Source organism: Pecten maximus, chromosome 1 (assembly GCF_902652985.1).
Source record: "Pecten maximus chromosome 1, xPecMax1.1, whole genome shotgun sequence".
Lineage (NCBI taxonomy): Eukaryota > Metazoa > Mollusca > Bivalvia > Pectinida > Pectinidae > Pecten > Pecten maximus.
In genome coordinates this window covers 14,031,252-14,103,340 of record NC_047015.1, presented here as the reverse complement: position 1 = coordinate 14,103,340, position 72,089 = coordinate 14,031,252, and the positions used below count along the sequence as shown (strand labels likewise).

At 36.3% G+C, this 72,089-nt stretch overlaps 1 protein-coding gene across 2 annotated transcripts; it reads left to right on the top strand.

Annotated features, from left to right (window-relative positions):
• Window positions 1-16,305: 16,305 nt before the first annotated feature.
• LOC117325653 lies at window positions 16,306-64,155 on the top strand. Of its 2 annotated transcripts, XM_033882060.1 has the most exons (27): window positions 16,306-16,614; window positions 29,595-29,914; window positions 33,536-36,015; window positions 36,579-36,863; window positions 39,286-39,464; window positions 39,726-39,899; window positions 40,810-40,989; window positions 41,515-41,642; window positions 42,620-42,787; window positions 43,444-43,482; window positions 43,759-43,896; window positions 44,865-44,973; window positions 45,899-46,134; window positions 46,621-46,854; window positions 48,114-48,567; window positions 48,673-48,848; window positions 49,290-49,520; window positions 50,239-50,409; window positions 50,789-50,949; window positions 51,117-51,834; window positions 51,981-52,113; window positions 52,696-52,943; window positions 53,548-53,722; window positions 54,034-55,290; window positions 56,059-56,092; window positions 61,928-62,025; window positions 62,880-63,015. In XM_033882060.1, exons 1-26 carry the CDS (start codon window positions 16,539-16,541, stop codon window positions 61,992-61,994), a joined length of 8,571 nt encoding a protein of 2,856 aa, XP_033737951.1. In that variant the 5' UTR covers window positions 16,306-16,538; the 3' UTR covers window positions 61,995-62,025; window positions 62,880-63,015. The 2 variants fall into 2 exon arrangements, with proteins under 2 accessions (XP_033737951.1, XP_033737943.1); XM_033882052.1 differs by lacking the exon at window positions 56,059-56,092 and having other exon boundaries at window positions 16,307-16,614; window positions 62,880-64,155.
• Window positions 64,156-72,089: the final 7,934 nt, after the last annotated feature.

Here is a 72,089-nt window from a genome sequence, read left to right as displayed (position 1 = left end):
ATAATTTTGATATGGTTTGACCATGACATATTATATATTTGATTTGTTGACTATGGTATATTTCATATTTGATATGGTTTAACCAAAGCATACTATGTATTTAATATGGTTTGACCATGGTATATTATAGTTTCTAGATATCTTATACAGTTTGTTACTCAGTTATTAAAATCTGATTCTATGATTTTGACCTAGAGCCCAAACATACCCAATTTTTGTTTTGATTTACCAAAATGCGATACCTTACGTTCGTGTGTAGTCTATTGTACCATCACCAAGCTCTACTTCGTACGACTAAACCCAAAAATTGATAGAATTTTCCACGAGGATAGCCCTTTTCACGGTCACGCCGATGTTAACCCTCGGCAAATTTACAAAACGTGTCCATGTTGATGTTTGACAGGCAACAGGAAAAACAATAAGTAAGGGTAGTATAAGTAGTCCGTGGTCACAGGCCAGAGATTAGCCAATCAGAATTGTTGGAGGTCAGAAACGACCAATCGGAGACTTTGAAAGAGGTTGTGAAACGGGCATAGTTATGGGATAAATACTTTTTTACCTTCAATAGTAAGGCACACATCCAATAATTCAGTATCATATTGTAATTGACATTCTGATAATACAAGCCCGATTTGTTTTGAATCGGATTAATTAAAAACCATCCTGGGGTGGAACTCCTTTATCACATTCCACTAATGTACATGCACCAGTCGTTACATGGAGATATGATGAATGTCTAATATCCGGATGTTAATAAATCAGGTTCAAGACGGAAGAATTTGTAGGTTTGTCGAACAGGCGTTGCACCATGCTGTTAGTGTCAACATCAGAGCAAATGTCTGCATGTTTGCATAACCTGCCCTTCAATCTTTAGGGTATTGTGTTAAATTGTTGATAGTGTTCAGTAAGAGTTTCATAAGAGTTATTTTAGACTGTCGAATAACGTAGTACACCAGCTCGGAGAAGAATATAACAAAAATGTCGGAGACATGCATCCCTTTTCACACTATTCTTGATTAGGAAGAGATTTGTTTGTGTCACCAGAACGTTTCTGCTCATGGTGGTTGTAATGAATAAAACACTATGTCGATGGTTGACTTGGAAACCTTTTCAAACCTTACTGTCCCTCAGGATAAGCCCGTTCTGTGATGATCCGCGCCCTGTTGAGTGTGACACGAGTGAAGGCTTTTCCATCAATGTTGAGGAGGGCTATTCCGTGTGGTAATTTTTATTATCGCTACGGTCCTTTTTTTGTACAGTTTGATAAACTTGCAATTGCACATGGTCTGTATTACAGCCCGTTGTTTTCAGCATTGAAGTGCATTTTGGAGGCAGTCAGGGAGAGAGCTCTCCTTCCCCTCTTTGACGACTTCCAAAGGAATTCCGTCACTTCCGTCCCCCTTACTTACAGGAAGCATTCGTTCTCTTGTTATAAGTGCTTTCTTTTCCAAGGAAAAGCGAACGGTGATGTAAGAACATAGTGGTGAACTATACGGGAGCACATTTCGATAAACATACGACAAGGACTCATAAGATAAAATGTTGATCGAATAAACCCTGTAAGATATATTCTTCAACATTAATCGCTTACCTTGATCTTAACTCATGATATAGCTAGCTTGCAACTAAGCTATAGAATAAGCGTGATGATTTCAATTTCAAAATTTTTAATTTTACATTTCTAGATAGCAGCAATCCTGCATCTTCTATATATGCGGTATTTATATAATTACCTGTCCCAGTTTAATCGATATACCATTATTAAGATTTCCGAAACAAAGAAATTAATAACACAAAGTTTCGAGAGATGTAGGTTGAAGATCGCGGGGAAGTTTTATGATAGAAATCATGATCTAGGTTAGAACTATTTTATTTCCTTGCGCGATAAGTAGTGACTGTTTCCGGGGTGCCGCAAGCGCATCCTCTCCGTGAGATGGACCCAATCCTCTTTTGGTGGCAATTTCAGGCTTCATCTCAACGCAAACCTTCCTCAATATTTGTCTTTGCTCTTTCTCGTCCGCTTCCAATATGTTTTAGAGACAGTCTGGTAAAACAATGACACATCCCAGTGTCAACACACATGGACACAATATACCACATTGTCAACAAACAAAGAATACCATAGTGTCAACACAAAATGATGCAGTATCCAATTAACAACACACAAGGAGGGATGCAGTATTACACAGTGTCACACACAAGGATACAGTATACAACTGTGTCAACACACAAGGATGCAGTATACTACTGTGTCAACACACAAGGATGCAGTATACTACTGTGTCAACACACAAGGATGCAGTATACTACTGTAGCAACACACAAGGATGCAGTATACTACTGTGTCAACACACAAGGATACAGTATACTACTGCGTCAACACACAAGGATGCAGTATACTACTGTGTCAACACACAAGGATGCAGTATACTACTGTGTCAACACACAAGGATGCAGTATACTACTGTGTCAACACACAAGGATGCAGTATACTACTGTGTCAACAAACAAGGATGCAGTATACTACTGTAACAACACACAAGGATGCAGTATACTACTGTGTCAACACACAAGGATGCAGTATACTACTGTGTCAACACACAATGATTCAGTATACTACTGTGTCAACACACAAGGATGCAGTATACTACTGCGTCAACACACAAGGATGATGTGTCAACACACAAGGATGCAGTATACCACTGTTTCAACACACAAGGATGCAGTATACTACTGTGTCAACACACAAGGATGCAGTATACTACTGTGTCAACAAACAATGATTCAGTATACTACTGTGTCAACACACAAGGATGCAGTATACTACTGTGTCAACACACAAGGATGCAGTATACTACTGTGTCAACAAACAATGATTCAGTATACTACTGTGTCAACACACAAGGATGCAGTATACTACTGTGTCAACACACAAGGATGCAGTATACTACTGTGTCAACAAACAAGGATGCAGTATACTACTGTAACAACACACAAGGATGCAGTATACTACTGTGTCAACATACAAGGATGCAGTATACTACTGTGTCAACACACAATGATTCAGTATACTACTCTGTCAACACACAAGGATGCAGTATACTACTGTGACAACACACAAGGATGCAGTATACTACTGTGTCAACACACAAGGATACAGTATACTACTGTGTCAACATACAAGGATACAGTATACTGCTGTGTCAACACACAAGGATGCAGTATACTACAGTTTCAAGGCACAATGATGCAGTTGACTACTTTGTCAACACACAAGGATGCAGTATACTACTGTGTCAACACACAAGGATTTAGTATATCTTAGCCTGTCCACATTTGAATACATTATGTAGATATATTAACATGAATAGTAAAGCATGATGGTTACAGGTTTGATACTGGTTTTCCTCTTTCATAAACACGCGGAAGTTTCATCCGTAATATGAGAAAACCGTGTCAATGTTGTTTTAATTGTACATAATATTCATTACATTCCTGAATGCCGTCGGGTATAAACGAATGTATGCAAATCTATCTTTACAGAAAAGACTTTTGTTGGAAAACAGGAGAGCTCCCCACCACTATCGATAAGCAAACAACGGATTATCTAAATAATAAATGTGTGTGTTGATGGTGATTGCACGTGCGAATCAACGTGCTGGGTATCGACATTGTAAGAAAAGAAAATATATCACATTTTCATCATTGATGTACAAAACAGCAATAAATTAATGTACTTACACAAACATGCAAGTACAAAATATATTAATGTCAACACAAAAACACAAATTGTCGAACATATAGACACAACATTTACTGTATGTATAGCACGGTCAATACCACACCACCATCATCAGGGCACAATAGCAACATCGTCAACATGCACATAAAAAAAGAGCACTGCGTCAATACATAGAACGTTACTACAGTATCAACACACTGGTCAAAACATACCACAGTATCAACACATTGGTCAAAATAAAACACGGCATCAATACACTCATCAAAATATGACACATTATCAACAACTTGGTCAAAATAGACAACAGCATCAACAACTTGGTCAAAATATACCACAGTATCAACGCATTGGTCAAAATATACCACAACATCAATACACTCATCAAAATATACCACATCATCAACAACTTGGTCAAAATAGACAACAGCATCAACAACTTGGTCAAAATATACCACAACATCAATACACTCATCAAAATATACCACATCATCAACACAATGATAAATATACCACATCATCAACACAATGATAAAATATACCACAGCATCAAAACAATGATAAATTATACCACAGAATCAAAACAATGATAAATTATACCACAGCATCAAAACAATAACAAAATATACCACTGTATAAATAAACTAGTCATAATATACTAAAGCATCAAAACAATGTTTAAATTTACCACAGCATCAACGCAATGATAAAATATACTACAGCATCAACACTTTGATAAAATATACCACAGCATCAACGCAATGATAAAATATACCACAGCATCAAAACAATGATAAATTATACCACAGAATCAAAACAATGATAAATTATACCACAGCATCAAAACAATAACAAAATATACCACTGTATAAATAAACTAGTCATAATATACTAAAGCATCAAAACAATGTTTAAATTTACCACAGCATCAACGCAATGATAAAATATACTACAGCATCAACACAATGATAAAATATACCACGGCATCAACACAATGATAAAATATACCACAGCATCAACACAATGATAAAATATACCACACCATCAAAAATCAAAGTAAAATATAACCTCATCAAAATGATCACAGCGCAAATAACCATGCCAATGGGTCAATACAATTACTACCGCGTTGGTACACCAAATTCGCCTTCCAAGGTCAAAATTTACCACAACGTAAAACGTCATCGACAAAGGCAGAAAACAATTACAAAATAAACCTTAACGTCAGGAAAGCAGGACAAAAAAAATACTTATCGTTAGCACACAAGATTAAAATATACCAATGCATCCGCGCACTAGGACAAAATATACCCAACGTCAGAACACAAGGACCAAAAAAATAATACAAAAATATACCCAACATCAGAACACACTGACCAAAAAAATAATACAAAAATATACCCAACGTCAGAACACAAGGACCAAACAAATAATACAAAAATATACCCAACGTCAGAACACAAGGACCAAAAAAATAATACAAAGATATAAGCATACCACTACCAAATATACCAATACATCAACACATATTGACAAAATGTTCCCCTGTAAATTCAGGGGATTTTTTACCAGAAATATACGTACATCTGTCTAGTTCCTATTTTCTCTGTCTAACATCGATCGACACGTGTGTCGACACCAATCCATTCCGTTCTATTTCCGACCTGAATGCCGTTGGGATATACTAATGTAAATACAATTACAAGTCTGCCTATAATTAACCATCGCAACAAAACAGAATGTTATTACCAACCGCGTAAATTAGCAGAAAATTAATTATTGAAGAATTTATGAACAATCACCCGTACACATGCTGACTGTACGTGCAACAACACGTGTAAGATGTTTATTATTAGACTGATATTACCTATCCAGATACGTGTGCTTTAAAACCCATGGTATTTTACCTATCCAGATACATGTGATTTAAAACCCGTGGAATTTCTTACCTATCCAGATATACGTGATTTAAAACCCGTGGTATTTTACCTATCCAGATACATGTGATTTAAAACCCGTGGTATTTCTTACCTATCCAGATATGTGTGATTTAAAAGCCATGGTATTTTACCTATCCAGATATGTGTGATTTTAAACCCGTGGTATTCTACCTATCCAGATACATGTGATTTAAAACCCGTGGTATTTATTACCTATCCAGATATGTGTGATTTAAAACCCGTGGTATTTTACCTATCCAGATATACGTGATTTTAAACCCGTGGTATTTTACCTATCTAGATATACGTGATTTAAAACCCGTGGTATTTATTACCTATCCAGATATGTGTGATTTAAAACCCGTGGTATTTTACCTATCCAGATATACGTGATTTAAAACCCGTGGAATTTCTTACCTATTCAGATATGTGTGATTAAAAACCCGTGGAATTTCTTACCTATCCAGATACATGTGATTTAAAACCCGTGGTATTTCTTACCTATCTAGATATACGTGATTTTAAACCCGTGGTATTTTCTAATACCCAAATATTACAGGATTTCCTGGAATACCAAAATAATACAGACGTCCTGGAATACTCAAAGTAACGCTTTTTTTCCCGTAACAAAGGCTCTTCTGAGCTAATGTTTCATGTTTTATTGTATACGATAAAATAAGTTTGTATGAATATATCACACCATTAGACCTAGGACGTGGTCAATATTGTGCTTTGGTTACGATGTTAAAGGGTAATGATTGGCGATACAAACTACGAGGACGTTGAAAGTAGTGACATTTAAAGAATAATCAGAACAGATTGTGTGTGGAGGCGTGAGGTGCCTTTAATCTAGTTAGATTGAAACATATATAGTGTTTATATAGCAATTAACCTACTAGATATTGAGATTTGAAGAAGAATCATGTCCTTTATTATGTTAAAACATTTGATCTGTTGACATATCCGCACATTACAAGACGCCAAACGAGATGCATTGTAATTGAAACACAGACCATTCTAAGTAATTATTTTCGCAGAACTTGGCCTCAATGACAAGAACAGCGTGAGTGCTACTGCCAAGGGACAACACTCATTTCTAGCTGTTAAAAGGATTTCCGGTATTGTTAAATTATATTCCATTAAAAATTATTGGTGGTAATATCCTTGCTACAAATTAAGTTACTCTCGCGATGTCAACAGCTGATAATTGATAATTGAAAGCTAAGAACTCACTGTTTTGAGAGATGCTAATACATGAAGACTTGTATGACTCTCGGGGAATATTTTAAAGCTCGATACGTATTATGTATCTAGTGATATCGTTGTCACTGTCCTTGTTCTCCCTTTGGGAGTGTGACATTACATATCAAGCATTGTCGTTATAGCAGAAGACACTTGTTCTCCCAGAACACAACGTCTTATTTTCCTGTCTTTCTATCATAACAGTCTATTTTACATATTATTTCGTTATTTTCCCACTTTGTGGTTACAGTAAAACTTCCAAAAGTGTCATCATTATTTTGTACGTTATAACGTGAAATTGAAGAGGGTAGATAATACATTACGATAAGTCAGCCCAAGTCAATGATCCATGTAAGCGGGTGTATTCAGTAATCGCCATTATATAAATAACAGATATAATCTTGAGTGTCTACCATATTGTGTGTGTATAACATTAATGGTCGTTTTCTTGGTCGACGAGTAACGTTCCCATACCTATTTTAGCAGTAAAACCTTTATGATTTATTGATAGTTTGTGTATGATGTTGTGTCCCGAAATTACACACAAAATACTCTACCACCCTCCACGTGATGTATATTTTCTTGGGCACTACAAGATCGACTCATTTGGTGCCTAATGCCGGGAGTCGAGCCCACAACTGTGTGTGTATGTGTGCGTGTGTGCGTCGTTTTTTTCTTTTTTCTTTTCTTTTTTTCATTTGACAAGCTCATTTGTTAATTTATAATATGTTTTAGGGAAATTAAATAATTTATATCAAAACACCCCCGTCCCACTAGTATTCGGAATCCACACAGTTTTTAGGCCGTTTCCAGTCCGTTTCCAGTCCATTTCCAGTGGTTGACGATTGATCAGTGGTACTAAAGTTTGATGGAGCGTTCATATTCCTAAGTCAACAAATGTTTTAAGATTGATTATGACTGGGACGTAAATAAATGTGATTGTCAGATCGAATCACCAATAACGAATTATATAGTCTTGTTTGCTGCCACTCGCGTTATCGATTGGTAAGTCCGGGACATGTTCCGTACATTGTACACATTTTAAAATATTTAACTTGTTGATATTAACAAACAATACTACATAAAACATTTAAAAGCATGATATATATGTTTTTTTGTTTTTTTGTTTTATGTTTTGTTGTTGTTATTTTTTTGTGTGTGTAGCTTGCATTGTTCTGTTTTGTTTTATTTTTATGTTAACTATTTCTCATCTTAGTGAGTTCTGTCATATGATATCTCGTGGCAGATGTAATGAAGATGAAGATTCCTTTTCAAAAATAGCCAGACATTTAAATGTTCTCCCTCGTGTAGGCCTATATATCAAACATATACAGGAAAAAAACATAAATAATTTGATCTACTAGCTCTCAAGGTCAAAGTAAACAAAGCTGCTAGTAGTACAGAACGGATGGAGTTGGTGCCCATCAATCATTTATTTGGATGTCTTTTTATAGATATCATGGTGACCATCGTAATTTTGGACAGTTGTGTGTATTAATATGTATAGCGGTAGATATAACGAGAAACTATAAAATGAATAAAAGGGGAAACGAAAGTATAAATAAGAAACAACTCCTTTTTACGTTTGGATGTTTATATAGAACTTTCATCTTAGATATTGGTAAGCCATAAACATTGAGGAAGTCCATATCGTATTTTTTAAATGAGAAATGGATAACCAGCTCGTCAAAAACGCTTATATGTATTATTGGGGTTGGTGTTAACAATACATGCCATTTAATGTTGTCTCGTGCAATTAACACACGGACATTTGACCGATACACCGATATATGGATTATTGGGGTTGGTGGTAAAAATACATGCCATTTAATGTTGTCTCGTGCAATTAACACACGGACATTTGACCGATACACCGATATATGGATTTATTTTTAAATTGAACAAAATGGGTTTCTACGATATATTTTACCACCGCATTGAACAATCGGTATTGGTGATAGATGTTATACACGACAGGTCGAATGGTCATTACATAGTACCGTACTAAGCCGTGAGCTAGGCCCACGACTCCCTGGGTGTTTAATCTACATGTGTGGTTGGCACTATCGGTAACATCACTTACTCTAATGAGAGACCTATTACAGCTGTAGGACTGACTGTAACATTACTTACTCTAATGAGAGACCTATTACAGCTGTAGGACTGACTGTAACATTACTTACTCTAATGAGAGACCTATTACAGCTGTAGGACTAACTGTAACATTACTTACTCTAATGAGAGACCTATTACAGCTGTAGGACTGACTGTAACATCACTTACTCTAATGAGAGACCTATACAGCTGTAGGACTGACTGTAACATTACTTACTCTAATGAGAGACCTATTACAGCTGTAGGACTGACTGTAACATCACTTACTCTAATGAGAGACCTATTACAGCTGTAGGACTGACTGTAACATTACTTACTCTAATGAGAGACCTATTACAGCTGTAGGACTGACTGTAACATTACTTACTCTAATGAGAGACCTATTACAGCTGTAGGACTGACTGTAACATTACTTACTCTAATGAGAGACCTATTACAGCTGTATGACTGACTGTAACATTACTAACTCTAATGAGAGACCTATTACAGCTGTAGGACTGACTGTAACATTACTTACTCTAATGAGAGACCTATTACAGCTGTAGGACTGACTGTAACATTACTTACTCTAATGAGAGACCTATTACAGCTGTAGGACTGACTGTAACATTACTTACTCTAATGAGAGACCTATTACAGCTGTAGGACTGACTGTAACATTACTTACTCTAATGAGAGACATATTACAGCTGTAGGACTGACTGTAACATTACTTACTCTAATGAGAGACCTATACAGCTGTAGGACTGACTGTAACATTACTTACTCTAATGAGAGACATATTACAGCTGTAGGACTGACTGTAACATTACTTACTCTAATGAGAGACCTATACAGCTGTAGGACTGACTGTAATATTACTTACTCTGATGAGAGACCTATTACAGCTGTAGGACTGACTGTAACATTACTTACTCTAATGAGAGACCAATACAGCTGTAGGACTGACTGTAACATTACTTACTCTAATGAGAGACATATTACAGCTGTAGGACTGACTGTAACATTACTTACTCTAATGAGAGACCTATTACAGCTGTAGGACTGACTGTAACATCACTTACTCTAATGAGAGACCTATTACAGCTGTAGGACTGACTGTAACATTACTTACTCTAATGAGAGACCTATTACAGCTGTAGGACTGACTGTAACATTACTTACTCTAATGAGAGACATATTACAGCTGTAGGACTGACTGTAACATTACTTACTCTAATGAGAGACCTATTACAGCTGTAGGACTGACTGTAACATTACTTACTCTAATGAGAGACCTATTACAGCTGTAGGACTGACTGTAACATCACTTACTCTAATGAGAGACCTATTACAGCTGTAGGACTGACTGTAACATTACTTACTCTAATGAGAGACCTATTACAGCTGTAGGACTGACTGTAACATTACTTACTCTAATGAGAGACCTATACAGCTGTAGGACTGACTGTAACATTACTATATCGCATATGCTATATATGCTATATTGCATTGAAATGTCAAAATATTGCAAATCCAACGAAAACTATTTTCATTTTGAACTGTATCAGAAGCAGCAGAAGTAGTTAAAGGTTCTACTACAAGGAATGAATGATATGTTGCGAGCCTCGTAATAAAGGAGGTACTCAAGGGTGTTCTTTTTAAGTCCTACTGCGTATCCTGTCTGTTAATAGGACGTTAAGCAAAACAAACCAATGTACCCAAGGATTGGTCTCATTTGGTTAGTTTATATCGACGAGGTAGCATTCTAAAGTAAACAAGACAAGCGCTTTTGAAAAATGGACAAAATCGGTGAAAGAACGGTTTAACACCTATAAGGATATCCATAATGATATGGTAGCAACACTAGAGGAAAATGCCACTTCATATGCTAAAGTGAAAAATGTGAGTGGCGGAATTTAAGAGCGGCCGACAGAGCCTTGAGGCCCAGGAAATGATTAATAAAGTTCATCATATTGTTATGACTGATAGACGAGTCACAGAAAGATAATAGCCATTAGAGTTGGCATTTCATAGGAAAGTGTACACTCCATTCTGACCGAGGATCTTGCAATGAGAAAGCTTACTGCCCGATGAGTAACAAGACTTCTGACAGTTGATCAGAAGCACATTATCGCTTGCTAATCTTAACCTTTTTGAGGAAGATCCTGCCAACTTTCTGCAGAGATTTGTCACTATGGATGGAACATGGGTGTATCATTTTACCCCAGAGGCCAAACAACAATCGAAACAATGGAAGCACCCTGGCTCTCCCTGCCAAAGAAAATATAGACTGTTCCACCAGCTGGGAAGTTTATGACCTGGGTTTTCTTGGAAACAGATGGTATTCTGCTGATAGATTATCTCCAAAAGGGACAAACAATCAATGGCACATACTATGCTCCTGGTGGCAGTTACAATAGAACATTAAACTTAAGACTTTCATCAACAAAATCATGTATTTCCAAAACTGAAAACAGCTATTTCAGGCACCAACATGCAGTGGATGACTTTCTGCACAGCATAGAAAAGGACTTCTATTAAAGTGGCATTGAGGCCCTTAAACACCGCTGGCAAAAGTGTATAGATACTGAAGGGGATTATATTGAAAAATATGTCCGGCAAAATTCAAATCCTTCAATATGAGGCTCACAACGTATCAATCAGCCCTCGTATATCTATGTGGTTTCTACTGTGAAAAGTACTTTGTGGGCATCAAACCGCATTTGATGAATGAATCTCCATACGTACAATTTACTTAGTTTCCTTATAAATCTATATATTCTTGTACATCCCTTGCATTTTGTCTTAACTCGGATACGTAAAGTAGTATTTTGGAATATATTTGTTCCTCAAACATACTTCAGATTCATGTCCACATTTTAATATGTTAAGCCATTTATCAACACTATCTGATTTACACAAATTATAAATTCTCTCGTGACGTGGTATACCAAGCCATCGTCCTGATTTTATTGGTAGTTTAATATAAGAGGATCGACATTTACATATAATTTGTTCTGTCTATTTCATTTAGCTGTGACATACTTTTCTATACCAAATTGTGTCTTAAATATAGAATATGTTTGTCCTCTTCAAGAATTATCAATATAATGAAACCATTTCTGTATAAATTGATCCTTCAATCTCCTTTCACTAGACTCTTTATTTCATCTTTTGATAAAGATCATATTGATTGATAGATCCAGACATAGTTAAACCAGATTGAGATAAATACCTTTAACTATGACAGCCATTTACACAATACGGATCCAGTATATTGTAAAGTATATATTAATCTATCAATATAACTTGACAGTTAGTTTGAGGTTATCAAGCTTAAAACGTGATCATTCTACATTTCATAACAATGTCAAGAGGGTATCTTTCTAGCTCGCCATAAACCATCAAATTAGTTGCACATGTTCTTCATTTAAGTATTTTTTTTTTTTTTTTACAAAATTACAAATAATTTTTTCTATAATACATGTATTTATATTTCCAAATCGCCATATTTCAGATGAGTACAATAAAACTGCAATGACAAGATAATCGAATATTTTCTATTGGAGATCTACAGAAAATTGATATAATCCTAAGTTTCTTGTAAATAGCAAAAACTCATTGTTGTGCTTGCTCAGCAAGTTTTGTCCTTGATTTAAAAAAACTACCATCAAATCCCGATTACAGACGTATTTCACGTACATTTACAGGTTGATCGTAGTCTACACTTTAACAAGTCTGATAACGGACGTGGTTCACGTACATTTACAGGTTGATCGTAGTCTACACTTTAACAAGTCTGATAACGGACGTGGTTCACGTACAATTACAGGTTAATCGTAGTATACATTTGCCATTGTCGGCATTATATATACTTCTTTCATATCGTATTGTTAAAGGTGGGATGACATGCGCTGTCGGAATGATTTACATACTTTTATCACTTGGCGATCGTACCCAATTTTTAAAGCCAAGTGTAAATATCTTGCTTGCATTCGTCAATACCTTGGTATAACAGCGCTGGTCCTGTTGTCAGAGGCTGCTTTCATCGGAAATTATTTTCATTTCCATGATTAATTAATTATTGGCATGTGGTATATCGTCCTGTGTGTTTGTATTCATTTTATCTCATTGTTATATGAGTTTTGAAACATGCTATGAGAGGTTACCTCGGTTTTGAGTTGTAAGAACACGTAGATTGCGCTCAAATTCATCAACGACGTTTAGTTGCTAATAGTTTAGCAATTCAGAATCGATGTATCTGCGATACGGTGTGCATTTTCTAAAGGGTATCCACAATAACCGACAGGACCTATCAGATCAAATTAAGGCGACATCGTGTTACCAAGACATGTATAAACCCTGTTGCGAGGATGACACCCATTGTCTGTATACCATTTCTATGTCACTTCCCCTGATCCATATGCTGATTGACATGTCATAGTAACAATTTCTTATAACACTTACGCCTAATATGTCATAGTAACAATTTCTTATAACACATACACCTAATATGATATAGTAACAATTTCATATGACACTTACGCCCAATTTGTCTTCGTAACAATTTCTTAAGACACTTACGCCTGATATGTCATATTCTACCATGTTTGCTATGCAACGCCAGTTTTGATTGGTTTAAAACCATGTATTATTTTCCAATAATACACGCTCGTGCCAATAATACAAGGTCGGGAGTCACGGCTGTAACAATTTTATATATCTAATATTCACCCGTTTTAATAAAGGTTACTATAGCCGAGTGGGCTAATGGGTTATTATTTCATTTATTTTTTATCACGACGCGAGTTCGAATCCTACGGAGGCCCCCCCCCCCCCCCCCCCCCCCCCCCCCCTTTTTTTTATTTTCAAAATCAATGCCATATGAAAGATGCTCTTTGATCGTAGTACTGTATTGCCTGTATATTTCATCAACAAATAATGCAATACTCAAGAAATAAATTACAAGGTTTTCTCGGGATTTCTTTGCTGTTTTTCTATTAGAAAGAGGTCGATCTAAGAACTAAACAGTACATGGTAGAATAGAAATAATCAACTTTGACTCGTGTATTGTTGCAGGATATACAACTCGGACTCGGATATTTTGCAATTTCAATTAATAACGAAGGCCGCAGGCCTGAGTTATTAATTCAATTGCAAAATATCCTCGTCCTCGTTGTATATCCTGCAATAATACACGAATCATCGTTAATTATTTCTTAAGTTACAATTTCTTATAACACTTACACCTAATATGATATAGTAACGATTTCATATGACACTTACGCCTAATATGGTATAGTAACAATTTCTTAAAACTCTTACATCTAATATGCCATAGTTATAATTTTTATGAAACTTACACCTTTTATGTCTTAGCATGTATACATACTTCAACATTAAGCTGTTTTACTCGGCAGACCACCTGTCCTTGATATCACAATACAACATGTACAACACAGATCGTAGTAGCACGTGCTGTTCTGGTTTGATACCTCTGAGGTAGTACAGTAACCGAATAAAGCGTATGGAAAAATTAGCATTAAGGAAGTCAATTTGAAAAGTATGGATTCAAGCAGATTTGTATTGGTATTATCGAATCCGGTCTCAAAACGTGCGATAAAACATTTTGTTTTGCCAGTTTGCCAGTTTGTAAATTTATTGTTACAACAATAACTATTGTTTATAAGTTTCATCTCGCCAATTTAGTTGTTATTACATGGTACCCTGCGCCTAAGCCATTGTTTCATTTTCTTCAGGAGACACATGCAAGGAAACTTTCCAAAATCTTTTCTCATTATTACTGTATTATTATAATCTTTTAACGGAAATTTAATCATAATTCAGAACAGAATCAGGATTATGCGAACCTCAATGGATTGAACTGTAGAGGTTATATACAAATCTAAATCGGACCCCCTTTTACTATTATTGTCTGCAGCGCTATAAAACACAAAGGCTGAAATGTGGACAAGCACAGTCTTGGGATCTCAGATTACACGATTAGCGCACGATAGGAGAAGTGGACGTAAATAGATAAGGCTACACTGTATCGTATATCTGTTAAAGACACACTTTAAAGCAACAATTTATCGTATATATGTTAAAGACACACTTTAAAGTACAAATTAAGTGTTAATAGCTGCATCATACATCTGTATTGTTCCTCTAGGACTCGTCAGTGACCTCTAGGACTCGTCAGTGACGCCAATGATCACAACTAATGATACCTACTGTACAAGGCCACTGAGGAAACTCAAAATAGGTCGGAAACAAAATGCCCAAATGTTGAAAGGTATATCAGCCCGATATTTCAATACATTTTAAATATAAGTGTATACCGTATGTACGCCTATGAATACTACACGTCCTTCCATGACACAAAACTCTATTAAGTGTGCAGTCATATCATGCAGCTGTATGCTAGATAGTGTATTGTGCGTGTGCACGCATGATATATGCACGATATACGCGAGAAATGTTTGTAGCGCTGTGAGATCGCATAGCTTTACGCATGATTCTGCCCTATATCAGGTAGCATTAGTCTTTAGAAATAGAAAGCCCCTGGTGGAAGTCGGTAGGTGTGGAGTCGGAACTAGTATGGATTGCTGAACGTGACACTTTTGCCAGTAGGGTTTGTTTGTTTTCGGCTTTACTCCACGCAACAGCTAAGGTTACTTATGATGGTGGTATCCACAGAGGATGGAGTTACTTAAAATCAGAACACTGTATCGATACAAGACCACACGGTCACATGGACACTGTATCAATACTATTTTGTTTCAAAATGACTGCATCAAGCCTTAAATACCCCGTGACCATTTGTTTATATTGGACGATGGCTATAAAACAAGTTTTATTATATTCAAACAAACAAGTTTATAGATTAGAGCCCATTCACCGCAACATTCGATCGAAGCTCTGTTTTATTAGCATTATTCATAAATTGATTACTTGGAGAGGTGGTCGCATACTGATGCATGGCTGATACCGCTAACAATGTACCCGTGTAGACATTTTTAGGAATTGATTTTGTTCTGATATTCTATCATGCAGAACTGAAAGTGTTGCTTCAGCGGCTTTACGTATTTTTCAAACCTACTCTGTGAAATATTCATTAACATGTTACGCATCATCGAACAATCCAGGTGAAAATTGTTAAATCGATGACTAGATCTGAATAATTCACAGAATTGTTGACAACCTTATACCAACTAATTAAATTTCTCTACTAGGACTGGTCTCTGTAACAGCTCAGCGTCGGGTATCTATACACATACCCTGAGCGTGTTTGCAAATGTATAACTCGTGTTCAATATACTAAGTCTCGGGGAAGTGTCACCAGTCCAGGCGGCCGCTCATCGATTCATCAGCCAGAGGGATCTGCGCACTACCCAACAACGCTCGGAGAACAGGCCTAGGTTGGACCATGTGATCTTACATTTTCTGAAGTTATTCTGGTGTAAGAAAAGTAGACATCTAGTGCACGGAGTCCGAAAAAACAATAACTCGGACCAAACATGGTCACTCTACCAAACGGTAGACTTCTCTGGATTTTCATACTGTTGATCTCTTTCCATACGTCCAACTCAGAAGGTAGGTCTCGTTATATTCCTTTAGAAGACTTAAAAGGGATTGTTTTCTGTTGGGTAACATATCCTGTTTTCTGTATGATATATTTAGCTTGACATGAATGTGTTATGATTATCGTAACAATATCGTGTTTGTCAGAAATTTACTTTTTCACGTTTTTGAAGTTGGTTTCTGATTTAACTGATTGGATACCAAGTCTTTCCAATTTCATTATTTTTCTATTTATGTACCATACACTACAGGTAAGTATGCATGTAATACCTCTTGAACAATATATGTTTTTGGTATATGTTTTGTTATTTATTACTTGTTTCTTTACTTATTTTTAAGCATTGATGTCATTTTTTTTTTAGTTTCATCGGGGTATGAAACTTGTTTGCAAACTGTATGAATCCGCGTAGCGGATTCTTACAGAAGATTGCAAACAAAATTTGTTTCATACCCCGATGAAACTAAAAACTAATTGACATTAACGCTTATAATTAATTTAAAAAAATGATTTTCTAATTTAAAACATGTTTTATGTACAATTTTACTGGTTTTAAATGGGATTCTTTTTCTCAAATCAGTACGCAACGTCAATTGTCGTATTGTGACGTCACATTTTTCGCGCCATTCTCGGAATTTCTTTCATAGAAGAATGAAAAGAATTTTTTGACCAATTACATTTGAGTATTTACCATGAAAACAAGGAAAAATTAATTATTCTTGGTTAACTTTACTTTGTTAACAACGAAACTCCCCTGTCCTCGTTAACAAAATGATACAGAGACAATTTTGGACGAAGAACGTAAGAATGTTAAAAGAACCACAATGTTTTATTTAAATATTACATCTGGCACGATGTAAAATTAAATTATATAGACCAAAGCGAAAAGAATATACGCATGTTTAATTATAACGTAACTACATGGTATTTTATATGCTTAAGTTGTTTATACCAGAAAAATATGCCCATGTCAAATTTGCCTGACTTACTACATAGTATATTATAAACCTGAGTTGTTTATACCAGAAAAAATATACGCATGCCAAATTTGCCAGACTTACTTCGCGGTATTTTATAAACCGGAACTGTTTATACCTGAACAGATATACGCATGGCAAATTACTAGACTTACTACATAGTATATTTTAAACCTGAGTTGTTTATACCAGAAAAAATATACGCATGTTAAATTTACCAGAGTTACTACATAGTATCTTATTAACCGGAGTTGTGTATACCAGAAAAAGTATACGCATGTCAAATTTGCGAGACTTCCTACATAGTATCTTACAAACCTGGGTTGTTTATACCAGAAAAAATATACGCAGGTCAAATTTGCCAGACTTACTACGCGGTAGTTTATAAACCGGAGTTGTATATACCAGAAATATACGCATGTCAAATTTACCAGACTAACTACATACTATCTATTAAACCGGAGTTGTTTATACCAGAAAAAATATACGCATGTCAAATTTGCCAGATTTACTACATAGTATCTTATTAACCGGAGTTGTTTATACCAGAAAAAAATATACGCATGTTAAATTGTTTAATTAACCAGAGATACTAAATAGTATCTTATAAACCGGAGTTGTTTATACCAGAAAAAATATACGCATGTTAAATTGTTTAATTAACCAGAGATACTAAATAGTATCTTATAAACCGGAGTTGTTTATACCAGAAAAAATATACGCATGTTAAATTGTTTAATTAACCAGAGATACTAAATAGTATCTTATAAACCGGAGTTGTTTATACCAGAAAAAATATACGCATGTTAAATTGCTTAATTAACCAGAGATACTAAATAGTATCTTATAAACCGGAGTTGTTTATACCAGAAAAAATATACGCATGTTAAATTGTTTAATTAACCAGAGATACTAAATAGTATCTTATAAACCGGAGTTGTTTATACCAGAAAAAATATACGCATGTTAAATTGTTTAATTAACCAGAGATACTAAATAGTATCTTATAAACCGGAGTTGTTTATACCAGAAAAAATATACGCATGTCAAATTTGCCAGATTTACTACATAGTATCTTATTAACCGGAGTTGTTTATACCAGAAAAAAATATACGCATGTTAAATTGTTTAATTAACCAGAGATACTAAATAGTATCTTATAAACCGGAGTTGTTTATACCAGAAAAAATATACGCATGTTAAATTGTTTAATTAACCAGAGATACTAAATAGTATCTTATAAACCGGAGTTGTTTATACCAGAAAAAATATACGCATGTTAAATTGTTTAATTAACCAGAGATACTAAATAGTATCTTATAAACCGGAGTTGTTTATACCAGAAAAAATATACGCATGTCAAATTTGCCAGATTTACTACATAGTATCTTATTAACCGGAGTTGTTTATACCAGAAAAAAATATACGCATGTTAAATTGTTTAATTAACCAGAGATACTAAATAGTATCTTATAAACCGGAGTTGTTTATACCAGAAAAAATATACGCAGGTCAAATTTACCAGAATTTTCTCGTGTATTTTATAAACCTGAGTTGTTTATACCAGAAACAAATATACGCAGGTCAAATTTACCAAATTTGTTCATGTATTTTATAAACCTGAGTTATTTATACCAGAAATAAATATATGCATGTTTAATTTAACATAACTACTACATGTTTTTTTTTTTTTTTTTTGTTGTTGTTTTTTTTTTTTTTTTTTTTAAGTAGGGTGGTTTATACCAGAACAAAAGACTAACTACATGATATTTTATAAACCGGAAAATATCAAAGTTAAATCATCAATATTGGAGCTTTATAAGGACTTTCCATTGTTTAATCATTTAAAACTGATTTCTTTGACATGGCTGTCACTAACGTGACTTAGGACAATATCGATTGGGTTTCGCTAAATTAAAAGCCAAGTTGGTAGTGTTCCATTAGCTATTGATCCCACGGCCTTAATTAATGGATATGGGGACACAAAATAAGACAAAAATACTTTAATTAGGTATTTCTTCTGTCGTTGTAGGCGCTTTCATCAAACGAATGAACAAATACACACATATCGAATCCAGAGTTTATTTTCCACCATGGGTTGTAGTTGTTATTAGCAAACAATACATATACTTTGTCATGTTATTGTCAATGACAATTGTCATTGTCATTTGTCAATTGTCAATTACATGTATGTATGTCGTATCGTGAAAATGAAATTATCTATACACATTTTGTCACTGTTTTGTCATATGTAAAGTGTTTAACATCATTATGAAGATAAAGGCCTTACCCGTTAAAAGAAATTGCTATTATGTATTTTTGTTTAAATGCGTATATTTTCAAATACAGCAGCTATTGGAAGATACGCATGAAAATCGTTGGCAATATGTATATAAATATGAGATGTACATAACAATGACAATTTCGATTCCTGCACTTGGCCGGCCATACCCAGAAAATAATGATAGATATAGATGTAGCTCTGGACTTTAGACTTACACCGGCATGCAAGCCTCATTACCTCTAATACACTCAGATGGAACCGATCTGTGATACTAGGAAAATAACCAAGCTTACAGTAGTCATATCTCAGTAAAAAGGTTCCTAAAACGGAACATATGTATTGTTTACTTTAAAGTAACCGTTATCTATCACTCGTTTTTTTTTTCCTTATCAGCAGGTAGAGCTATTTCTTATTTTCTAGATACCCAAATGTGTAAAGTTTACCGTTAACATCATCACGTGACGTATGCGCGGAGACTTTGTCTAGGACATGTAGATACCAACCAGACAGCAGACAGTATAGAATAGAAAAGGGAAGCATGGACGCAACTAATCGATACAGGTGTAAGCATCTGAGTATCATATCATAGACAAGTCGATGTACAGACAAATAGGGAAGATACATTTTGTAGGTAGAGTTTTGCACTTTGTTTTAGCTATTTCTTTATTGTTTTCGTCGGACTTAATAATTGTTTCCAAACATATACTAGTATTGTAATATGACAATTTCGGTTGAATAGCTTGATCTTTTTTCCCAACAATATTTGCAGCACTTTATCTTCATGGAAGATAATTTAAATGGAGCTTGTGTGTTTTTGTAAGCAATTTTGTTTGAACTGATACAGTCACAAACGGTATGACAAAATATGGAATTGAATTGCTAAAAAATGGACATCCTTAACAATAAATAGAAGATATCTAACAGTGTCTTCAGTAATACCAAATATATTTCACGAGTGGGGCTAATATTTTGATATTTTTCACGAGTGCCCAACACTGGACTATCACTGAACAACCACTTGATAATAACTGGACAACCACTGAACAACCATTGGACTATCACTGGACAACCACTGGACTACCACTGGACTATCACTTGGCAACCACTGAACAACCAATGGACAACCACTGGACAACCACTGGACTATCACTGGACTACCACTGGCAACCACTTGACTATCACTGGATTATCACTGGACAACCACTGGACTATCACTGGACAACGACTGGACTATCACTGTACAACCACTGGAGTATCACTGGACAAACACTAGACAACCACTTGACAACCACTGGAAAACCACTGGACAACACTGGACAGCCATTGTACTATCACTGAACTATCCTGGACAACCACTTGACAACCACTGGACTATCACTGGACTATCACTTGACAACCACAGGACTATCACCGGACAACCACTTGACAACACTGGACTATCACTGGACAACCACTGGATTATCACTGGACAACAATTGGACAATCACTGGACTATTATTGGACAACCACTTGACAACCACTGGAAAACCACTGGAAAACCACTGGACTCTCACTGGACAACCACTGGACAACCGCTGGGCAACCTCTTGACAACCACTGGACTATCACTGGACAACCACTGGACAACCACTGGAAAACCACTGGAAAACCACTGGACTCTCACTGGACAACCACTGGACAACCGCTGGGCAACCTCTTGACAACCACTGGACTATCACTGGACAACCACTGGACCACCAATGTACAACCACTGGACAACCACTGGACAACCACTGGACAACACTGGACTATCACTGGACAACCACTGGACTACCACTGGACAACGACTGGATAACAACTGGACACCCACTGAACAACCACTGGACTATCACTTGACTATCACTGGCCAACACTGGAATATCACTGGGCAACCACTGAACAACCACTTGACTATCACTGGACAACACTGGACAACACTGGACTATCACTGGACAACGACTGGACTATCACTGTACAACCACTGGACTATCACTGGACTATCACTGGCCAACACTGGACTATCACTGGACAACCACTGGACAACCACTGGACTATCACTGGACAACCACTGAACAACCACTGGACTACCACTGGACAACCACTGAACAATCAATGGACAACCACTGGACAACCACTGGACAACCACTGGACTATCACTGGACTATCACTGGACAACCACTGAACAACCACTGGACTACCACTGGACAACCACTGAACAATCAATGGACAACCACTGGACTATCACTGGACTATCACTGGACAACCACTGAACAACCACTGGACTACCACTGGACAACCACTAAACAACACTGGACTATCACTGAACAACCACTGGATTATCACTGGACTATCACTGGCCAACACAGGAATATCACTGGACAACCACTGGACAACCACTGAACTATCACTGGACAACACTGGACAACACTGGACAACACTGGACTATCACTGGACAACGACTGGACTATCACTGTACAACCGCTGAACTATCACTGGACAACCACTGGACAACCACTGGACTATCACTGGACAACCATTGGACTATCACTGGACTATCACTGGGCAACCACTGGATAAACACTGGACTATCACTGGACAAAAACTGGACTATCATTGGACAACCACTGGACAACCACTGGACAATCACTGGACAGCCACTTGACTACCACTGAACAACCACTGGCCTATCACTGGACTATCACTGGACAACACTGGAATATCACTGGACAACCACTGAACAACCACTGGACTATCACTGGACAACACTGGACTATCACTGGACAACCACTGGACAACCACTGGACAACCACTGGACTATCACTGGACAACCACTGGACAACACTGCAATATAACTGGACAACCACTGGACTATCACTGAACAACACTGGAAAATCACTGGACTATCACTGGACAGTCACTGGACAACCACTGGACAACCACTTGACTACCACTGAACAACACTGGAAAACCACTGGACAACCACTGGAAAACCACTGGACAACCACTGGTCAACCACTGGACAACCACTGAACTATCACTGGACAACCACTGGACAACCACTTGACTACCACTGAACAACACTGGAAAACCACTGGACTATCACTGGTCAACCACTGGACAACCACTGGACAACCATTAGATTATCAACGGACTATCACTGGACAACCACTTGACAACACTGGACTATCACTGGACTATCACTGGACAACCACTGGACAACCACTGGACAACCACTGAACTATCACTAAATAACACTAGAAAACCACTGGAAAACCACTAGACTATCACTGGACAACAACTGGACTATCACTGGACAACCACTTGAGTATCACTGGACAACCACTGGACAACCACTGGACAACCACTGGACTATTACTGGACTATCACTGGACAACCATTGGGCTATCACTGGACTATCACTGGACTATCACTGGACAACCATTGGGCTATCACTGGACAACCACTTGAGTATCACTGGACAACCACTTGACAACCACTGGACTATCACTGGACAACCACTGGATAACCACTGGACTATCACTGGACAACCACTGGACTATCATTGGACAACAACTGGACAACCACTGGACAATCACTGGACATCCACTTGACTACCACTGAACAACCACTGGACTATCACTGGACTATCACTGGACAACACTGGAATATCACTGGACAACCACTGGACTATCACTGGACAACCACTGAACAACCACTGGACAACGACTGGAAAACCACTGGACTATCACTGGACAACCACTGGACTATCACTGGACTATTACTGGACTATCACTGGACTATCACTGGACAACCACTGGACAACCACTGGACAGCCACTGCACTATCACTGGACAACCATTGGACTATCACTGGACTATCACTGGACAACCACTGGACTATCACTGGACAGTCACTGGACTATCACTGGACAACCATTGGACTATCACTGGACTATCACTGGACAACCACTGGACTATCACTGGACTATCACTGGACAACCACTGGACAACACTGCAATATAACTGAACAACACTGGAAAACCACTGGACAACCACCGGACTATCACTGGAAACCCACTGGACTATCACTGGACAACCACTGGACAACACTGCACTATCACTGGACAACCACTGGACAACCACTGGACTATCACTGGACAACCACTGGACAACACTGCAATATAACTGAACAACACTGGAAAACCACTGGACAACCACTGGAAAACCACTGGACTATCACTGGACAATCACTGGACAACCACTGAACCATCACTGGACAACCACTGGACAACCACTTGACTACCACTGAACAACACTGGAAAACCACTGGACAACCACTGGAAAACCACTGGACTATCACTGGTCAACCACTGGACAACCACTGGACAACCATTAGATTATCACCGGACTATCACTGGACAACCACTTGACAACACTGGACTATCACTGGACAACCACTGGACAACCACTGCACAACCACTGAACTATCACTAAATAACACTAGAAAACCACTGGAAAACCACTGGAAAACCACTAGACTATCACTGGACAACAACTGGACTATCACTTTTTCAGATACATCGAAAAACGAAACACCTTCCCAATAATGCGATATACCAATATGAATATTTCACAGAAAAGGTGAAATGTCCCTGGTCGACCATAGTCCGTTTTCGTTGGATTCTACTCTCCATACATCTTGTGATTCGCAAATGCATAACAATGCTTTTAACATGAAAACCCTTCCTTTGATGAATTATTTAGCTGTCAAAATAAGCTCCACATTTTTTATACTTGAAATAGATCTTAGTCTGTTGAAGTCGAAGACTTTTAATCAGAACATCCTTTCGCATTATATAATTTACTATACTCATATACTTTCAACTTAAACCAACGGTTTTCCTGACAGATGGCGGCATCATAACTTTAAAATCTCCCAAACCATCAAATATTATAAAATATAATAAAGACATGACAAGACAAAATCAGTGTCTATAGGAGCAAAAACATAACGGAATGCATCAATTCTACCAGAACACAGAAGGAAAAGGTCTTTTTTCAGAGAATACTTTCGATTTCATGGTCATATACGCGCACACTCATTAATCATTAAGTAAAAAAAAAAAAAAAAAAAAACGTGATGGAAACAAAATAATTTCAGTATGTCACACTACGCATTGGCAAGATAATTTGTACGGTAAGTACAGTATGGAGAATGTAAGTGAAATTGTAAGATATCTATTTTTCAAACAGGAACAAAATGAGAATGAGCCATGATCCTATCTCATCGATTCCGAGCTATAAGCAAGGCACTTCAGCTCCCTTCGATCAAGTCACTGTATCAAACTGCCTTAAATCATCATTCGATAGCTCTGCTTTATCAAAGTCCCCGTAGGAATTGAATAGTGCGAATATTTTGTGTGTGATTTGTAAAGTCCATTAAGCAGGTGAGTAAACCTCGAAAACAGTATTGTCAGCACGCATCGCTCTATCTCACTGGGATACGTAACTTTAACGGTAAACATCAGGAAAATGGTATTTGTAAGGATAGAAAACGTGGAAAAAACGCCTGACGAGTGTGGCGGAGTAGCCACAAAATATACAGTGCTTATTATTACACTGTCATATTGTACTGATATAGTTACACGTCAGCGATTGATCCTAGGCCCAAGCTATTTGCAAGATATTGACATTAATTTGCGAATTTTCGAGGATAGAAATATATTGATTATTATATGAAAATGAAAGAAAAAATCGTTACCGAATACCTGCTGACAGAGAATCATATATGCTCTTAACTGAATGGTCAATATTTATTTTGTATTGTAGTCGAATATGTTAAGGCTAATGCATTCCCTTTGAAGAAGGGATACACCTAACAAACAAAATACATGCAGACAATGCCTGAAGTTTAAGTGAGCGGTATTGAATATTATTTCATGTTCCATAGCCTACATACATTAGCATCCGTGTTGATTGTATCATATAGTGTAATCCAAACAAAGTCCCATATTTGGAATATTTTGATGAAACCAATTTATTTTTACCAAAAGTAACATGAGCAATGTTTATTTCATTTTAAATGAAATTGCCGAGGTATGAATAACGACAGATTTGCCACCAGTATATGAACTAATAATCTATGTTTTTGTATTAGTTGCATTGATAATGCCGTAAAATTAAACATTATCAGAAAATCGTTAAAACACTATTCAATAAATAGTTAATTTTACTCATCTTCAAAAACATGTAACACGATCGATGTTTATAACTTATGGACTATCGAGTTCAGGTATTTTGCGATGTTCAACACACATTGATGTTAATTAAACAATCCTTCAGATTTTTGGAATTGTTTACTTACAAACGATACCGTGTTTAACGTTGTTAAAGACACCTCATTTTTGTGTAAAAAACAAACAAAAAACAAAGCAAAAAACATATCAATAGCCTGTAGCATAGCAATATTTAGAGTTGAAGATTTCCTATGATTTCAGCCAATCAAATGGTCCAAAATGCGTTCTAGTGACACTGAAGTAGACAGATATACTAATAAAAGATATTTGGATGTGTAAACATCGGCCAATGCACTATATTATCTGGCATTCTACCATCTTTGCTATGCAACGCCAGTTTTGATTGGTTTAAAACCATGTATTATTTTCCAATAATACACGCTCGTGCCAATAACACACGCTCGTGAGTCACGGTTTTTACAATTATATATATATCTAATATTCACACATTTCATATAAAGTTACTATATCACGACGCGAGTTCGAATCCTACCGAGGCCCCCTTTTTTTTCTTTTTTTTTTTTTATCCCTTTTTTTAAATTTTCAAAATCAATGCCATATGATAGATGCTCTTGATCGTAGTGCTGTAGTGCCTGTAAATAAATATATATTTCATCAACAAATAATGCAATACTCAAGAAATAAATTACAAGGTTTTCCCGGGGTTTCTTTGCTGTTTTTCTATTAGAAAGAGGTCGATCTCAGAACTAAACAGTACATGGTAGAATAGAAATAATCAACTTTGACTCGTGTATTGTTGCTGGATATACAACTCGGACTCGGATATTTTGCGGCCTTCGTTATTAATTTAATTGCAAAATACCCTCGTCCTCGTTGTATATCCTGCAACAATACACGAGTCATCGTTAATTATTTCTTAAGTACCGTTTGGTTTAACATTTATTCATTCTGAACCTAAACAGTGAGTGTTTAAATTGTAAGTTTAAATTGAAGAATTAGACTTTTGACCGGTCTGATTTGTATATTGACATTTTATGGTAAAAATCAATAAATACCAGTATTATGAAATATTTATTGGTTTGGTGAGTCAGGCTTATTTGATATATGAGTTTTGGTGACCTAAATATTTACTTTAAAATTCGTATCCATGTTTTCAAAGATATATATACATGTAGATACTTTCTAAATATAAGGATTGTTAGGGTTGAGAAGCCCCGGGTTCAATCCCAAGTACAGTAAATGTCCACAAACACAGAAAGCCTTTCAAACTCCGCTCGTCTTTTATTCAGATTTTATACAATTATAATACATTCCTACATTCCTTATTATTTTCTGTATGTATTGTACCTTAATATCTACATTCGTCAAAATAAAACAACTATTACTAATTGCCGACCTGTTCTAAGTAACTAGTTTTGTCCGGCTGTATTAGCGCCTTTAGTTTGCCTTGATTACTTCTGGTCTGAAACAATCTGCGTGTTGCCTGTTTTGTCTATTAAAAAGGTGATATTTTATCAAGAAAAAATTACAAGATCTATGAACTGATTATAATAATAACCAGATATTGAATTTGTTTGTTATAACCGCAACTTATAACGAATCGTTAAATCTATGAAATAGTCTGGTAATCGTGTCAGCAGCATATACTTAAAGGGACAATTTAGTCAAGTTTGTTTATTTTTTATCATTTCACAAATTATTTCATGAAAGTGAACTTCAGTTCTCCTTATGAACTATCCTTGGTCATATATTGATACAAGTTTATGTTTTCCATGCGTTTTTTAATTAATTGTAAGGGGGATCATACTCGTATAACCATACGATTTATATGCAAATGAGCAAGTCGTCTCTACACACTTTGTATACATGTGTGCAAGCACAGCCCAGTCTCGTGACTGTAAACAACATTGGTTTGCATTTGAAGCTGTTTGCGGATATTTTAACTATAGGTTGCGGGTCTCGTACCAAACGTAGACAGTGAAGGGATAAACAAAATATATGGAGAATTACTGTTAGGACATGAATATAACAGATGTGAGTTTTTCGAACGGTTGCGACAACAATGAAGAAGTTCATACAGTTGCGAGCGAGTTTGCCGAGACTTGACCTAGATCGGCCTACGGAGTAATGTTGAGTGCGATATTTTTGTTCTGTACAACTTCCATTATCACAATTCCATTCGTACTTGTTATAAGTATTGTTCTGATTACATCATGGATGAAATAAATCACCTAGATTGGTGTTAGCGTTTGTTTGCATTCGTACACAAATGAAAATACAATCTGTTTCTGCATACGTATCGGCCGTATACATGCATGTGTGTACACAATTACATGAACACGAATTCCCGTTCAGTGACCCTGGAATAAACCTGTGTTTGGTCGGTTTGAATTGTCAAAACAATAAATCATTATTGAATCTATCAATTATGATACATGTAACAACTGTTTGCCACGCACGTTGTTAAATCGAAATCCAAAGAAATAAGTATACATCTGATCTACCGTGTCGTCATTTACAACCAACTCTGTTCCCGCCAGAAGGCGCAACAAGTTGCACTATATTTTGAGTAACGTGGGCTTTCCCAAAATTTAAACTGACCATAATGGACATTGGCTACGTAGAGATAGTTATTGACCGCAAATGTTTTTGTCTGGATATATGTTTTATCGTTTCTGTCTGAATTATAAAAAGCATGCTTGACTAAATTGTCCCTTTAAGGATTGTACCTCATTTTTACTGCGTATAAGGTAGTATGCCCGCTGTTGGCAGCGAACATTACCTATGGAGCGCTCCATAGCATATGTTCGTTGCCAACTGCTGGCATACTACCGTATACCCAGTCAAAATGAGGTACAATCCTTATATTTACATCAAACAAATCGTTTGAATGCAGTACGAAGAGAATAAAATCCAAGGTGTGTTGCGACTTTGGTAACTACGGTAGTTGTGGCTGCTAAGATAATATAATAAAATTGATATCTATTAAAATACGAAATATATTACATTCATCTAGGTATTCATACTCTCTAATAGACGATTTGTCATCATAATCATGTCAGGGTATCGGACCGACCATCTCTGCGCAGTTGAAAGTGGATGTTGGGCAGTGTATATAGGATGGGTGTAGATCGAGACCCAGTCGGGGCACGAGTCATAAATAATTTCCCCTTCGACATTTGTGTGACTATGTCATACTTGCGATTGAGACATTGTGGTTTATAGGACAGTCTTTGTGTTATTGCGAACTGAATTTTCTATGCTACTTTTTTGTTTTATGTGGCCACCTTAGTTCTGCTTCTTAACCGAAAATTTTATTTTCAATAAAAGATGGTGTTGCTTGTTTAGATCAAATAATTTGTGTAACAGGCTGTCGCTGGAAAAGTTTCTTCGGCGAATTGATGCTTTGCATAGATCCTATTTTTTCATTTAGAGCTGACTTTAATTAATGTATCCTAGATGTTGCTGGATTTGAGACGGCTGCTGGTGGCACTAATCTGGTCTCACTGTCAGCTGGAGGAACAGCAGTTATCAACATGGTCTACACGGCCGGAACAAGCCTCACATTCACTGGCACTTACGACACAAGTGAAGTTGTGAACGGTGTTGTTGACGCGAATGCCAAAACAGCACAACTCACAATAGATACAACTGACAGTTCCCATGTCCCCTCTGATTATGGAACGTACCTTCTTACACTCAACCTGGAACCAACTTCAGGTACACCTCAAGACAAACAGGTTGTCATCTTTTACGAACAAGCCCTCGACGGATTTCAGGTAATGTCACATATTCTGCATATTATTAACGGTGGGGTATCATGTGATATACATTGATAGGAATCACAGATTCTACCGAAACGATGTCGATATCCAGCACAGAATGCAAAGCTATATCAGATTATAAGACTCGTTCATTTAAGCATTGAACGGCTTTCAGTTGGCATTCATATTGACTATGAATGCCAACTGAAAGCCGTTCAATGCTTATATTTACCATCTGCGATTTTTTATTTGTCGTGCGATTTTTTTTTGAAATTTTCAAATTCAAATTTCAGTTGGCAGTTCATAAGCTGGTGAACTCGCAACTGAATTGGTAGGGTTATATAGTGGCAGTGCCATACAATGGTAAATATATATGTGTGTATGTAGGATAGGGATATTCCACCCGATGGGGTCACAATATGTGGTGAAACCCGAGGCTCGCCGAGGGTTCTACCACATTTTGTGACCCCCGGGGGTGTAATATCCCTATCCTACATACACACATAATGAAAGGGTATTTACCTCTAATAGGACTACCAATTTTCGGGCCAAAATGTCTCAGCCATCCATTTTCTTCATTTTTTATTGATTCTTTTTTATTTGAAAGCTTTTACCAAAAATACTTATGATATTCTGAGAGATCTTACCCGATTTTGGCAAATTATAAGTTTGCACACAGAATACTTTCTTTTATGGTTCATTGCTGAACAAATGAATAATTCGCCGATAAAAATTGCCTTAACTTGACCGACTTTTGACGTGACCGTGATCAAATTGTCAAAATCCGAGAAAAGGAAGTTCTATCAACAATACTTTGAAAAGTCAACGAGGAAATAAGTTTTTCAATTTTACATACAATTTGATTTGCAATTCGACATATATGATCAGTTTACGGAACACATTTTTATTGCCCAGTTACATGACGTCACGACTATTTTTGGAATTCAATTCATAGTTCAAGGAGTGATGTCGATCTCGATCGCCATGACGCGGATGGGTGTCGTTTTAAAAGAATGTTCGTTGATTTAAGAGCCAAAGAACACTGAAAATGTGCTAAACTTACAAAATATCCTAAGTCTAACTACCTTATGATTATAGAGTAAACACAATTCCAGGCCCCTGTGCTGACGGAGACGGAACAATTTCGTCGGTTGTGGTGTTTGTCATTTTCTTTAAAAACTTATTTAATAACGGCTTTAATTTAACTTCCTATCATTGTCAGGTAATTGTGTGTATTTGCATGTTTTTTTAATGACGACTGACAAACCTGCAGGGTAGGCCAGTTTACTGTACTGTTACAATATGCCTATAGTCTACATTATATACAGTAACGGAGTGATATTTTCGCTTAGATGAAATGTCTAACCTTTACCGTGTAGCCCTGTCGGTTTATTGCTGTATGATACATGTATCTACTGAATAAACATTTTTCTTATAGTTAAGTCCAACTTTTCAAACCATGTCTCCGACGATGACGCCTGACAGATGTAGACACAAGCAGGAAGACGTTGTAAGAGTTATCCCCCTTGACCGCAGATTACTCCTCGCGCGTGAATATAAGCTATCTTACTTGGGCAAACTATATCCAACATGGCGAGATATGAGAGAATATCTATTGCTCCAGTGTACTTTCATACGATTATTGCTATCGATTCGACACATACACTTACAAACAAATTCTTCGAGGCCTGTGCCAGCTAATGTATAAATTGAAGTCATTCGATAAATGGTTATGTGCGGCATTTATGACATCACATGTTCGACAATATAGCATTAATGAATGACATTGTTTCCTTGGACACTGCTGTCAGCTTTGGTAAGATCGCCGTTAAAACTCCTTGATCTAACTCAATAACGGATTTCGTTTTCCTCATTGTTTCTTTTCAAATAGTTTCTAAGGGTTAAACATGAGATTTCAATATTCAGTACCTAACTATACCTTTCATTCCCGACTTGTTGACGGATACAATTCTACAAACCGTTACACGTATCGTTATAAATATATATAAGATGTGTCGTGTTACTAACTAGAGAAAACTGATAAAGCTTTGAGATTCAATTTGATTGTATTAGGGATAAAATATAAACAATAAAGCAGAAACCGTACGCTCTTAACGTGTGCCAGTGGATTCATTAATTCCTTATACCTACATATAATGTAATTACCAGTAGATTCATTAATTCATTATACCTAATTACCAGTGGATTCATTAATTTCCTTTACCTTATTACCAGTGGATTCATTAATTCCTTATACCTTATTACCAGTGGATTCATTCATTCCTTATACCTTATTACCAGTGAATTCATTAATTCCTTATACCTTATTACCAGTAGATTCATTAATTCCCTTTACCTTATTACCAGTAGATTCATTAATTCCTTATACCTTATTACCAGTGGATTCATTAATTTCCTTTACCTTATTACCAGTGGATTCATTAATTCCTTATACCTTATTACCAGTGGATTCATTCATTCCTTATACCTTATTACCAGTGAATTCATTAATTCCTTATACCTTATTACCAGTAGATTCATTAATTCCCTTTACCTTATTACCAGTAGATTCATTCTTTCCTTATACCTTATTACCAGTGGATTCATTAATTTCCTTTACCTTATTAACAGTGGATTCATTAATTCCTTATACCTCATTACCAGTGGATTCATTAATTCATTATACCTTATTAACAGTGGATTCAATAATTCCTTATACCTAATTACCAGTGGATTCATTAATTCCTTATACCTAATTACCAGTGGATTCATTAATTCATTATACCTAATTACCAGTGGATTCGGATTTACGCTGAAATTGGAGTGCCACACAGTTTGTTGTGTCCTAAAATATGCACATTAAAACTAACTGATTGCGCGGTAATATGTCAAAGTGGATAAAGTGCTTAAAATATTTCAACCTCGATTAGTACACTGCATATACAGTACCATTAAAACTTAGGAATTTTCCAAATATTGAATTTGTTGATACCTAATGTGTGATTTATGAAAATCTTCACGATCTTTTTATTTAAAAGGGTGTGATATTATCGTTTGAATATAGTCCTTTTCTCATTTTATGTAAACTAGATTCTTAGACATATGTTGTATATATATATATATATATGCCAATTTAAGCGGTTCATTAAGTTTGTCTACCCCATAGTACATGTGAGATGTGTCGTCAAAATTCATTATAACAAATCTGCTAAATGATTCGTCATTCTAAAGGAAGGCAATAAACGAGATGAAATTACCCATTGTAAGCAATAGAAGTTTTGGACTTGAACCAATTTGATCCTAATTAATTGTTATTTGAAGCAGTAAAACATTCGACTTGATAAACTAAACTGATGCTGTACACTACTCAAGCTATCTCTGATTGAAGAAATAGCCCTATACTATGTCATCCATTTAGGTGTCACCTTCAACTTTTCAAAGGTTTCAGGGAAATATATTATATATTGTTCACATTTTTTTTAGATATCTTAGTTTGAATGTTTAAACCAATTTTCCCTCCATTCAGTATATGATTACGGGTCACCTTTCGACAATTCTTTTTAAGCGAATCATACGAATGTATGTTACGTCGAATGAATTTGAAATGTTTCAGTATTCCGTTTATTTTTTCCATAGGTGACAGTCGTAAATGACATCGTGGCTGTGGGAGAACCATTTGACTTCACAGTTGCATTAAGCGCTGGTAGTAACATCGAATTAGAGTGGTTCTTAGATGAAAACTCAACCTGCCTAGAAGAGTACACTGGAGTTACTCTCTCCGCAGTCAGGTCTCACAACTTTTCCACAACCGGACAACACAATATTACCATAGTAGCTGCCAACACAGTGAGTCGGACACATACTAATGTGATCATTACAGCACAGATGCGAATAGGTTCGAATGACTTTACTGTCACCAATAACGAAGGCCCTGTACAGACAACCGAAAGTGTCGTCTTCACGGTCAACTTAGATCCGAGTATCAGCTCTCCGGATTATGGAAATATATTTATCGAGGTTGACTACAACGACGGTACCTCTCCAAGTAACATATCTCTTTCAAGCCAATTATCAACAATGCAAGGATCTGGTTATACTTTCAACCATGCTTTTACAGTACAGGGAAATTATACTGTGAATATCAGAATACTTGCAGAACTGAACTATGTAGAGATTGTGAATTACGTATACGTTTGGGATAGCGTCACAGTTTGCCTTTCAAGTGACCTCACAATGGCAAAAACAGACGAACCCATCACATTCACTTTCAACAGTGTACCCAACTCCGGTTTCATGTATAGTATAACCTTAGGGGATGGTAGTGCTAATCTAGAGAATTCGGAATCAGCGCTGTCCTCTTCCTATTCAGCCCCTTCGTTAACGCACTCCTATTCTAGCCCCGGCAGCTACCTTGTCACCATGGCAGCTTGGAATCCTTTCTACGTTAGCATCTGTGATTTTACTATCATTGTACAAGTGCCTATACCAACAATGGTCCTTACGCCTTCTACTGACACGATTCCGTTTCCAGATGGACTGGTGGATTTTGATTTTAGCATGGCATCGAACGGTCCAAATCCAACTAATGTTACCTGCGACTTTGATTTTGACGAAAGCCAGGAAATGAATCAGAGTGTGGAAATTCCTTTTGGAAGTAGTATCACAAAGTCGATCACGTTTACCTCGGCTGCTGTAAAAGCTATCAATTTCACTTGCTGGAATCTTGTCTCCAATGATACATGGATCGCCTCAATTGATGTCAAGTCATGGACCCTTAACAACTTCGTTATCACTCATTTAACCAAGGCTAGTTCAAATATGACTGCAACTACAGACGAAAAAGGTTTCCTAGTGCCAGTTAGTGAATCTACCGAAGTTACCTTTAATATATCTTTGCTCGGCTGTTCAAGACCACCCCCTGGTATTGAATTTGTCTGGGATTTTGGCGACCAAACACCTACTGTTACGCAACAAGTGACATCATGGGATCTGGTAACCCATTCTTACGCAACCAGAGGTACTTATTCGTTAACCGTGGATATGACGTCAACTACCCCTTCTAGTACATTTTCACTAACAGGACAAACCATACAAATTGGGATCGGCGTTCTCACTGCGGATGTTTATGCAGGTACAGTCGGAAGTACTTCAGTAACATTTACAGTATCTGGGCTTGACAACGCCGCAGACATAACAATCTATGCCAACGGAGCTTCCTTTCCAACTTCTAATGCTCAGACTGCAAATACGGCAGTAACGTATAACGCATGGGGGTCCTACCTCCCGTATGCTTTAATCACCAGCCTTGGCGAAATGGAGAAGGTTTATTTGGATAAACCATATCGGGCCGATTATCCACTAGATTTGTCGTTGGAGTTTTCTAACCTGACTCTACCTCTACCTCCTGGAATATTGTTAATGAACGTCACAACAACAGGCAACGACCTACCTATGGTCGAATGCAATGTTAATTATGGCGACGCTATCGATAAAGATTGGCATCTATTTGAACACAACATTACAGCTGCCTCACCTATGGAACTAAACATCACTTACTTGACGCTCGGTGAACATTCCCTTCAAGTGAATTGTTCGAATTTTATAGACAATTTCTACAATATGACCGATCTGGTAGCTAGAAATCCATGTTTCACATACAATGGCATGTTTATTCGTATATACGCTGATCCGAAAACACCAATGAAAGCCTTCACTTCTGTTGACACGGACCTCGCTAATGGAATGGCAGTCGTCTGCTACTGGCTCAACCCGGGGTACCAATGGACCATGATGAAGTGGAATGATGGCAATCCTGTTCCAATTGACTATGTGAATACATTAACACCGCCACCAACGGGCTCTTTACGTTTTGGAGCAGGACAGTTACCACCTGGTGTTTATAAGATATGCCTTAATGTGACACTGGAGGACACATTCGCCTTCGAATGTACCTTTTTAGGTTTAACACGTCCCTCACCATTTGCATATTTCGTCGGAGGAGCTGGAAGAAATGCCAAAAGGGGTAACATAATAGTCGACGGGTTTACCGACACGTACGACCAGGAAGGAGGCTATGGCTCTAGAGACGGTCTTAATTACACAATCTCCTGTTTCAGGTAAAAGTTGCTATATATTTCTATTTTATTTTTTCAATGAAATATTTGATCGTTAAAATCACTGAACCTTCATTATTACTCCAAATTTGCTTTTCAGAAAACAAGTCTTCTATCCGCAATGATTTAACATTAAAACTTAAGATTTAAGGCATTATCGAACATGAGAGAAAATGTTCAAAGGAATGAAATGAGTATCTGCTGCTCTCAGTTTTTAGACAATTTTGTTTTGTTATCATTATTTTTGACCATGATTCCCTTATACCCACTTACGACTTTCGAGGATAAACATGAAACTTAAATTCGAACTCAGACTTTTCCAGTCGATAGCGGCAGTGCTGGAAGCTACACTTGATTCCCCTCACATATCAAACAGAATGGTTATTGGGCACCAGTCGTTACATGTTAGATATGGTTCTCAAATTTCATTAGAAAAGCTTCAAACTACATAAAATACGGAGCACTTTTGTTTTCCAAAATATCATTGTGAAGCCTGAATTTCGTACAGGCTGCTACCATAGTGTTATCAGCCTTCTATATAAAGATGTGTCTCCCTCTTCTTAAAGGTTCAACAAAACAAATGATTGGGTTGTGAATCAGTTTGAAATTGATGGCGGGATCGCTTTCTTTTCGAATGAGTCTTCGATAAGAAACAACACCATGTTCGACGACATTAATGTTTGTGATTCCTTCATTGAAAATTCACCAGGAAAGATGCAACTTGACGCTTCATCCAACGATTACATGACATATTTTTTCATCATGCGAGTTGACCTCGACCAGGCAGAGTCCTCACACGTTACCCAGGTCATGGGGGTCATGGATGGTGACTTTCCGTTGGCCGACATAATGTAAGTTAACCATTGAATTGTTTGAAACTGTATTTCGTGTCTATAAGTAAGAATGATCATATTCATGTTGCTTTTCAAGTACAGAAACGCAACACTCAAATTTAATCCATATTAGTATGGACCGGTAGTCACTCTACACGGTTACATAGATGATGAACATCGTTATGCTTTTGGTAGACAAGGGGTTGCTATGCAAGGTTACACAGTTGATGTACACCGTTATTTTAGAGGTAGACAAATAGTCACTATACACATTTGCACATTTGATGAACTTCTTTATAATTGTGGTAGGCAAGTGGTCGCTAAGCACAGTTGCACAGTTGATGATAACAGCATGTTTGTGGTAGACTGCTGGTCGCTATAAACGGTTGCACAATTGATGAACAACGTTATGCTTGTGGTAAAAATGTGGTCGCTATTCAGGGTTACACGATTGATGAACAACCTTATGTTTATAGTAGACAGGTTGTCGATATACACGGTTACATTGAATAATACTCTTTATGATTTTAGGCAGCATTATATTTGTTAAGTGCTCTCTATCGGCTGTTTTCCTTGGTCGACTTGTGTTACTTTCGAGGTCAGTTTTCAGTTTCCTCTGTGTTCTGTTGGGTGTCGGCATTTTGGAGCCTTAGCGTACAGGTAGCTGTTCAGTCTTGTAGGAACGGGGTGATATTTGATGCAGTATGTGTATGTCTTTGGCTTAGCTCTATACTACACGGTTGTGTTGAGGGGTTGATGGTTCCTGTGTCGTACCTTTCCTCTGTTCAACCTTCATACTTAGGTGGTCGTCGTAAATGGGTATTTTTCGGATAACAGTTGATGTATATTAATGCGTGTGAGGTATATGGTGATAAAGATGGCATCAAGAGATGTCGATAGATACAGGTTTTAATTAGGGCTTTTCACCAAATGGTGGAAAGACCTATTGTTTTTGTTGTTTCTTATTCTTCTTCTTCCTCTGGACTCGATTTTATGACAACATTGGGGCTAAACTGGTAAGAGTTATTTCAATGTCATTTCTCCAACATTACATGGCATATGTCAAGGGGTGTGGTCATCTATTATTAAGTAGGTCTTAAAATCCAATATGACCGCCATGACGTCATGCCAAAGAAGTTTAAAATGGCCATAACTCAAAAAGTATTCATCATACAAAGGTCATGTCATTTATTATTTGTAGATAATAACTGCGGCAAACTTTTATATCATTACAACTTTAAGGTCAGAAGTAAAATAAAAAAAACTCGCCAAGGGGTCAAGTTAGTCCATTTTAAAAAAATCTTCATTTTTTAATCTTTTTCAAAAATTCTTTGAAATTATGATGCAGTATTTGGATGACTTTGATTTACTTATTTTTTCGGTAACATATGTTGTTAACAATATACGCCATTTTGAATATTTCCGTCTATATTTTATGAATACCCACAACTCACATTTTAAGTTTCTTCTCAAATTCCACCAGTGCGATTAAGCACAAAATTAGACAAAATGACTATGAGATGGTACTGACCAAGTCTTGTTATCATGGTGTCCGAAATCCAATATGGCCGCCATGACGTCATGTATTGAAAAGTTTAAAATAGCCATAACTCAAAAAGGATTTATTTTACAGAGGTCATGTTATTATAATATTTGTAGATTATGACCTGACCAAGTCTTGTTATCATGGTGTCCGAAATCCAATATGGCCGCCATGACGTCATGTATTGAAAAGTTTAAAATAGCCATAACTCAAAAAGGATTTATTTTACAGAGGTCATGTTATTATAATATTTGTAGATTATGCCTGGCGCTAACTTTTAACAGATTCAAGGTCAGAGGTCAAATAAAAAAAGTTAGCTATGCGGTCAAAGGTCACAAAATTTTGAACTTTTAGATTTTCAAAATAATTTAACATAGATTGATGCAGTATGTCATTCTTATGATTTTGGTACCTTCAGTTATTCTTTAGCACTTCCGGTTCAGGATGTACACATTTTAAACATTTAAACAACATAACCAAGAGGCTCAGGGACTTGATATTTGAATATAATGAATAAACTTGATCTGCATTCAAGGTCACATGTGTCAAATTGGCTAAAATCTTAAAATGACTTCTGAATAGCCAAGAGGACCAGGGAGTTGATATTGTTTCTGTAGCATGCTTGAATAACGGCCAAAAAGTTTGTTTAAATGCATGACCTTTACCTACATTCAAGGTCATAAAGGTAAATTCTCCCTTAAGTTTGTAAAAGGTGTTAAAAGCCCGTCAAATTGTCCATGACATTTTCAAGTTATAAATGGGTGTTGTTTTATTCAATATGTCGATATGTTTTATATCTACACTAATTTCCTTTAAGCGGCTTTACTGTGATGCGTGGAAGCGACTAAGAAACATACCCTTTAATAGCTAAGTGCTTATTCATGTTGACTTTTGTAGATGTATATTGAACTGCCGTGTCAAGGTTGCGAGGAAGCTTAAAACAAGTCTAAAATGTAAATGTACTGACTGCCAACCTGAGGAGACACCCGATTTGACATGTACTTGGACACTTGAACAGGTCTTCCCCAACGGAAGTAGCGTGGCTATTCCGGATTTCAACAGCATGACTGAAACGGGTTTGTATTTACATAACGATAATGAATTCGAATTAGAAATCGATTTCAAATTCAAACTTTCACTTCCAGTAATCATATCGTCATTGCCTTGGTAAGGGGAATGAGCTCCATTAGAGACGAAAACACATAATTTAATTGTATCTTAAATTTTGTGACCTGATGAGTTGGCTATCATGGGAGACAAATGTTCTATTGCAAACCAGGCGATAATGTATTCAGTGCAAAAATAATTTTAATTTAGAACACAACCTTAATCTTCAGGGACATCGCATCATTCTTTAATTATTAAACCGGAGACCCTTGAAGCTGGCTCAATCTACAATGTGGTAGTAAAAATGTCGCTGCCAAATAGACTCACAGATGGCAAAGCTGTGAGGAAATTGAACATCAACCTACCACCATACGATGGACGCTGTTCTGTCGATCCTTACGAAGGTATGCATCAGTTAGACGACTACATTTAATGGCCCTCAACTAAGTAAGTAACAACGGTCCAACATAGGTACGGCATCCTTACAAACAGATGTTCGCTGGATGCGTATTACTGGAAATAGATAATTGGTCATGTAGTAGTGATTATGGAAAGAAGTAAATTGCCGAATTTTCGAGACAATCCGCCCCTTTATCAAGGCACAAGTAAATTACAATCGGTCACATATAGACAACGAACATTAAACAGCTATACAAATTTAGTAGATTAGTAGATTAACAACGAACAATATCGTTATGTTTGTGTTAACAATCCCCTTATTCGGTAATTAATTCACCAAAGGCATATTGTAATTAATTAGAAAACATCTTCGGTGGTGTATAGATGGTATAAATAAATAGTCAAAATAAAACGATACCAGCACAAGTTGAATCGATGTGATGACAGTGTGTGTTATGTAATAAACGTCTATTTATTTGACCTTGCCGGGATATATGACGACAACAATATTGATGACGTCATAAATAAAGAACAGCTGTGACGTCAGAAACAAAGTCAGAAAAGAAGTATATTCAATTAAGGAATACTTGTTTGATCGTTTACTGGTGTGTAAACTGTAAGTGCGTCATGCTAAAATATCTGTAAAAACATGCTATTCACACACCATTAAATGATAAAAACAAAAAATATTCCTTGTACATATTTACATTTTAACTTCCGTTTTTATCAAGCGCTTTGTTGTTTATACACTAGTAATTTACGTTATTAAGTCATTTTGTTTATTTACTTACTAGACACTGCAGGAATACCAGAATATATATATATATATATACATATATTAATGTCGATTCATCTCAAGAATAAAAAAAATGCATAGAGAAAAAGATGATTCATCGAATTACATCTTTTCATTAGGATATGCCATAACCGGGAAGTTTGACGTCACGTGCGTAAATATGAAGGATGAAGGCGCTAACGATGAGCGAGACCCAATTGAAGACACGAAACAGGTTCTCACCTACGAGTTCGTCGCATTACATAAGCGTCTGGTAAACGGTGTGACTGAGACAGTTCAGTTTCCTATCACTAAGGGAAGTAAGTGATGACAAATCATTATTTCTAATCTCAGATCTCCTGAAGAATGTGTTTATAGAACATCATAAATTTCTGTTTCTCGATTAGAAGTTACATTACACTGCCATCCATAGAAGGGTATGCTCACAAATTTTAATCTAATTGCAAAGTCTGATGAAAAATAGCCCTTCACGGTAAAGCTAAGGGGTCTATTTCTCAAGATGTATCAGAAGCTTTTTTGTAAGACTTATCATATCATAACATTCTATGGATTATTCCCTCCAAATTGTGTAATTCTGTGAGAGATTCTCTCAATTTAACGACGTTTCCTATAAGACAAACATGTAATATTGCAAACATCTTTACATTTTGAGGGCTTATGTATGTAGATCGCCTATATCCGCATCAAATATTGCAAAACAATATGCAAGAAAATGAAACGTAACGTGCATCCAATGTCTCGAGGAAGGCTAAATGTATTGTATCTTCGCTATGTCGGGTTGTATATTGACCCAAATAAATCAAGCATTTTCCTTTTTTGGGTAGATGCTGCCTCAGCTAATCAGCTTGACCTACAAGTAGGGGATCCCGACTTCGAATACAACGTTACTATCTCTGTAACCGTCACCGACTACTACGGGGATTCATTGGTAAATACAGAGTCAGTTGCAAAGGTAAGCCGATTAAATCACTTTGTATCAATCGACATTAACACTGGAAAGGGATAAGGGGTCCATGAGTTCATGTTTGTTGTCATTTACGCTTCGACGACAAACCCACTACTACTCTTATTCTGAAGGACCGATATGGGAAATATATGCATCATAAGTTTGCTTTTGCTCATGTCGAATATATTTTGAAAACTATATATATGAATAGGTTATTTATGTACTTGCTGATATACGTTTAATTTACTTGAAGTATGTTGTATTTCAATTCTTATATTATGCAATATGCAAAGCATCAGTTATTGTTAAATAACTTGTATGCTTTCTTGTTTATACTATTGTTGTGTAATAACTGCTTTTTGTCGTGATAATGATTGCGTTTTATTACATTTTTACCAGTGAAATATCAAAAATTATTCATTCTATAAAAGTGATATTTTTCACTAGTGAAAAATATCACTTTTGCTGATTTGACCAATCAAATTAATGATTAAAAAATACCAAAATAATTGGCCAATCAGAAAGCCCGACATATATGTCAGCACCTGGACAGGGGGAACTACATTTGTTTGTTTTCAAACTTTCGCTGTAGGCCTAGTTAGCATAAGGGATAGGTTTTTCGTTGATAAAAAATGTAATAAACAGAATATCTAGCAGTGTCTTCAGTGATACCAACTATATTTCACTCGTGTGGTATCACTGAAGACACAGTTAGATATCCTCTATATCTTAATTATGATTTCTTATGGGATGTGTTATTGGGTGTATTAACTGAAAAGAAAGAAAAAAAGAAAAGCTATTCTTAGCAAGAGAAATGAGTTTGATATTGTCCATAAACATAGGTATATATTCTTTGTAACAGTCTGCGAGTCGGTCACAAATTAACTAATTTATGAATAGCCATAACTTCAAGTTCTGTAAACGAATCTATTATGGTTCCTAGTGGTCGTTATGTCATGAACAATCGTTAATTTTTTCCATAGGTCATTAGGAACGAATCAATGGTCCCCAGTGGTCCTAATGACACAGGCATCATCTCCGATCTATTCAGTACCTTTAACCAATCCAGACAACAACTTGAAGCTGGAGGAAACAAAATAGCAGTTGTCTCGGCTGTTTCTGCAATGGGTTCTTTTATGAATTCTATCAATGTAAGTTCATAATTTATGATTTCCTATTTATTTTTTCTAAACTTCCAAATTCTCTTTTTTTTTAAATCCATAAAGCTTGGGTTATACGAAAACCATGCACTAAATTGTAATCAAACCGAAACAGGTGAAACTTTTCATAACCTAATGTTTGGTGCCATACTGAAATGATATATTTTGGTATCAAAGCTGCAAACTATTTTAAATGTTCATTGCATTTTTTTTAAATTCACAGTTATATGGACGGTTTACTCACAAAATTGTTTGTTTTGTATACTAAGAAAATATTGTATTACTTGGAAGCAGCTCTCTGATCATTGCTAAACGTCCAGCAAAAGATTTTAAGATATACATATTTAAATATTTATAAATATATATACATGTTGTTGATGTCGATGTAAATATATTAATATTGTCGAGGCCATTGAATGTTGTATTGTTTAATTGTATATTGGGAGAGGGCTTTTATAAGTTGTCAAAACTTGTGCCCCATCCTTTTGTTCAAGTGACAATAAAATAAGTTTAAACTAAAACATAATAACGTTTGAATAACCTTACTGCGCTTTATACAGTTGATAAAAAGGAAAGGAATTAAATTGTTCTATGCTTATTTGTGAGGCTTATCAGCATAGTGAATGGTTTGTTGTTACTTTTCACAGACGTCGGAAGGTGGACTAGTAGCAGACATGTTAACAGAGGTAGGATGATGCATCATCAGATCAGTGTATAATACATGGATGGCCAAAAATGTAAAACAAAAAAAAAACAAAAAAAAACATACGATCTCCTTTACATCTGACCGGAGTTGCAAATTATGCAAATCAATAGCTTCAGTATTTTAATCATTTGATGTAACGTTACACAATATTTCAAGAAACATTTATCTTTTTACAGGTCCAAGTGTCATTGTTTTTGTCATAATGTATGGAGATCTAATATCTTTCGTTCTTCGGCATTCTCTTATTTCTTTTCAGAAAAACCTTGAACTGATGAATATGTTAAATGACGCTGTACCCAATGGGACTGTACTTAGTGTCAGTGACACCGGCAATATATTAGGCGGGATTAAAACCTTGCTTTATAAGCCTGAAATTGTCAATGACGAAACTATCGTAAGTAAAATTCTGTTGAAACATTGTCTATATTCGATCTGGCCGTAATGCCACTTCCCGTAAATTCAACTAGGAATAGCATTGACGGGTAATCCGGCGGAAGTGACACGTCCCGTAAACTTCCATATGAACAGTATTGTAGGGTTATCCGGCCGAAGTCACACGCCCTGCTGCTTTGTTGGGTGATCCGACCATATTAAACGTATACTGTACATGATAAAGATGAGAATCAAAGGTGAACAAAAACAAATCTAAAATCATCATTAAATTACCTTCAGAAATGTTGACGTAATTTCATTTGTTTTGGAAATCAGAACAGGTAAAACAAATTACAACAACAAAACAACGCCATTCCTACTAAACCCTCTGAGAGAAAAAAGGGAGAACAGAAATTAACATACGACTGGATCTTTGTTAATGTTTGAAGAGTTTCAATAAAGTATCTTAAAATATTCTTATAGGCAGGTAACTATGTCGCCGGATGTACATGGCGAATCAATTGCAACTGCGTGGAAGTGTAAGTTGTCAGTTCGATATTGACTATAATCTGGCAACGTTAAGAATGGAAGTGGAACTTCGACAAGCAGATTCATTAGTAATCATTTACTTAAACTGCCACATACAACTGTTCATCTAGAATCAGTTGTACGACCTTGTGTCAAAATTCATCGGGGTTTTTCTTTAGCAACTAGCAAGAACTTATTTCACATAGACAGGGATTCCTTTTTAGTAGATCGAATCGTTATATCAAAAGCGAATGTACGATTATGTATAGAGCATTTTGACAAAACTTTATGCTTATATGACAAATCTTCTTCAAATAAGGTTTTCACCTGTTGAATATCGATGTGATTCAAATGTAATCTGTGGATGCAGAAAAAGACGTGTGGTATTGCTTATTTCTTTATATGTATGAGTCATATTCAATTGTGACGCACATTAATTTGTACTACTGTTGTACTTTGTAGGGGTCTGCTATTAGCACTGCCCAAAAATTATCTGCCTCCCTGGAAACAAAAATTAGTCAGAAGCCGTTCCCTATGGAGGAAATCAACAGTATGAAATTAGTCAGTGAAAGTAAGTTAAGTTTGATTGCTGCATGTAAACGGAATTTCATGCGTTATTTTCTTGTCGCATTTAAAATGAGATTAATCAAATATCCAGAAAAGGTGCGTTTATTAAACAGTTGAAATGTAAATTATACTTTTATGTTCATATCGTGTCTTCTAGTTCTAATCATCGTCCTAACTTGTTTTCTTATCACTGGTAAATGGATTACCGTAGTTACCTATGTATTGCTTGCCCTCTTTGCCAGATTTCCCGCACCATTCAAAAAAGAGGTTTTATAATACCAAGTCTGTAGGTTGTCCGCTCCGATGCATTGTACACCAGGGAAACAAAAACAGTTTACTTGGATTTATTTTCTCATTTTTTGAAAAACAAATTGCCTGACAGCCCGCTTCATCAGATAGCCCGCAGAAGGCATATAAATTTTATAAATCGTATATCCCGTGGGAAATACATAGGGAATTATGGTACAATTTACATATGTCAGCAGAGAGAGTTAAATTTACCTAGATCAGATCCGAAACAATCACGTTTATGTCAAAATAGCCACTGTATGTAAGGTCGTGACATGATAATACTAATAATAGTGGTTTTAAGCTTGAACTTGGAAGGGTAAAAGTATGTGGAAATCGTGTTATCTGCTTTTATATACTACATGTAAAACTAATCTATTCTTTCTCTTTTATCAACATGTATACTGCTTTCAGGAAAGAGAAAAACGAAAAAACTTGTTTGCCAGTACTGTCGTTTAGCGAAAATTTCTCTCAGATTAGTTGAATTGTGGCATTTTTTCCAAGATTCTTTTAAATCTAATTGGCCCTAATGGAACAGATCGTTGCTGTTATTGTTGCCGTCGTCGCTGTTGTTATCGTTGTTGTCGTTGTTTATGTGCATTCTTTGATTTGGTTTACAATTACTGTTAACTTTACCAAAGGTCTTTTGGACATTGTGAGTTCCACTTCTATGGGGATAACACCATCATCAGTTGAGGACCAAAATGCTGATATAACCCTGGCATCTGTGCGCGAAGAAATGCAAGCTAAATGGGATTATAATAACACTTCGGATGCCCTATCAGAAGAGGAAATGGCTGAACGAGAACGTTTAATACAGGAGGAATATGATCGAAGGAAAGCAGCTCAAGAGGAAACCAAGCAAAAAGCTGTCACGGTAATAATCATTCTGGATTCATCTTCTGTATTTTGGTTGTGTTTCTGTCATCATAGATATGACGGGAATGTGATTTGGCTCTTTTGCCCTAAGTTTATCTGTAGTACTTGAATATTGTCTAGAGATCTCCTTTTACACATTTCGATCGATTATTCCTGATATGATGTTGTGATCAATGTGCTGGGGGTATTTTAATAACTATAACTATAATGACTATTGCACATTGACTTTTAGTGAAAAATGAGACTTAAAGAATGCCATCAAGCCACTCTTGAGGTGATAGAAATCTTATTTTATATAGCTGTAGATAACACGATATGGCATTCCCCATATATTGTTTTTTATTGATTAAGTTTTGTTCTTTATATATATGTGTTATAAGAAATTTGTTACTTTTCTATTTTCCTTTACCTAGTTGATAAACAGTATAGCAAATTCGTCCACATATCATAAATGTTTTGCCAAGACATACCACTTTATCTCCAGGCGCAAACTGGGATTCCCGAACTGTTCGACATCATCGATAGAGTACAGGCACTGCTCTCTGCAATGATCCAACCAGGAGAACCTGCTTCCGTGATAGAGCGAGAAAACTGTGTAATAACAACCGAAAAGACGAGAATTGGAAATTTGCAGAATGAAACAAGTATCAACAAGACCGGTTTTGGAATCGAATTCGGAAATTCAACACTAGACAGTTACACGGAGGTGCAGATAGATGTAAGACATTAATAAATAGGTCTACCCGCTTAGCGTCTCCATTTTGAGATAGGAAATAAAAAATACATTCCCATAGACCATTTACTAGTTTTACCCTCGTGTCCAACTGTTTCGAACAGGAGACATTATCTTAAATTACTAGCAGAAAAGGGATAAAATTATTTTGATACAAATACTTCTCACCTGGGGGAAACCCTGGAGGGAAGGAAACTTTTTTAAAAGCTGTGATAACTTTCTATGTCAGGTTGTTATGATTCCACCTGATGTGAGAGGATAGAAGGAAACCACCATTAGAAATATGCACCATCTGTATTGTTTGTAAATGAAACAGAAAATTCAAACATGGAAAATCGATTAATTACAAATTAAGTAAAACCAAGAAATTGCAAGGGAGATATTTAGATGTTTAATGAATTAAATATTAATCTGAAATCAGACCAAAACAACTTGCAGAAATGGAATAAAATATATTACATAACGTGATTTTTGGCCAAAATACTTTTTACATCGTTAAATAACATTTTAAAATGTCCACAATGATCACGAAATAGTTGGATTGGAACACAGACACTGGATCTAGACTGTAATGAAACACAGACACAGCATCCAGACAGTGCCCAAACACACACAATGGATCTAGACAGTGAGCAACCACAGACACAGACACTCTATCCAGACAATGATAAAACACAGACACTCGAACCAAACAGTATTCAAGCCGACACTGGATCCAAACAATGAGCAAACACAGACACTGGATCCAGACAGTGTCCAAACATACACTTGAACAAGACAATGAGCAAACAGACACTGGATCTAGACAATCAGTTTCTCTGGATTCGTACTCATTTTAATGAAATATTTGCAAAAATTAGGAATATATAAAAAGATTGGTCAAAGTTTCTATACCAGACTATTTCCCTATGTCATCATTCCTTTCTGATACAGGTTTAATTTTGAATTTCCTGATAGAAATTATGCCTATTTTCTGAATTTCATTTCTTTCAATTTTCCTAAAATGTTAATATTTGTTTTACCTATGTTTATAAATCGTATTACAAGCGTTCAGCTGATTAATATTGACATTTATTTGAACTTGGTTTACTACCTTTTTACTTGCTTAAGAAGGGTTATTCCCCCTTGGCTTTAATTTTTATTGTGGGTGATGGGGGAATTATTAATCCAGTGGATCATAGTGGAAGATTAATAAGTCGAGTTTTAGTAGAAATATAATCTGGTGTGTTTATTTCATCTTACAGTCCTCGACATTTGACAACGTTGTTCATTTCTTTGGCGAAAATGCTGATGGTATAACATCCGGAGAATACACGGTTTCCTTGAAAAACGAAAATGGAACTGAAATGTCATTGAACACATCTCTGAAAATCAAGAACAAAGGAGACGTACCATTCTCACACTACATGCCAATGGTCAGCGAGGACGGTCTAACACACCTTGTGTACGATTTAAGATATAGGGATGATGCAGCATTGATCTATATCCTCCCGAAAGATTTCAGTTTCGCCGATGTGTCTTCGTTCAATCTGTATAATGTCTACGTGAGATGCATCGACTTTGCCCGAACTGACATTTACGACTACAAGGTTGCTATGAATGTTCGAGATTGGGAAGGCGATTATGGGTTTAAAGTCTTCATTCCACAAGACATGTGTGAAAAGGGAAAAACTTACGTCGGACTTGAGCCACAAGAAGGTATCATTATCTGTTTTAAAATGTATTTTGTTAATAGCTGTTTACAAGTTTTGTTTTGTTTTCTTTTTGTATAAAAAACGACACAACATAATATTTGTTTTACAGAATTCATACTGCCCCAACAGTCTGAAGGCATGAGGAGGAGGCGTGCGGCTCCTGCCGCCACAACCACGGAAGCGCCGTTCGAGATGAGCACTGCAAACTTCAGTATCATAATTATGACAACAGGGTGTCGGAGTTGGGACAAGGCTAATAATAGGTGGACGTCACAGGGCTGCACAGTATGTATACATATTGAGGTTGTAATAATGTTTTAAGGATTGAATGAAACCTCAAAAATAGGTCCTTGAAATTTCAGTTTGTTGTGAGCTATGATAATATGTGAGATGTCTGTGTTATAAACTTATTGATCCATTACATGGCAATTGAGAACATATTTGTGCTAGCTATACGAATAACTTATTTCATCTAGCAAAATTTATCTTTATTTCAATTCTTAAGTAGCAATTGGCAGTAACAGTTACACCACATGGTATCATTTTAATTTATAAGAAAACGATCTTCTGTGGTCCCTCTCTCGAAAAAAATAATTTCTGTTTACAAATTTCTCCAAAAACACCCTGCAAATTCTCAGGTAATGGTAAAACAACCACAGATCTGACCATAACGAACGACTTAAACATTAGTTAACAATACATCAAAAAATACTTTTGTTTCAACAGGTTTTACGCTTGTCTACTCTGAATGAGACCGTTTGCCGTTGTCCTGAAGCTCCAGGAAATACTTTTTCTACAACATTCTACGTTCCTCCAAATATGATCGATTTCAGCACTGTATGGTCGAAATTCGACCCAGCCAATGCTTCAGTGTATGGCACTGTTATAGGTCTACTCGTGGTTTACATCATTGCATGTGTGCTTGCCAACCGAGAGGACAGAAAAGACTATATGAGGGTAGGTAACTCTTGTTCTGATAATATAACCCAGAGGACAGAAATGACGATATGAGGGAAGGTAACTCTTTTAATGATAATATAACCCAGAGGACAGAAAAGACTATATGAGGGTAGGTAACTCTTGTTCTGATAATATAACCCAGAGGACAGGAATGGCTACATGAGAGTAGGTAACTCTTGTAATGATAATATAACCGAGAGGACCGAAATGACTATATGAGGGGAGGTAACTCTTGTTCTGATGTTATAACCAGAATGAGTAACTGTTTGTGTTATGTTATAACCAGAATGAGTAGGTGTTTGCGTTATTTTATTACTAGTGTTTAAATTGCATAGAAGCCACGCAAATACAATATAACTGTAGCAATAGTAGAATAAGGTTACGGTGTATAAAACAACGTACTATACCTGGTTCGTTCTAATAATTATATTTAATGGAGTTTGTATTCATACAGGTTTACATACAGATAAAGCAGTGCCCCGCTTCCTGTTATTTAAAAACAATCGTTTGAAAAAAGAAAATGCTCGACAAGCTTCCATATAATATCATGACATTAAAATAGATTGTTATTAATTGCATCTATAAGTATGTCGAACTTTATATGAAAATCAAATGTCGAAAGAAGGATTTCTCTGATCTCTTCTCCAGAATCACGCACAATTTGATGATATGTTCAATTGTAATTCATTGTAGAGCTTGATGATTGATGTTTCAGTGGGCGACTCATTTCCTGTGTGACAGTGACAGCGAGGACCGATATTTTTACCTGATAACAGTGCACACAGGACTAAGACGTGGTGCTGGTACAAAATCTTTGGTCAACTTTGTCCTGGCCGGGGAAGAAATGGACACGGGGGTCAGGATCATGAGTGATGGAGATAAACAGGTATTTTAAGTCATCGTTTAACGGTGCGTCAATTCAGACTTCAAATCACTCGACAGTTTTTAATTTCAATTACAGTATACTAACACATCATTAAAGTATACTTTTATATACGACTTAAAATATGTTGAATATATTTTTGAAGCACTGATTAGAATGTAGACTGTACACATGTTGGAAAAACGACAAAAATGATCAAGAGAATTAACTTTCATTAAAGACATAGACAATTACCATGTTTTTTTTTGTGGTTTTCGTGATATTTAAAATACCATAATGAAAAGCAAAGTGATAATGTAAAGCAATATCATGCTTTCTTAAATTGTAACATTTAACAAGCTAATAAGGAATGCATTCCTAAATTAAAGGTAACTTCTTACAGGGTTTTGAAACAAGTAGCGTTAGGAAGTTTTTCATGGGGACGCCGGAACCCCTTGGTGATTTGACCTACCTCCGTATTTGGCATGACAGTTCTGGCAGAGGGGACCAAAAATCCTGGTATCTGCATAAGGTCACAGTTGATGATCCCCAGATAGGCCAAAGGTTTGTATTCGTAACTATGTAGAACTAATTATTTTGGAGTAGACAAAACAAAATGGTAGTACATGTAATATTATTGTGGATTAAAAGGGGTCATTGGAACTTTCCTTGAATTTTCCTATCACAATATATCATTATGGTAATAGCAGTATACGTTATTATGTTTAAAGGTACGTTTTCCTTTGTGATAAATGGTTGGCTGCAGAACAAGATGACGGAATGGTGGAGAGACTACTTCCAGTCTGTGGACGGGATAACCTGCTAACCTTCGATAAACTTTTCTCACAGCATGCTCGCTTCAACTTAACAGAAAATCACTTGTGGCTGTCAATGCTGATGAGGCCGGAACAGAGTAGCTTCACTCGTGTACAGCGTTTATCATGCATACTCGCTTTACTCTTTCTCACCATGATTTCCAATGCGATGTTTTTCCGGTCGGAGAGTGATGAAGTTACTCCAAATTCCGTATCGATCGGATTCCTGCGTTTTTCCCTCACAACTGTATATGTTTCTTTCATCGGTATCCTAATAACGACTCCTCCGATTCTCCTGGTTACTTTTATCTTCAAAAAAGCAAAACCAACTTATCCAAAGAACAAGAAACTGAGTGAAAAGAAAGAAAAGGAGATTCGCAACATATTCCAAACAAAGACCATTATGAACCAGAACGAGCACTTTTCAGATTCAGAATTTTATTCTGTAGATCATTTACCTCTTCCGGCCTGGTCACGTTATATCGCAATAACAATAGTCATCTTGGCTGTTATCTCTTCGGCATTCTTCCTAATTCTCTACAGTATGGAATGGGGCAAAGACAAATCTGAAGAGTGGCTGACAACATTTGTTTTCTCATTCGTTGAGTCTCTTCTAGTCGTGGATCCCTTTAAGGCAAGTACTAGTTAATAAACATTTAAGATTACAGACCTCGAACAGGCTAGGAATGTTGAGATATTATTTTATGGATTGTTCACCAATTTGTCCCATGACTAATATTTAAAGAAAAAGTTATAAATTTCTTAATTTCATTTCACCAGGTGATTATGATCGCCGTGCTCTTTGCGCTACTGTTTAAAAAGCCAGTTGATGGTGGGGGACCACAACTTAAAATGGATAGACTGAAAAATGCTGCCAAAGCCTTTAATGCTGGATCGTCAAGAACGTACTTATGTGAGTACTGACTTTTGTTGTTCAAATTAACACATGTTGTATTGGAAAGAGTATATCAACAACAACAACAACAAAAAAACACTATACAATTGTGTTGAAGTCTTCGATATTCGCATGAAAAATATGTGTCTATTTTTCAGGAAAGCCGCTCTCATTTTGAATAAAACAATTTCAAAGCACCTTACATTTTGTTTATGCTGTCACAATATAAATATATTTATAAAGATATTGGTGATTGTTCCCGCCAACTTTTATCGTACCGACAATGATTACCTGCTGATTTTCAAATAAGTTTATTTCTCGCGTAATTTTTTAAGATAAAAGAAAGTTTCATACGTTTATTAACTGCGTAATTCATAGGTTTGTTACTAAAAACCGATGAAATCTTTATGATGAAGTATCGTAGATCTTATGCTTTTATATACTTGCGGAAATGAATTTCATTTCTACTTAACTTTTACGGATACATTACAGACGTTTCAAGGAATAAAATACGATAATCATTGCGGTACAGACAATTACTCGGAGGTCTCAGTGGCAAGCAAATTTTATTTATTTCTACTTTTAAATTTTATTTTATAGCTTTCCGAATGGATGTATTGTCCAGTAACAGTCCTCCGTCATCTGAAATGCTAGAAAAGACTAGGATTCAACGTTTACACGAGATAAAAGCAAGGGAAGTTTTTATGGAACTTCTTCTCTACGGTATATTTGCGTTTGTCATATACAGTATAAGCTTCGTCAACCGCGACCAGAGATCCTACAACTTGAAGACGAATATCTATGATTCACTTGTAGCTCCGTCCAAATCACATCTGGGATTTAGCAAGGTATGTCGCAACTGATGTATTAGCACCCGAACATGAATTTATTGGGCTATAATATTAATTTGTGTATGTCCGTTCCTCCTTCCTTCCGCGGTCTTGTCCGGGATTAGTCATCTTTAATACTTTTCATAAGAAGTTCGCCGGGTGTCAGATATACGTCACTCTGATTTATATCTTGATTACTGGCTAACAGTGACATCAACGAAAAGTTTGTTCCAACCTCTTATTTCTATACTACTCTAAAATGAAATTCCATGCTTCAGACATAGGTTGACAATGGTGAGGCGGTGTGTGATGTATATATGAAAAGAAGGTCACTCTGACCTACATTTTGACCTTCTACCAACATCAAAGAGAATGGTTGTCCTGGCTCTATATCCTACACTACTTGTCACATGGTCTTCTCACTAGGAATATGGGTCCATCTGATTTGTTACGAGTTTACTATCTGTGTATTATTTCCACCTAATGTGTCATCCGGTTGGGAATTGTAATTTGCCGAATTGTCCTGTTAATTTCATAATGCCATACCTGTGTAAATATCATATTTGTGATCAGAACGAGTGAATAGTTAATTAAATGTAAAAACTATTGCCTTTTTTATAAGGTCGAGGATGCGATTGATTTCATCGATTGGATGAATGGGACATTCTTCCGGAGGTATTTTCCAATGACAGAATATAATGGAGACCCTCTAGATGTCAGGGACGAGCTTTTCTTCTGGGATTTGGCCAACACACGCATAGGTCCCCCCAGGCTTCGTCAAGTCCGAATGAAAAGAGGTAAAACGACTTTAGTTTTGACAATATCATATGATAAATACATGAAAAACGAAGGTAAAAAACCAAGAGAATATCTATAAGTAGAGCCTTGAAAATACACATGATGGTAAAGACCAGAAGTTCCAGCAAACCTTTTTTCTCAAATTAGAAACAATGGTAGTGAAATGAAGTTGTCAAACATAAAGACGAGCATCAATACGTAGAATATTTTATCCTGTAATATGCAAGGAAATAGAATATTTCCAAACTAAGTCTCTTGGAAAAGAAGGCACATATGAATATTTAATCCCATTATGGTTATTTATGTTCAGGTGGATGTCCATATGATAAAGTCACACCGGGGCGGGATTGCGTCCCGGGCTACGATGTGACAACAGAGGAGGACAGAGACTATTGTGTAGGATGGACCCAGGACTTAACCTCCACTAGTTGTACCAGCAACATGCTCTTCTCACAAGACGCCTGGCGGTATCAACATTCCGAGGACATTTGGGGAGTAGCGATAGCAGGGAGTTTTGGTGTATACGGTGGAGGAGGCTATATTTTAAAACTGGAAAATGACCTGACCAATGCAGAGTTAATTTTGAGTGAGTTACAAAGATTTAAATGGATCAATCGTGAGACTAGGGCCGTGTTCCTTGAATTTACCCTATATAATGCAAATGCGAATCTGTTTGCTTATGTCATATTCCTGGCCGAGTTTACAGAACTAGGAGGACTGGTAACGTGGAGCAACATTTACCCTTTCCGTGCCTATCAACACACTGGCGCCCTTGGTACGTTTGCGATGCTGTGCTATTTTATCTACATGATTGTGATGATTTACGGGACTGTGAAACTGATCCTTAAATTTCGTAAAGCGGGTTGTTGTCAGTTTGTGAAAGATGTTTGGAATGTCATAGACACTTTATGCGCAATTCTCAGTTTTATCGCAGTTGTCATGTGGGGGTTGAGGTATTCATACTCAAAGCAGTCCCTGGCAATCTATTATGATGACAAAAGAGCCTTTATAAACTTTCAACATGTCGTGATCTGGGATATTGTTTTCAATGTCATCGTTGGCATACTAGTATTCATAGCAACCATACGCATACTTCGTATCCTCGGTTACAACAAAAGGATGACTCAATTGGCGGCCGTAATTTCTAACGCTGCAGCTGACCTCTCTGGGTTCGCTGTCGTGTTTGGCATTGTATTCTTTGCATATGTATCTTTTGGCTATCTCCTGTTTGGTATTTACATTTACGAATACAGAAATCTGTTCACATCGCTTGGAAGTTTAGCTAATGCTCTGATTGGTAAGAACAGTCTGGACTCTATGATCAGGGCGGTGCCGAATTGGTCTCAGATGTACTACTTTACCTACGTCTTTTTCGTCATCCTCACTTTGATGACCATGTTCGCCGTCATCCTCAATCAAAGCATATCAGAAGTGCGTGCCGATCTTATGAAGATACCACAGACATACGGAATAATGGATGTCCTCGGAAACTCCGTCAAAGACATATTAGGCATGGCCTTCAAATTTAAGAATAAGGAAGAGCCAGAAAAAGAGAACAAAGCGAGGAGTAAGTAAAATAGCAAAATAAGTGTTGATATTGATGAGAGCATTATGAAATTGTTTAGACATTTACTCATGATTTCATGTTTGGTCTAAACAGCATAACAAGTTTTGTGTTACCAGTAGGTAGAACTTGTACTTCATAATGTATACACTTTCATTGCATGATTCACTATCAATTATTTCTATAAACTAAAATAAAAAGCCAAAGCTATCAGTTACTACGCACACATTATCTTTAGTCAATTATATAAAATATTAATTAGTCTTTGCGTTAACTTTCTATCTTGCTATCGGTGTACTGCTTAAACGTCCACTTCCAACTCATTATGGATGCTACATACCTTTGAATTTTTTATTTTTTTTTTTATTTTGCAAACAGCAGAGTTCAAAGCAGGGAATGTTTACTACTTGGTGACTATATTTTCAAATGTCACATGAATAATAGGAACACGTGCTGAATACCCTGATGTTGTCCAAGCGTTTTATTGAACAAGCTTTAGACGAGGCTGTTGTATATGACGCTAGCGGAGACAGAGTAAATGTCTTACCACTTACATGAGTTAAATGTTATCTAAATCCATCCTTGTTTCAGATATTTCTGAAACACAGTGTAATTAAGCGAGCAGACAAATTTGCTTTTCCGTATAAGTTTTCATATGGCCATTGGGAAATGTGAAATGAATATAAAATCCTTTACCACACTTTTGATAGAATTATCCATTCAGTCTTTCATTCAGGTGCTTTATTATGTTTCAATGTCTATATAATGCAGACAAAGACAACGCAGTGGGGGAGACAAAACCAAGGTGAAATCCCAACGTGTTCTCGTGAACCATAATTCCACTTTTTTTGCATGAAATGATTTCTTTGATTTGAGAGATATTTCTGTCATATGTCATGCTCAAGAATGTACGTTTAACAACATATATACTGCACGTGCCGTTTGTATGACTACAGTGTCATCAATTTGCCTTGTATACTGAAACAAACAACATATATGGTCAATTACGTCAAATCAAGCAGTATTCCGTTTTGCATGGATATGATTCTTTTCTTTCTTTTTTTTCTGTTGTGTGTAAACACAATTCAACTTAATTTAGCACATTTATAATAACAGTAGTAATATGATGGTAATAAACTCGCAACAAATTAAAGACGCGATATCAGTATTACATTGGCGATACATGTATATCATACAAAGTTAAACTGTGTGAAGGCCCATATTCTAATGACTCTTTAATGGATAAGCAGGTCTGGAGTATCCTCGTATAATCAGATGAAGATATATTAAATCAATTACCATGGTCGATTATTGTAGAATGAAATAGAACTACGATCCGAGAATGGTTCTTTTTTCTAGCAGACGATTTCAAAGTTATGTTCACACAATCTTTTCACAAGTTTTGTGAAAAAACACAGGGATTGAAACCAGTTACATTATGATACCATTCTTAATTCTCTCTGATAACGAGTACATTAAGCATGTGTGTATTTGAATTCAAGGCATCTACATACACACAGAACGGAAAAATAAAGAAAATTATTCTGCATGAATTCTGAATGGAAGATTCCTACCAAAACACGCATACGAAGATCGATATTGTTTTTAACGTAAAATTAACAATTACATGTCAGCATAACGGGGGAAAGAATAACATGTCAGTATAACGAGAAATAATCACATGTCAGTATAACAGGCGAAATAATCACATGTCAGTATAACAGGCGAAATAATAGCAAGTCAGTATAACAGGCGAAATAATCACATGTCAGTCTAACAGGGGAAATAATCACATGTCAGTCTAACAGGCGAAATAATCACATGTCAGTATAACTAGAAATAATCACATGTCAGTATAACAGGCGAAAGAATAACATGTCAGTATAACGGGCGAAATAATAGCATGTCAGTATAACGAGAAATAATCACATGTCAGTATAACACGCAAAATAATCACATGTCAGTCTAACAGGCGAAATAATCACATGTCAGTCTAACAGGGGAAATAATCACATGTCAGTATAACAGGCGAAAGAATAACATGTCAGTATAACGGGGGAAAGAATAACATGTCAGTATAACGAGAAATGATCACATGTCAGTATAACAGGCGAAATAATCACATGTCAGTATAACAGGGGAAATAATCACATGTCAGTATAACAGGGGAAATAATCATATGTCAGTATAACAGGCGAAAGAATAACATGTCAGTATAACGAGGGAAATAATCCCATGTCAGTATAACGGGGGAAAGAATAACATGTCAGTATAACAGGGGAAATAATCACATGTCAGTATAACAGGCGAAATAATCACATGTCAGTATAACGGGGAAAGAATAACATGTCAGTATAACGAGAAATAAGCACATGTCAGTATAACGGGATATAATCACATGTCAGTATAACAGGGGAATAATCACATGTTAGTATAACAGGGGAAATAATCACATGTCAGTATAACAGGCGAAATAATCACATGTCAGTATAACAGGGAAAGAATAACATGTCAGTATAACGAGAAATAAGCACATGTCAGTATAACGGGATATAATCACATGTCAGTGTAACAGGCGAAATAATCACCTGTCAGTATAACGGGAAATAATCACATGTCCGTATAATAGGGGAAATAATCACATGTCAGTATAACAGGAGAAATAGTCACATGTAAGTATAAAAGGGGAAATAATCACATGTCAGTATAACAGGGCACATAGTCACATGTAAGTATAACAGGGAAATAATCACATGTCAGTATAACAGGGGAAATAATCACATGTAAGTATAACAGGGGAAATAATCACATGTCAGTATAACGGGAAATAATCACATGTCAGTATAATAGGGGAAATAATCACATGTCAGTATAACAGGGGAAATAGTCACATGTCAGTATAACAGGGGAAATAATCACATGTCAGTATAACAGGGGAAATAATCACATGTTAGTATAACAGGAGAAATAATCACATGTCAGTATAACGGGAATAATCACATGTCAGTATAACAGGAAAATAATCACATGTCAGTATAACAGGGGAATAATCACATGTCAGTATAACAGGGAAATAATCACATGTCAGTATAACAGGGGAAATAGTCACATGTTAGTATAACAGGGAAATAATCACATGTCAGTATAACAGGGAAATAATCACATGTCAGTATAACAGGGAAATAATCACATGTCAGTATAATAGGGGAATAATCACATGTCAGTATAACAGGGGAAATAATCACATGTCAGTATAACAGGGGAAATAATCACATGTCAGTATAACAGGGGAAATAATCACATGTTAGTATAACAGGAGAAATAATCACATGTCAGTATAACGGGAATAATCACATGTCAGTATAACAGGAAAATAATCACATGTCAGTATAACAGGGGAATAATCAAATGTCAGTATAACAGGGAAATAATCACATGTCAGTATAACAGGGGAAATAATCACATGTCAGTATAATAGGGGAAATAATCACATGTCAGTATAACAGGGGAATAATTACATGTCAGTATAATAGGGGAAATAATCACATGTCAGTATAACAGGCGAAATAATCACATGTCAGTATAACTGGGAAATAATCACATGTCAGTATAACAGGGGAATAATCACATGTCAGTATAACTGTGAAATAATCAGATGTCAGTATAACGAGAAATAATCACATGTCAGTATAACGAGAAATAATCACATATCAGTATAACAGGGGAATAATCACATGTCAGTATAACTGGAGAAACAATCACATGTCAGTATAACTGGGAAATAATCACATGTCAGTATAACTGTGAAATAATCACATGTCAGTATAACGAGAAATAATCACATGTCAGTTTAACAGTCGAAATAATCACATGTCAGTATAACGAGAAATAATCACATGTCAGTATAACAGGGGGATAATCACATGTCAGTATAACGCGAAATAATCATATGTCAGTATAACGGGAAATAATCATATGTCAGTATAACGAGAAATAATCACATGTCAGTATAACAGGGGGAATAATCACATGTCAGTATAATTGGGGAAATAATCACATGTCAGTATAACTGGAGAAATAATCACATGTCAGTATAACGCGAAATAATCACATGTCAGTATAACAGGGGAATAATCACATGTCAGTATAACTGGGAAATAATCACATGTTAGTATAACGAGAAAAAATCACATGTTAGTATAATAGGAGAAATAATCACATGTCAGTATAACAGGGGAAATAATCACATGTCAGTATAACAGGGGAAATAATCACATGTCAGTATAACAGGGAAAATAATCACATGCCAATATAACGCGAAATAATCACATGTCAGTATAACATGGAAATAATCACATGTCAATATAACAGGAGAAATAATCACATGTCAGTATAACCCGAAATAATCACATGTCAGTATAACTGGAAAAATAATCACATGTCAGTATAACGCGAACTAATCACATGTCAGTATAACAGGGGAATAATCATATGTCAGTATAACTGGGAAATAATCACATGTTAGTATAACAGGGGAAATAATCACATGTCAGTATAACTGGGAAATAATCACATGTCAGTATAACAGGGGAAAAATCACATGTCAGTATAACAGTCGAAATAATCACATATCAGTATAACAGGGGAATAATCACATGTCAGTATAACTGGAGAAACAATCACATGTCAGTATAACTGTGAAATAATCACATGTCAGTATAACTGTGAAATAATCACATGTCAGTATAACGAGAAATAATCACATGTCAGTTTAACAGTCGAAATAATCACATGTCAGTATAACGAGAAATAATCACATATCAGTATAACAGGGGGATAATCACATGTCAGTATAACGCGAAATAATCACATGTCAGTATAACGGGAAATAATCATATGTCAGTATAACGAGAAATAATCACATGTCAGTATAACGAGAAATAATCACATGTCAGTATAACAGGGGAAATAATCACATGTCAGTATAACGAGAAATAATCACCTGTCAGTATAACGGGAAATAATCACATGTCAGTATAACTAGAAATAATCACATGTCAGTATAACAGGGAAATAACCACATGTCAGTATAACTGGCAAAATAATCACATGTCAGTATAACGGGAAATAATCACATGTCAGTATAACAGGGGAAATAATCACATGTCAGTATAACTGGAGAAATAATCACATGTCAGTATAACGCGAAATAATCACATGTCAGTATAACAGGGGAATAATCACATGTCAGTATAACTGGGAAATAATCACATGTTAGTATAACGAGAAAAAATCACATGTTAGTATAATAGGAGAAATAATCACATGTCAGTATAACAGGGGAAATAATCACATGTCAGTATAACAGGGAAATAATCACATGTCAGTATAACAGGGAAAATAATCACATGCCAATATAACGCGAAATAATCCATGTCATATAACATGGAAATAATCACATATCAATATAACAGAGAAAAATCAATGTCATTATACCCGATATCACATGTCAGTATAACTGGAAAATAATCACATGTCAGTATAACGCGAAATAATCACATGTCAGTATAACAGGGGAATAATCACATGTCAGTATAACTGGGAAATAATCACATGTTAGTATAACGAGAAAAAATCACATGTTAGTATAACAGGGGAATAATCACATGTCAGTATAACAGGGGAAATAATCACATGTCAGTATAACAGGCAAAATAATCACATGTCAGTATAACAGGCAAAATAATCACATGTCAGTATAACAGGGGAAATAATCACATGTCAGTATAACGGGAAATAATCATATGTCAGTATAACAGGGGAAATAATCACATGTCAGTATAACGGGAAATAATCACATGTCAGTATAACTAGAAATAATTACATGTAATGGTTATTAGATTGTTAAGTTAGGCTGAGACTGCATGTCAATGTCGCGAGGAAAATGAACACAACTGGTAGCCTAACAACATTACTATATATTTACGATGAGGAATTACATGCATGTAATTGACTTGTGTATGTGACCTCAAATAACATGCATGCAGCCTTTGTTTCTTTGATAACACACGATTACCCTATGTCAGTGATGTAAGAAACAAAACTATGCTTTACTTGGTAAAATATCAATATGACAATTGCATGTTGGGCGGGGAAACACATGCATGCATTGGGCCAATATAACAATAAAGGAAATATTTTTTAAATAGACACGATACTAGCATGACCGTGAACAAATGCATGCATCAATCTACATTTTTTCTCACTAAAATATAGCATTATTCGCATGATTGACTTCATAGATTTTTCTATCTTATAATAAGTGTGGATTAATATCAAATAAGATATCAAATAATAGTTAATGTACCTAAAAGTCGAAAGAAAAAATACTTGTTATACATGAGGGGATAAAATACTAAAGCGCTAGAACTGAATGTTAGTTAATAACATGTTTTCGTATAAATCCTATAGATATTACAACAGCAGTCTGGTGGTAGATAGTTAGCATTACTCAAAATATCTCAGTGACTGTCATAAACTGAATAACTCATAAATCTGCATGTTGTGTACAGAAGTATATTTATTCATAAAGATCATTAGCTATGTCTACAATCCCCAATGTTCTCTCTCCTCCCTGTAGAATACATGCCTGCTGTAGGGAAAAGGCCACCGGAGATCGATGCCCCCAACATTCTACGTCTAGTTAGGGAAACGTTTGGTGAAACATGGGATTCAGCGGTGAGTATGATTGAAGCCAGACATTGCAGAATAAAAGTTAACTTTTCGAAGATTATATTTTAAAACTACATTTCTTACATTATATAAACATCGTAGCTGGGGAAAATAATACGATTCTTATCAGAAAACACAGACACAACTGTATCGTCATAAAATAAATTTAAAAAAAACATTTGATACATTTTCCAGAACTGAGGTGAAAACTTAACATGATTATGTGTATGTCCATCGATGCATACGAAATTTTGGTCACTTTTGTGACATCACAAAGCAAGAATGTTACTGTTTGTTTTTATGAAATTGTGTACACCATTCCAACTAGCACATTTATCCTGTGCTTCTAACCCAAATGTTATTTATTTTTGACCATAACAGTTTTGCAGTTTGCCCCTGACTAAGTTATGAAGTTGACGAGGTTCAAACTCTTGAGATAAATATCATTAAGTAGTCCTTTCGTACATATGGATTTTTTTTATTTTCATATTTCAAACGTCATATCTGACTCTCATCCGCAGAAAATTTACTTGGCCATACCCCTTAACTCCAATTTAGCGTCATAGTGGACAACAGGACATTGTAAATATTGCTGTTGGGGTTTCTTGCCGTAATGCACATTAAAAACAAAAGCTCTAAAATGTGCTTCAGTCAATTTTGTTTGTTTATTTCAACGAACATGAAATAGGGAAATCCATCATGGAGTTTACAATATCTGAACAGAGTCCCCCTCCCCATAAGGGACATGTAGTTCTATTAATTTCTTCTTGGTGAAATTTTGCCAATGGAATTACAACGATATCAAATAAGTAATAGGAATTATCATATTCACGAGTTGTCTACCTTTATTCATTCCGTAGGAGGATCCGCCAGACGAGGAGGAATTGATAAGAAGGAAGAAAGCAGAGGAGCAACTCCTTATTCTTGATTCATATCTTCACCCGAAACCTGGAGCAAAAGGAGGCATGGGTGGAAAGCTGGACCTCCATCGCCCTGAGACCCCGGGGGACGTCCGTCTGACGGTGGAGACACCTGTTGTTGACCAGGATCAACTTTACTCCTCCTACCTGTGAAATGTGCCCGTGTAAAACGTTTCTAGTAGTGTTATAACAACACGCACTGTGACATAGAGGACTGTGATATATTCAGCTGGCTTTAAATGGCTTGTTTGTTAAATCTTTTCGTACATATTGTTAGTGAATTTATTTTTGTGACGCACAGTTTGATACTGTTGAGGTAAATTCAGAGATGTTATTTTATACCATATTCTCTATAAAGTCAATTCTGATGATTACGAAATAAACAACAAATATGTTTTAACATCATAACTAACGCGGAAACATGAAAATTACTAGTTTATTTTAGCTTGTACATTGTGTAATTCAAATATCTTAAATATTTTTTTATTATGTAGCATAGAATGGTTAACATACGAAACACATCGAACAGATACTTGGCCGTTTATCTCATAGAAATAAAATTAATACATTCAATAGCGCATAACATAAGAGAATACATCGATAAGGATGCCATACATCCACGAAACACTGCCTATCGCACCGTGCTCTCCTATCTGGACACTTTATTGGAAAACGTAATGGCATTCATAGCTACTTTTATTGGAAAACGTAATGGCATTCATAGCCACTTCTACTGGAAAACGTATGTAATGGCATTCATATCACACTTTTTTTTTATATGCGCGTTCAATTATTCTTTTCATATACGTGTAGTTTCAACAAATCAACCAAAACGTATTGTTGCGTATTAACTCCAATATTTCCCTCTTAACTTGTTCTATCAAAATTACATCAACTTACTTATCTTGTATTTAACCAGTTAAATTAATGATAGAATGCTTACTTACTTCTGTTTGTGCATTTGCAACTCTCAACTAGCTTTATACAATTCATTACCAACAGAATTTGATACATTCAAGAATTGTAGAAAGTAATTTTGTCCGTCCTTTTATCAAAAGGCATTCAATGCCGTAATATATTGAGAAAATACGTTTCAAAAGTATTTTTAATACATTTTATTCTTTCATAGAATTTTTAAGTTTGTATGTAACAATGCATTTGTTATACTTTCTTCTATACACCATTTGAAATTAGATTAAAATTGTTTAGTGTTAAATTCTTGTTTGTTATATTGATAAAAGAAACTAGAAGGGGAGCTAAGGAGAACTGGTATTTATGCATTTTCTTGGTCATGAGCACGAACTCTTTACCCAGATATATTTCTTAATTATAGGTTAATTTAAATCAATGGAAGCGGTAGACAAATAAAACTGAAACTATATTCAACTGAAGTTCAATCGTCAAATGAAAGTTAGCATAAAAATAAATCCTTATTATTCCTATAAAGCTTGTCCGTCTGTTCATCTGTAGACAGGTTTCGTTCCTCTAATTTACGTATTTGTTTACTTTTCGTCGATTCAAAAATATAATTATATACTATAGTAGCATAGGTACGAGTTTTCATTTCCTCAAATTTTGTAGGAGTTATGTCCCTTTCGTTCGCAGTCCATTGTAGAGTAATGCTTCTGGTTATTTCATTATTATAGAATGAGCTATGAGGATATAAAGCCTCTACCATTCATTGTAGGCCCATTGACGCCCCAAACGATGTTTTTATTGGACAAAGTATGCTTTGTTTTTTACTTTTGTTTTTATTTTACCTTTGACAATTAAAAGAAATTGATTGAGATAAAGTCATAAACGGACAGAAGGGAGGTGTGACAGTTTTCGATCTCCTTTTCCACCGTTATATTACAAACAGACGTAAAAAAGATGAGGTTTGAATAGCTGGAAATCTTAAATGTCGTCTTATAATACAAATTCATGTCACGTAAGCATAACTCCTACGTGCCACTGTCGGATCTCTATAATGTAAACAGGTTGATATAGCAATACCCAGTGTGCTTGTTTTAACAATTACATTTGAAATACTTCACATATTACTTTGTTATATATTCAAAGAAACACAAATCAAGCTAACAAAAGCCCCAGAGGGCCTATATCTCTCACCTGGTTGGATTTTACCAAACGTCAAAATAATAATCACGTTCAGTTTGTTAATAGCCTAATTTGTCGTTTATACTTTATATCCTTCACCCAATGATGCTTTAGACTAAAAATGGAACAAAACAAGATGATTTTTTAAGAATTTGCTATATTTCCCCTATTACCTCCCGTCCCTCCCCTGCCGCATAGGGGGCCGCGGTGGCCGAGTGGTTAAGGTGTCCCGACACTTTACCACTACATTTGTATATAGCCCTCCACCTCTGGGTTGCGAGTTCGAAACCTACGTGGGGCAGTTGCCAGGTACTGACCGTAGGCCGGTGGTCTTTCTCCGGGTACTCCGGCTTTCCTCCACCTCCAAAACCTGACATGTCCTTAAATGACCCTGGCTGTTAATAGGACCTTAAACAAAATAAACCAAACCAAACTGCCGCATACGGGTGATTTTTGTAAATATGGCTGATATCCATCACTTCGCAATGACAAGTAGCCGCTCAAAGCAATAAGACATCAGATAAACATCAGACACTCATGAGCACCAAAATGATAGACAACAGACACTTGTTAGAATTGATAAATATAATGATAATTCGGTGTGGCGACCAAACTCCCCTACCGGTGTAGGACGGGAAGTATTGGACCAAACTCCCCTACCGGTGTAGGACAGGAAGTATTGGACCAAACTCCCCTACCGGTGTAGGACAGGAAGTATTGGACCAAACTCCCCTACCGGTGTAGGACAGGAAGTATTGGACCAAACTCCCCTACCGGTGTAGGACAGGAAGTATTGGACCAAACTCCCCTACCGGTGTAGGACAGGAAGTATTGGACCAAACTCCCCTACCGGTGTAGGACAGGAAGTATTGGACCAAACTCCCCTACCGGTGTAGGACAGGAAGTATTGGACCAAACTCCCCTACCGGTGTAGGACAGGAAGTATTGGACCAAACTCCCCTACCGGTGTAGGACAGGAAGTATTGGACCAAACTCCCCTACCGGTGTAGGACAGGAAGTATTGGACCAAACTCCCCTACCGGTGTAGGACAGGAAGTATTGGACCAAACTCCCCTACCGGTGTAGGACAGGAAGTATTGAACCAAACTTCCGAACGGGACGGTACTTATGAGATTCAACATCCCTACGTGCACAGAACGGGAACTATGGGACCCAACACCCACGCCTGCACAAGACGTGAACCGTTGGACGCAAAACCCATAACCGCATAGGACGAAAACTGTAGGATCCTAAACCCATACTCGCACGGAACAAAAACTGTGAGAACGAACACCCCTACCTGCACAGGATGGGAGCTGTGAAACAGAACACTCATGCCTGCTAAAGATGGGAACTGTGACTTTGACATGACTTTACTAGCGTTGTTCGTAAAATCGGGGCTCCACCACCCCTACCTGTACTGGCCGGGAAATATTGGACCCAACACCCTATGCCTGTACAGGGCAGGATATGTGGGACCCATGACCCCTACCAGCACAGGACAGGAACTTTGGGACCAATGACCCCTACCATCACAGGAAAAGGAGTGTTGGACCCATGACCCTTACCAGCACAGGACAGGAACTTTGGGACCCATGACCCCTACCAACACAGGAAAAGGACTGTTGGACCCATGACCCCTACCAGCACAGGACAGGAACTTTGGGACCAATGACCCCTACCAGCACAGGACAGGAACTTTTGGACCGACCCATGACCCCTACCAGCACAGAACAGGAACTTGGTACCAATGACCCCTACCAGCACAGGACAGGAACTTGGGACCAATGACCCCTACCAGCACAGGACAGGAACTTGGGACCGACCCATGACCCCTACCAGTACAGGACAGGAACTTTGGGACCCATGACCCCTACCAGCACAGGACAGGAACTTTGGGACCCATGACCCCTAAAAGCACATGACAGGAACGTTGGGACCTATGACCCCTAAAAGCACAGGACAGGAACTTTGGGACCAATGACCCCTCCCAGTACAGGAAAGGGAATGTTGGACCCAGAATCAGTACCCGCACGGGACAGGAACTGTGAAACCCATGACCTTTCTAACGCTAGACGTGAAATCGGGGATCCATCACCACTACCTGTACATGACGGGTTGTGTGGGACCCATGACCCCTACCATCACAAGACAGGGACTGTTTTTTCTGAAAACGTAACTCTCCCCTTTTTCTTCAATAAAATTCACATGTAACATAGGAATTCGGTATCTTTAATAAAACATACATGAATGTACAAAGTGTATGTTTAGGTATATCTATATACTTGTATTATCCAGTGGGGATATCCGAAGGAACCGAGATTCTAATACAGAGAACCCCCATTCCTGATAGGGGACACAATAAAACAAATTAAAAGTAATAATATATCATATGAACACTTGAGACCATCGACACTTCGATTGATAATAGATTAAGGTCAAGACATGAATGAATGAAAACGTCACTGTATGACTGTAACGTGACTCCCGTTAGTACAACCGTTTGTATACCACTGTTTATTACCTGTGGTAAAACTGCTTTTGTAATGTGAAAGGTGTTTGCATTTTTTATGTTAGGAAAAATGGGGATTCATGATTAATACAAATTGCTATTAATCAATAATTATTGTTCCGGTGAAATATATATATAAGGCAACCAAATATCATCATATGAAAATAGTTTTATGTCCGTAGCTTCACACAATAGTTGTCATCAATATTAAACAATAGTGTATATTTTATATCCCAAGGTCTTTGTATGTGTTTTTACATTATTACATCAAGTGAAACGAGGCAGCATCATTTCAGGCTTACAAAACAATAAAAAAATCAACAACTGGTACTTGTTATGTATGAACCAAGGAAAAACACATAATCGGATTGTAAACCCCTGTAATTAAAGGGAAAGCAAGATGGTGTCTTCAATTAGAGGGCTTCGGGTATATAATAAGTTATTGATACTCTATGAATACGACGTGCTGTTAAGTACATATCAATGAAGTGGTTTATGTAAACATCAACAATGTCTGGGATGTTTGGATGTAATTATGTTATATCGACCAATATCCGGCTGGCACGCGCTGTAAGGCCATCAAGGTGCAGTGCATTTCAATTCAAGTTTTCGTTGTGTAACTTCATGTTAAGGTTAATTATATTCAGATTACACAGTAACGCATGCATGAATTGGTAATTGTTCTTCTATATCGTCGTTATTAGAAAATAAATTATGTATATGCAAGACTATATCACAAAGTCGGCTGGATGTCAACTATTGTGACGTAACACCTAACAACTTAAAAAGTGATGTAAGCAAAGCAAAATAACTACAATGTATAAAAGATGTAAAACGAAAAATTCGTCAAATTATGGATTCTTCGAGCTTTTTGGCTATAGCAACACGTATTATGTCACAAAAAATAAAGTGTAATGTGTGCTAAAAATTACTGAAAACAGCCATGAGAATGTCCCTAAAGTAAACCATACAGAGAGTACGGGTAGAATCCAGGCAATGCTTTGTATGGGAAAACTATCTGATTCAAATGCATGACAATATGCATTTATATAATGAACATGAATTGAATTTAGAAGATTGAACTTAAAGTATAGATTCCATATAGCTATCAAATTAAATTCTTAAAAATGGGCCACCATCATAGGTGTGCTGTTTCCATTGTGACAATGACTGGCACTTAAAGAATAAAAGGGAGAACGCAACATTCAATGATGTGATAATGTCTTTCATCTTAGCAAGGAATCGATAGCTTCAATCTATATATATCTCATTGTTACTACAGATGTAATAGTGTGGTATCATGAAACCACGTATTGAAATATTGTTTAATTGTTATTAACTGAGTAATAATCATAACCATATATCTAAAATAAAAGCAGCGCACTTCTTAACCCTTAATTTAAACACCGGACAGTTTTTAATGCAATCGTACTTTCATAGCGCATTGGTTTTCATATTCACCTAACTAAGGTTATGGTTGACTTTCCCTGTAATACTTGATATTTACCTAACTAAGGTTATGTTTGACTATCCCTGTAATCCTTGATCTTTACCTAACTAAGGTTATAGTTGACTATCCCTGTAATCCTTGATATTTACCTAACTAAGGTAATGGTTGACTATCCCTGTAATCCTTGATATTTACCTAACTAAGGTTATGGTTGACTATCCCTGTAATACTTGATATTTACCTAACTAAAGTTATAGTTGACTATCCCTGTAATCCTTGATATTTACCTAACTAAGGTTATGGTTGACTATACCTGTAATCCTTGATATTTACCTAACTAAGGTTATGGTTGACTATCCCTGTAATACTTGATATTTACCTAACTAAGGTTATGGTTGACTATCCCTGTAATACATGATATTTACCTAACTAAGGTTATGGTTGACTATCCCTGTAATCCTTGATCTTTACCTAACTAAGGTTATGGTTGACTATCCCTGTAATACTTGATATTTACCTAACTAAGGTTATGGTTGACTATCCCTGTAATCCTTGATATTTACCTAACTAAGGTTATGGTTGACTATCCCTGTAATCCTTGATATTTACCTAACTAATGTTATAGTTGACTATCCCTGTAATCCTTGATATTTACCTAACTAAGGTAATGGTTGACTATCCCTGTAATACTTGATCTTTACCTAACTAAGGTTATAATTGACTATTTCTGTAATCCTTTATCTTTACTTAACTAATGTTATAGCTGACTGTCCCTGTAATACTTGATCTTTACCTAACTAAGGTTATAGTTGACTATTCATATAATCCTTGATCTTTACCTAATAAGGTTATAGTTGACTATCCCTGTAATCCTTGATATTTACCTAACTAAGGTTATGGTTGACTATCCCTGTAATCCTTGATATTTACCTAACTAAGGTCATGGTTGACTATTCCTGTAATCCTTTATCTTTACCTAACTAATGTTATAGTTGACTGTCCCTGTAATACTTGATCTTTACCTAACTAAGGTTATAGTTGACTATTCATATAATCCTTGATCTTTACCTAATTAAGGTTATTGTTGACTATCCCTGTAATCCTTGATATTTACCTAACTAATGTTATAGTTGACTATTCCTGTAATCCTTTATCTTTACCTAACTAAGGTTATAGTTGACTATCCCTGTAATCCTTGATATTTACCTAACTAAGGTTATGGTTGACTATTCCTGTAATCCTTGATCTTTACCTAACTAAAGTTATAGTTGACTATCCCTGTAATCCTTGATATTTACCTAACTAAGGTTATAGTTGAATATCCTCGTAATCCTTGATCTTTACCTAACTAAGGTTTGAGTTGACTATTCCTGTAATCCTTGATCTTTACATAGTATCAATTTTAGTCTCAATATCGTGTTACCGTTAGAGATTGGTCTCTTCAAGGAGGCGGCCCTTGATAATCACAGAAGGAAGTTGTGAAACTTTACAACATCGCTTATTTATCAGAACAATCTGACTGAGACAAACACAAAGTCTAACTCAGTGAACGGTAAAATTCATTTTAACTTTTTATCGGAAGCTGTTTAGCTAGTTAATCCTTCGCAACGTTGGACGAACTGTGGAACTTGACATTGAGATATTATTCCAAGTGAATTAGACTTTCTACACTTTTTAGTTAGACTGTTCTTGTAAATAATTTGTGATCGCCAAGGCCCGCTACCTTAAAAGGACCAATCCCTAACAAGTACACGACAGTGAGTCCCAAGGACGGCAAACAACAATAGTCAGTCATATTGATGACGTCATCAAAACTCTGGCGATTAAAACATAAAATTTGGTTAAAACTCTCGACCTATTCGTCTCGAGTTCAAACCAAATTTAATGTTCTAATCGCCAGTATAGCCACTCAAAACAACGTACTATCCTCTAATTAGTCTAAGCTAACATTTAGAACGCAGAAGGATGTTTTCCCAGTTATATCACGATTTCAGGGACAGATGTCGAGACGGGAACATTAACATGACAAGGTTTCGAGAGAAGTGTTCTAGTCGATATCATATGATATCATTTGGAAATATTCTAATTCCTTATACGATATGTACTTAACAGATTACACATACCACTGTCATATCAAAAAAAAATTGAAAGTCATATTTTCTATGCAAGCGCCTGTGGTGTGACATAACCTCGATTTGACCTTGATTTGTGAGACGGGTGTCGCTTATGTCGGAGAAAACGCTTACTCTTTTGAAGCACATGTTGTTGTTTTTTTGTTGTTTTTTTTTTCACAAGTCTCCATGCATATCAATATTTTTGCTCATATTTTCCCCTCGTTAAATTGATTTCGAGTTTGAATTACGGTTTCGTTGTTAGGTCGGTATTCTTTGTTGTTTTAATGGACCAAAATTTGATAAACAAATCAATCTTTCAGTAGACAATACATACATGTAGCTGGCACTCGGCTAGAGCGAGTACATCGGGTGTCGCTCAATAGCAAAATATGTCCAGCATCCGGGTTAACAAACGTGTTGAATTGTCCCATATAACGACTTCAGATACATATTTATTGACACAGTTGATATATAAACTTCATTGATGCAAAATATATTGCCACTTTTAACCCAGAATTACACCATTTTTGTCAGTTTCTCAATAATGAACAGATTTATTGACATTGTATAGCATTTTTGTTAGTATTCCAAATTAGAAAAAACACAAGCATTGTTTTCAATATAAAAATACGCCCGCAGTTTGGCAAAATAAAACCTGTTAATGTACGTACATTTCACAGACTGTTTTAAGTCAATCAGATATAGATTAACACAATCGACATCCTTTTAAAAACGAATCAACTAAGTGGTGAATCCCTTACAATACAAAGCCTACCCTTGTAAATTACCTAACTGGTGATGTATCTAATAGCGACAAATGGGACAGTATTGATGTAGCTTGTGTTCACGCTTTATAGGATAATGTGGAAGGATTTCATTTTGTGATACGTTTGTATGGAATAAGAGATGGTGTCTGCGATGCTCATTTTGTGTTTCGGATATCATATCACTATCTTTAGATTTTAATCAATGTTAAA

Excerpts from the sequence above, each read along its gene's own strand:
- LOC117325653 (XM_033882052.1), top strand. The coding sequence starts at position 16,539 with ATGGTCACTCTACCAAACGGTAGACTTCTCTGGATTTTCATACTGTTG. Across the intron at positions 46,135-46,620 it reads CCAAGCAAAAAGCTGTCACG|GCGCAAACTGGGATTCCCGA; the intron begins GTAATAATCATT and ends CTTTATCTCCAG. Across the intron at positions 55,291-61,927 it reads AAAAGAGAACAAAGCGAGGA|AATACATGCCTGCTGTAGGG; the intron begins GTAAGTAAAATA and ends TCCTCCCTGTAG.